Genomic DNA, 61,544 nt, shown 5'->3' on the forward strand with positions numbered 1-61,544 from the left:
AGAATTACTATGGACCAGTGACTGCTTGCTATATGTCTTCTATTTTCCTCTTTATGAACCAAAAGATTTAGAACTTATGCCTAATCTACCATTGTATGTTGCCTGTGTGGGGAGAAAACATCTCTTTAGTCCAAAGTCCTTCTTGAGAAGAATATACTCAAATTGATCCTTAAGGACCTCACCTGAGTAGCCTCATTCACATTTGAACCTGATTTAAATGATGAAATCCTGGACATCAAGCTGAGGACATAATGGGATAAGCCTTGGAAGTCTCAGGGGAGGGGATGAGTGTATTTTGTGTTTGAGAGAGAATTGCTGTGGCCAGAGGGTAGACTGTGGCAAACTGTATTTTTCAAAGATAGTCACAATAATATTGCCCATTCCACATGCTTTTCTTACAATATTGTCTTGATATTCTTCTCATTGAGTGGTGGTGTCCATGTGCCTTCACCTTGCACCTAAGTGTGTCTGCCACTATCAACACAGTGAGACAGAAGGAACACTGTCATTTCCAAAGTTAAATCAAAAAAACTCCATGTACTGCTACCTTACTCTTCAAGGGCACACTCTAGGAACTTGAGTGGCTACCAAGTGATGAGAAAGTCCAAACTATCGCACATGGAGACTCCATGTGTAGGTTTTCTGTCCAACAGCCCAGTCTAGATCCTAGCCAACAGCCAGCATCAATCACAAACCATGAGACTCCTGATATCTCCAGATAATTCTAGGTCCCAGCTATTGAGCTACCCCCAATCTTCAAGTCTTTCCAGCTGAGTCCACAGATGTTGTGGAGGAGAGACAAGTCAATCCTTCTATGACCTATCCAAATTTCTGACCCACAGAAACCATGGAAGATAATAAAATACTCTTATTGTTTTAAGTCACTAAGTCTGGCGATGATTTGTTTTACAGCAATACATAACTGGAACATATACCTTGACAATATGGTTTAAAACCCCATGCCTGGGCATTTGAGTTATTTAATTTTTTTGCAATTGTGAACACCACTGCTATGAATACTTCTTGTACATTTTCCCTGTGCTGTGCTGTGCTATGCTTAGTCACTCAGTCATGTTCAACTCTTTGCAACCCCAAGGACTGTAGCCCACCAGGCTCCTATGTCCATGGGGATTCCCCAGGCAAGAATACTGGAGTGGGTTGTCATGCCATCCTCTAGGGGATCTTCCCAACCCAGGGATCGAACCCAGGTCTCCTGCATTGCAGGCGGATTCTTTACCATCTGAGGCAGCAAGGGAAGCCCAAGAATACTAGAGTGAGTAGCTTATCCCTTCTCCAAGGGATCTTCCCAACCCAGGAATTGAACAGGCAGATTCAAGTCCCACATTTCCCCTAGTGAACATCTAAAAAAGCATCTTTTGGATATAAAGTTAGGAGTAGAACTGCTATTCAAATTTGCAAGATTATACCAAATTGTTTCTCAAAGAGGTTATATTAAGTTACATTCCATCGACAGGGTATAAGAAATCCTGCTGATTTCTCACTTTGGAGTTCTTACACTGGCTATCCTCTCTGCTTGAAATGCTCTTCTCTAGGCATGCACAATTCACTCCCTCATGCCCTTCAAATCTTTCTCAAATGTCACTTTCTCAATGAGATATACTCTGACTTACTCCATTTAAACTGAAATTTTCCCCACATTATGCTCAACTGTCCTCACATCTTTCTATATCTCACTTTCTGGCATACTATACAACTAGCTAATTATTATATTTATTGCTTCTTGTCCATCTCCTCCCAGAAGAATGTAAGCTACCATAACAACTAGCATATTTGTCTTTTTGTTCACTGCTATGTCCTGAGCACCTAAATGTATATCTAGGACAGAGGAGAAGTGGATGAATGTTTACTGAATAAATGAATGTCTACATCTTTCCATTTCCCTGTATCAACAGACTTTGTAATTTTTGCCAATTAGTCAGACAAATGTTAACCCATTATTGTCTTATTTTTCCTTTATGACTAATGAGAATGAATACCTCTGCACGTGTTTCTTAATCACATAAATTTCCTTTTCCGTGAAACCCATGTTCATGTCATTTATCCATTTCCTATTGTGTTATTCTCTTTTTTTCTGAATTGCAGGAATTCTGCATGTATAATCTTCATACTGATCCTTTCCAAGTTACATGTACCACAAATATCTTTTCCCAGTGTATAACCTGTCTTTAAGATGTTTAACAAACAGAAATTCCTCATTTTTATATAACCAATGTTATAGTAAATTTCTTTTATGTTTTGTTTAAGAATAAACTATTCTCATGCCAGATCATCATTGCTGGGGGAGGCAGAGCAGTCCTTTCTAAAACTTTCTTTTTAATTAAAAACTTATTTTATTGACCACAGGAGATCCATTCATGAAATTTAAGGTATGAAAAAGGACTCTGAACCCCTCCAGAGAAACAAGCCCACCTACCCCCAGACCCAGGCCCCTTTCTTTCACTTAGCCTGTTCACCTTCTCCCCTCTAGCAACATAATGAGAAACAACACCATCAATCACTCCCTAAGAGCTACCAGGTGGGCAAGAGGTGGGGGGAAGTGGAAAAGAGCCCAAGGGAAGGGACTGCAGTTTAGAAACACCAACTGGCAGGAGTAGCCCTCCCCCTGCCAGAGGACTGGGCAAGTCCCAACAGAGGACTCCAAGGGGCACTTAGGGATGTGAAATGTAGCAAAAAATGATGATAAGAATGGGAGGTGGGGGTAGTGAACTAAGGAGAGCTCTGGCTAAAGCAGAAACAAGAAACTTTTTTGCACTTTTTTACAAAAAAGGGACACCCTTTCAGATGGGCCCCATTGAGGCACGGGACAGTTAGGGTAACCTCTGTGCCTCTTAGAGAACCAGCGTTGGTGTGACCCGCACACCGCACAGGTTCCTGGAAATGAGCAGACATCAAAGGGCGGGGACAGAGAAGGGAATGGCGTTGCTTGAGGCCAAGGCTTTCTAGGGTTTAGACCTTGACCTTGTCATTCACTGATGACAGGCTTTCAGAGGCTTCTTCGGCTTCACAACCCAAGAATAAAGCTTATTTTTCCTGAATGGAGGAGAAAAGAGGAAATTTGAAAACACAGACACCAGAAGATGCCCCTGTCCACCTCCCTAAGATTAGCTCAGCTATCACCACATAACCTGCAGGGATTTTCAGAGTCCCAAGTTGCCCATAATGGGATGAGTCACTAAATCTTATTTCAAGTGTTCAGACTTTGCCTCCAGTGAATATTTGGCTTTGACACTTCCTGTCATCTCTGCTGAGAAGAGAAGCAAAGCCAGTCACAGCTGCCAGAGTTCTGGGCGTAGGTAAACCTCCTGCTTCAGGCCATTCTTTTCTGGGCATAGGTAAACCTCCTGCTTCAGGCATCCTTCACCAACTCCATGGGGAGACAAGCAGTGCTGAGCACTGGACTGAGAGCCAAAAGAGCCAAAGCCTGCTCAAATTGTTACTCCTCATGCACATAACAAAGGAATTGTTCCCCTTGTTTTGAAAGGGAGCACAAGCCAGGAAACTGAAAGGCTATCAGATAGAGAAGGGAGTCCAGGTCTGCCCTTTATCCTAAACACATGCCACAGAAAAGTATCCAATGAACCTCTGTGTCCTACAGAATGTCACAAGGCGCCCAGAAGAATCCCACTGGGCAGAAGCTCAGTGCAAATCCCCCATCCCTGCAGACATCATCAGACCTGTGAGCATGGGATTTCCCCCTCCAGGATTCCCTGCTGCTCACAAGCCCCTCGACCTTTCAGGAAATGTGGTCCCAACACAGGCAGGCTGCACCAGGACACAGGTGGTTTTAGCCTTATAAGGTAACTTCACGAAAGGGAACCCCACATCCAAACTGTTACAAGAGGGCTTGCCCTCAGGCCCTCGCTTGAGACTCTACACGCAGACTAGTTTACCCACAGTGGGGGGAGGGGGAGCACAAGTCCTGCCTCCAAGGAGCTTCCAGTCTAAGGAAGAAATCATGCTAACAATGCACTTGATCTGAAGGGCGGTGCAGTCCCTGCTGTCACGTAAAGCACCTCCTCCAGAAAGCTTCTCAGCGCAGAGAGGCCCCTGACAAGGCAGACCAGAACAGAATAAAATGTGAATTTGGTGAAAAAAATATAAGATACCCAGTGAAACTTCAATTTCAGATGAACAAGGAAACTTTTTTTAGTATAAGTATGTCCTGTGCAATATTTCAGACATATTTAAACTAAAAAAAAAAAAGATTTATTCTGCATCTGAAATTGAAATTTAACTAGATATTTTGTATTATATCTGGCAACTCTAGAACTGCACAAAACCACAAGGCCCAAACCTAATTTCATATATGCAGTAACGTGTGAGCAGGTAGAAATTAAAAGGTCAAAGCATAAAAATGTTGAGGGAGCAAAAGTAGTGGCTCAGAGTTAGTAGGAGGCGGCTGGATCTGTGGGCTGCCTGCCAGTGGCAGGGTTATCGGGAATACCTCAGATTCTGACTATCCCCACAGGCTGCTGCCGGCTGCGTCCCTGTCCCTGTGTCGCAGGCAGGATGGGATCCAGAGAGAGAAGTCCTGAAGTCCTGCAGCCAGCTGCGTCCACTTGTCCACTCAGCCAGAGCTGACACAAAGCACTCTGGGAAGGGGTGGGTCACGGGCGGGGCCTCGAGGAGAGGCGGTGCCAAGATCTCGGGAGTGCAGGTCGTCACCCAAGGGACAGTGCATGCTTTTGAAACGAAGAGTGATGCTAACTCTTCTTGGTTGCCAGGGAAGAAGCGTCCGTGAGACCTATGCTGCTGGGGATACTGGTAACACAGAAACTTGAGAGGTGGAGAAACTGAAAAATGGGAAACAGCATGATGCGGAGCTGAAGCCACAAACCCCGAAGGCCTGAACTCCCTGCAAAGTCAACTCAAGAGCACTTACACGTAAGGGAAGTCAGAGGTTTCATCTTCTAAGAGGGGACCAAAATGCAACCTTGTGAAAGGTAGTTTTTCAGAGACAGTTTTAGTAACCTCAGCTCCCAGAGGCTTGAGACTTGAGAATCGCCAAGGCTACCCAGTTAACAGACTAGAGGCTGAAGTCACGGGGACTGCATGGTACTCACCGTGCCATAACTCAAGCCTTCCTCTTCCCAGTTTTGACCACCAGCCTCCAGGCCCTTGGGGTCCTTCTGTGAGAAGAACTGAGAACATCTGAACGTCCTGGAACACCCAGAGCCAGAGTAGCTCTTACCACCACTGAGAGTGACAGCTAGGGCTGTCTGCTTTGAGGAGCTTTAGAAGAACCTAAGGCAGCCTTAGCGATCATCACTGCTATTATTAGTGTCTCCCTGGCACTAACTGTATACCAGGCAATGTTAAAAACTTTATCCACTGCCTTCTTTAATGCACAAACAACCTGGAAAGTGGTCCCCCTTGACTCTGTTTTACAGAAGAGAAACTGACATATAGATGCCATGGGCATCTACAAGTCAAGACAGTTAGCATTCAAAGGAGACAAGTGAGACAAAATCTCAGACTTTGAAACTGATCATGGAGGTTAAACCTCTGATTCTTGGAAGAAAGGTATCAGAAGATGCTAAGGGCAGGCTCCAAGTCCTTGCAAAGCTGCTCTCTGACAGCAGGGAGCGCCAATGTCTTCGAAAAGCTATTTGTCGCAGAAAATCTAGACATGATTGGTAAAAGAGGAATACAGAGGCTAAAGGGAAGAAGTGGAAACAACCCTTTGGGCCCCATGGGCCCCAGAAAAGAAATCCAAAACAAAACTAACCTGTGATGCAGGGTAATCAGTCCTGGATTTAGCTCCTGGCTTATTGAGCCCTCTTATCAGCTTCCCCAGAGCTCAGCCAGTGTCCCAGGGGGAAAACCAGCCTGGCCTTTATGGTTTCTCATCTGTCATACCAGCCCCTCAAGATGCCATAGCCTCTGTGGTTTCTCTCTCCCTCCGTGGAGTCTGCTTACTCAGGTCAGTCCACACCCATGCTCAGAATATGCAGATGCCCCCAGGGATCAGCTGTCCTAGGAAAGGCCATTTCTTCTCTAGGTCAGTTTGCCTCCTACTCATTGCTTCCACTGCTCTCCTGGTTTCAGTAGATGACTTTGACAGCTTCCCCAGTTTTCTCCTTGTTACTCTGTCATTGCGTGGTAGTGGTGGTGGCCTGATGCAACTTGATCTATCCTTCCCAGGAGCGGAAGTCCAGGTTCCGTTTCTGAGCTTCTGCTTTCCTCACTTGTGAAATGATGATAGTGTAAACATTAAGGGAAACAAAAGGGTGTCAATCAGCCAACACAGTGCCCGAAGTGTGGGACACTCAGCATAGTGGGTCCTCTGGGCGGCCACCTGAGGAATGTGCAAGGAAGGCCCTGTGGGTCTGGGTGAAGAGCACTGACCTTGGAGTCAGTGGGCACAGATTTGAACCCCAGCTCCTCAACTTGTTGAGTGACCTTGAGTAAGTTGTTTAACCTCTCTCAGTCTCAGTTTTCTTCCAGTCAGTTGAGGAAAACTAATGTCAGTCTTGAGAGGATGAAATGAGATCCCATATATGAAGCCTTTAACTCTGTGTCTAGCTGTTAGTACCTCTTATTTTACTTACTAGATGAAATAAGGGCAGATAGATTAAGGCATTGTAGTTTTTGGAGAGTACCTGTAAAAGACCAAGTATTATAAAGGATATCAGAAAGATATAAGGTAATAAAAAATGTTTCCTATACTTTTTGTCCATTGAGCAATTTTCCCAAGTGCTTTGACATTTGTCATCTCTTCACATCCTCCCAACCACCAGGTACAGGCAGTCCTTTGTATTCACGGGTTCCATATCCAAAGATTCAAGCAACTGCAGTTTCAATCAACTGCAGATTGAAAATATTCAGGGGAAAAAATTCCAGAAAGTTCCAAAAGGCAAAACTTGAATTTGTCACATGAACAACTATTTATATAACATTTACACTGTATTGGTATCATAAGTAATTTAGAGGTGATTTAAAGTATACAGGAAGATATAGGTAGGTTACATCCAAATACTATGCTATTTTTCATAGGAGACTTGAACATCTTTGGATTTGGGTAGGTGTGGGAAGTGGGGAACGGGGAGACTGAAACCAACCCTCATGGATACTGAGGGATGGCTGATGATATGATATAGTGGAACAGATACTCTCTCCATTTTAAAGATGAGGAAACTCAGGTTCAGTGAGATTAAATGAATTAGCTAATGTCCACTCAGCAACTCAGGCAGAACCAGAGAAAGAATTAGTCTTCACACCCCTAGTTCCTGCCTTCATGGGTATAATAATCCAACCATAGGAGAATTGACAGCCTCCATAGGCTCCATACAGTTCAGTAGGATAAGGTGGACAGTAGGTAGGATAAGATGGACAGTAGGATATGAGAGAAGACTGGAGAAAGGAAAGCAGTGGAGAAGCTTGTTAGCAAAAACTGTGTTTATGTGTTTGATTAAACCACTGCAGCCACCATTGCCCAGTGCAGATCAGAGCCCTAAAGAGGACAGATGAAGCACAGAAATCTCAATGAGGGGAAGGCTGGGAGCACAGCTCACATCTCAGGTCATCTGACAAGGTCAGATTGTGCATCTTCCTATGTATCTGTTCCACAAAAATGTTTTGGACTCTTAGCACATAGCAGGTGCTGTGTTAGACACCAGCATACAGTCTGGGACAAAAACATATTTCCTGTCTTCATGGAACTTGTCATCTGGTGAAGGAGATAAATAAGAATCGCATAGGCTGCAAGTAGATATACATGTACATATATACAAGGGCTTCCCAGGTGGCACTAGGGGTAAAGAACCTGACTGCCAATGTAGGAGACATAAGAGAAGCAAGTTCAATTCCTGGCTTCGGAAGATATCCTGAAGGAGGGCACAGTAGCCCACTCCAGTATTTTTGCCTCAAGTATCCCATGGACAGAGGAGCCTGGTGGGCTACAGTCCATAGGATCGTAGAGTAGGACATGACTAAAGCGACTTAGCATGCATGCACATATACAAATTGAGATAAGTGTTATGATGGGGAAGCACCAGGTGTGCTGAGAGAGCACCTAACCTATAAACCCAGCCATGGGTTGGGAAGCACACAGGAAGGCCCACTCCAAGAGCTGGGCAGGCAGAGGGCAGCGTGTGTGAACTCCCCACACAATAGTACTCAGAATACTCAAGATAAGGGGAGGTGGCAAGCCAGGTGGCTGAGAGAGTGATGGAGAAGGTGGGGCAGAGAGACCACCAAGGGCAGGACAGGCTGGGTCTCCAGGCTGTGGCTGGGATCTGGGTCTTGCTCTAACAAAAGTGTGCGGCCACGATAGAGCTTTAAGCAGGGGGGAAGTTAAATGAGCACTGAGGAAAGGGAGCAGACGGTGGCCTTTTCAGGTTCTTTGATCTTAAACAACAGTAGCAGAGTCTGACTTGCTTCAGAAAAAAACTAATTTATGGGAAGCAGATGTTGTAGCATCAAAGGAAAGGCTAAACAACGGGGCCTTGAAAAGGACAGGAACAAAGGAAATGCCACAGAGGCAGGCAGCAGGGATTAAGGGATAGCTCAGTTGGTAAAGAATCCACCTGCAATGCAGGAGACCCTGGTTCAATTCCTGGGTCGGGAAGATCCACTGGAGAAGGGATAGGCTACCCACCCCAGTATTCTTGGCCTTCCCTCATGCCTCAGCTGGTAAAGAATTTGCCCACAATTCAGGAGACCTGGGTTCTATCAGGGAGACCTGGGTTCAATCTCTGGGTTGGGAAGATACCCTGGAGAAGGGAAAGGCTACCCACTCCAGTGTTCTTGCCTGGAGAATTCCATGGACTGTATAGTCCATAGGGTCGCAAAGAGTCGGACACGACTCTGAGCAACTTCCACTTTCACCACCATCAGAACTAACCTGCCAAACTCACATGGGCTCAACTTGGCCACAAGACAACACACATAAATGCCAGCCTCTCACAAAACAGCTTCCAAAGAGGGACCAGTGTTCCCCAAAGGGAAAATCACAAAAAATCGGTGGTGGGACTTCCCTGATGGTCCATGGTTAAGATTCCCCACTTCTAATGGAGGGGGCCTGGGTTCAATCCCTGGTCATGGAACTAGATCCTACAAGAGGCAACCAAGGCCTGGTGCAGCCAAATTAAAAAAAAAAAAAAAAAAAAAAAAAAAAGGGCTGATATTCCCAAAGAAATGGGAAAGAATTCTGGGGGAAAAAAAAAATCAGAGATCTACTAAAGATTCTAAAAGAAAGGCAGGAGGTCATTAAGGACAAACTGGATTCCTGCGGTTTTGCCTAGGAAACAAACTCATGCAACATCACATCAAGAGGGTAGACCATATAGGAGGCTTGAGAGATGGGAAGTAGAGAAAGAACTACCAGACAGCGCCTAGTATCAGGTCATACATCACATAATGCTCCCCCAGGCCCCATTCTCTGAGTCATCTGTAGCCTTCAGAGAGATAAGGTAACCACTAAATGCATAAGCCACCAAGCACAGTGAGAGGTGGCAGAGGAAACTGAGAAGGAATTTACTCATTCTACCAATCGTTATATAGAAACATGTACATCTGACTCTGACCCTCTCCTCTACTTGGAGGGTGAAGGAAGAGGTAAGTGTTACCTACAGATGAGATTGCGGGTGTGCAGGACAAAAGGAAAATAAGACAAGGGGTCTGCTAAAAAACCTGTAGTCAGGAAGCTCCCATGGTGGGCTAGACCACTTCCCTTGCCCCTGGAGATATATCTCTTGGAGTCGCATTGTGATTTCCTTCCCAGACAGGCAAGCTTTGCTCAAAATATGTAAATTCAACGTGAAATTTCTCACAGGAAGAATATTTCAAATGTGAGTTGCAGTATCTTAAGACGACATTGCAAAAGGCCTAAAGATAAAAATTGCACAAGGGTTGGACACTGAAGTGGGACAGGAAGCCTTGGCTTGCCTTCATGCTGTTTTGTTTTGTTGCAACAGAGCTCAAGATTCTTGTGCAGTGTTGAGGCATTGGCCTGACAGTTTCTGAAAGACTTGTTTTTTCCCCTCTTTCACAGAAGACTTCTTCCATTGCATTAGATGAAAAGTTTCTGGTGGAAAAAGAGTGGCGATGATTCCAAGGAAGAGCTCAGAGATGAAACTGTGATGTATAACGTGTCAAATCTTCACATCGCCACTGCCAAAATCAAGAGATGCCTCTTTACAGAGAGGCAGTGAGAGACATCATGGCCACTTCTGACAGCACATGTTACTTCCATGTGCAGCAAGAAGATGAATTTACAAAAACTGGAGCAGCACAGTCTCCCTAAAGAGGGAACTCTTACTACTGATTCACTATAATTGTTTCCTTACTGGTCTCTCCAGCTCAGATTTCTTTTTCTAGTTTGATCCACTATACACTAGCTCTCAGACTGATCATTCTATTGAATCCCCATTCTGGTGTGCCTACCCTTCTAAATCATTCTAAACACCTTAGCCCAATTTTCCTGAATCTTTATTTCCTTGATGATTCTGTCCTATCTGAATACCATCTATATTATTACTTCCTGAATGTTGATTAAATTGCCTCATTTATTTTGCCTCACTGTAAGCAATATTATGATTACTGTTTGAGTATTTTTAGTGTGCATGCATATAAACACCTAACTTTAAAACGTCCATCATGTACCACCAAAAGTCATCTTGTGAATCCCCTACTAGCACCATAATTTGGGAAACACGATTCAAGGTCTGCCCATGGCTCCAACCAGGCACCCTTCATGTCCCCTGCATTCCGGCCAAGGGGGGATGATTCACCTTTCCCCACACATACCACCCACATCCATGTTTGTCCCACCACCATCTCTGCCTTTCAAATCACACAATCATTCAAGGCCTGAAACCCTGACGCCCCCCACCTCTTGAGGCCTTCGACGACTCCCCCAGCCTGAAGGGTATCTCGCTCCTCTGAACACTCACTGCCCCTGAAGCACTGGGCACTTCTCATTTGGGACTCAGTGTTGGTCTCCTTGAAATAGGTTTGGGTAGATGCCATATCCCCTCTCAGAACATCTGCAGGCTTCTTGAGACCACATCTGGTCTCTGCAGAGTCTGGCACAATAAAGACTAATTGAATGAATGTATCTCCCTCACCCCTCAGTCCTCTCTTTGTGTAAAGTACAAACTTGAGTCATTCTCCTGCTTCCCACAAAATAAAGTCCCAATAACTTAGCAGACATAAAGAGACAAGGTCTTACACAGTTTGGCCCCACATGTCATTTTATCCCCTCTGCCATCTCCCTGCTCTCCTCCTAGCCAGCACCCCACCCAACCACACTCTAGCCACACCCAACTCCTTACTGTCTCTTTGGCTAGTTTCCTTATCATCAACCCATGAAATATACTTCCTCTCTGTCTGTCAAACTCTAGCTCGTCAAGTGTTAGCCAAAGTGGCATCTCTTCCTTGAAGCCTTTCCCAGCTCTCATAAGTCCCTCCTCTGTGTTTTCCCAAATCATTGTCAACATTTTTTACTGAAGCACTTGTCAGTGATATTGTAATTTCTTGTTTAAATGACTGTTGCTTCCATTGGTCCATAAGCTCCCCAAAGCAGGTGTCACTCAATATCCCCAGTGCCTACCATAGTGCCTGGCAAATAGTAGGCACTCAAGATTTGATGAGTGACCAAAGCGGGAGTGAAAACGTAAGCTCTCTAGCCAGACCTCTAGGACCTGAAACCAAGCATTGTCACAGTTTATCTTGGACAGGTTATTTAAACCCTCTATGCCACAGTTTCCTCATTTTTAAAATGGTAATAACTCTGAGAGTTGTTTTAAGGGTCAAAGAAGCTAATAACTATAATGAGCTAAGAAGAGAGCTCTGCACGTTAAATGCTCGATAATGTCTATTATTTACGATATTCCCATCAAAGGCTGTGCAGCCAGATGTCTCATGTAATGCATGCATAGCTGGTTTGAACATGGGATATCCCAGGAATTTTCCATGTCCATAAGTGAGAGTGAATTTTTATGGTCTCTGAAGCCCCTGCCCCATCTTTAGGTCTCTTGAGTTGGGGAATTGCCCCTTCTAGCCATGCAGTCATGACTATCCCTGGAGCCCATGGTTTCTAACTATTCCCCACTGCCCGCATCTGCTGGGAATTCCTCTTGCCAGGGTCTCTTTTAGGACATCCCAAGTGCAAGTCCCTCCAAAGGGCTCATGTCTGGTCCACAGGAAACACTCATGTCATTAAGTCTGTCATTCTCAGTGGAGGCCAACTTGTACTCTGCTATCATGTGGGGACAGTGCCAGACATGAATCCAGTACCAGTTCTTCTGTCCCCAAAACTCCAGGGACATCTGTCAAGCCCTCCGGGGGTTTTCTTGAAGCCTCTTACAGGTGCCTTGAAGTTGGGAAGGGACAGAATCCCATCCATCACCCCCCTCCTTGGTGGGGTGAGACTGACCCTCTCTTTTTAATCTGTCAATGTACTCTTAGCCTTCTCTTAGCCAAGATGATAAGGGGTGCCCTTGGATGGCAGAATCATGTTTCATTCCATCTTTTGCAAGTCCTATATAGACTGTGTGATGATTGATTTTACATGTCAGCTTGACTGAGGGTACCTAGACATCTGGCCCAACATTATTTAGATGTGTCTGTAAGAATGTGTCTGTTATGAGATTAACATTTGAATGGGTAGACTGAGTAAAACAGATTGCCTCCCTAATGTGAGTGAGCCTCACACAATCAGCTGAAGACTGGAATAGAACAAAAAGTTTGAGTAAGAGAGAATTCCTTCTGCCTGACTTCCTTGAGCTGAGACATTGGTCTTTTCCTGCCTTCAGGAACTGAAAAATCAGAACCAACTGAAAAATCAGCTCTACTTGGATCTGGAACCTACCAGCTATTGGACTGGAGCTACACTGTTGGCTCTCCTGGGTCTCCAGCAAGTGGACGTTAGATTGTGGGGCTTTTCAACCTTCATAATCACATGAGTAATTCCTTTAGTATGTATACAAGTACATCCTATTGGTTTTGTTTCTCTAGAAAACCCTGACTATGCAGATAGTCTTGCACCTTGCTTTAGACTATAAAGGTCCTTAAGTAGCTATGATTTTGTTCTCAGTGTTTGGGGCCTCTGGTGAAACATAGGAACAAAATGAAAAATCACATTAAAATAATATCTGTAATTTTTAATTAATCTAATTAATTTCTTAATTCAGATCATTCAAATGAGGATCATCTAGAAGACACAGTAAATATTCAGGCTTACAACTTAGACCTGAATAGGTTATGTTCCTCTCTTTTCCCCAACCTCCTACAAGAGGGAAAATTAAAATGACTAGGTTATTCCCCAACTCCTAAGTTTGTGAAAACAACTGTCTTTTGAGTTTGCTCCTCTCTCCTGTTTCATAGTCCCTTCTCTTGCTTCATACATGCCTGCACAAGCAGGTATACGCTCCTTCCTCTCACCACCAAACACCAGAAGCAGAAAAATAATGAGAGGAAGCCCTAGATGCCTGAATGCTGCCGGGAAAACATTGTGACAGGAGAGCTCAACAACCTGTGACCATGGAGATGGTTTGTAATCAGCAAACCAAGGCCCTCGCCTTCCTTCCTTCTCTGGGCATCCAAGACATGGTTGATTTAGAAACCCTGAGCCCACAGACTATTTTCCAGCAACAACTGCATAGCAACAGGATTAATATGCTGCAAACCCAGCAGTCAAAACACTGCCCGTGTCATGCTTATCAAAATGAAAATCGTGACAGCAGGCACACCGGGCTTCTTTTTCTAGCACTAGGGCAGACTTGATATCCTAAACTACATTCTCCATTGAAATTAAACACTAGAAATATATAAGCATCTTTTTAAAAACACATTGCTTAGCTAGCACAAAAGCAAGAGAATCTACAAAGCCCATAATGAAATGAAAGCAAGAACCCTCGAAATAAAGCAGGTACGTACCAAGGCCATCTTTGGTCCCAAGTTTCTGTTTCAACAGCTGCAAAGACTTGGGGCTCATGAAGTAAAGCCTGAAATCCCATTAAGGTAAGGAGTCTATTAGGAGACCCCACCCAAACCTGGTCCCCCCTCCCAAGGGCTACACCTTCAAGGTAGGAGTATATAGGAAATAACCATCATGCAAAAGGAGATGTACATATTTTGATCATGGTGATTAGCAGGGAACTCCCCTGGCAACTTGTAAAGCCAACCTTTAAATGAACTTGTCATCTGAATTAATACACTGTGCTAGTACCTTGAGATGATTTGCAGAAGTCAAAGTATACCCATTCTGAAGGAACACCCCCCTACTATTCTGAAACAGCTCTTACCCTGTTGTCAAGGTCCTAAATTTCAATAACACTAATTCCAGGGAACTATAATCTCACCTGTTATTGCTGAGGTATTTGTACGGTGGCCATTCCCTCCTCAGAAGCCCTTTGCTCCCTCGGTTTCTGTAACATCACTTTCTTTTGAGTTTTCTCTTACCTCTCTGGTCATCTCTTTCCAGTCTCCTTTGAGTGTTACATCTCTGTATGTGCTTGTGTGTATGTTACTTGCTCCGTTGTATCCAACTTTTTGCCACCCCATGGACTGTAGCCCACCAGGCTCCTCTGTACTTGTCCATGTACTGGTCTCCTAATAGACTCCAGGTGAGAATACTAGAGTGGGTTGCCATTTCCTCCTCTAGGGGATCTTTCCGACCCAGGGATCAAACCCAGGTCTCTGGCATTGCAGGCAGATTCTTTATTGTCTGGGCCACCAGGGAAGCCCACTTCCTAAAATGCTGTTGTTCTAAAGTTTCTGTTCTCAACCCTTCTCACATTCTCCCTGGCCAGCCATATTATCCATTCTTGTGACGAAACAGCCTTTTGTCTCGGGCATGCATATCCTGGCAGTATAAGAAATCTTTCCAGGGGTACTCCAACGTGAATAGTTTTTAAAGAATCCATTTCAAGATCCTCAGTTTCCACATGTACTCTTTTCTAGAATCGATCTGTCTGAGAATATGTCTGAGCAAGGTGTCTTCCTTCACAAGCTACTGCTCACTCATCCTAAATCTAACTACAGTACATTTCTCCAGAGTTTATATAAAATTCTCTGGGCCAGCAACTTGAAAAATTCATGTAGGTACTGAGACCACTAACAATGACATTAATACAGTGAATGATTATAATACGGGCAACAAATGCTCTTGTAAGTTAGAAGAGTTCCGACTATGCTTTCAATAAAATTGAAGAAACACTAAATGAAGCTCTCAGCTGATTGATCATTAGAAATAGTTTTTGATGATAGATAAGTATGTAAATTGGGGCATATAATTCAGAAGGGGTTTAAAGAATTGACTGGCATTGCTATAACCACTCCTTCCATCCTCATCTACTCATTTGTCTAAACAAAGTTTCTCAGCATTAATATCAAAGCAATAAAAAAATATTAAGGGGATTTACACTGGGACCTGTGCTGTTCTAGCAATAAGGAATATTCATTCATGGATACATGAGCTAGTAGAAAAAATCCCAACCTCACCAATCTCATTAACAGATACACTTCCATGAGTATTTTATTTCTATGTTTAATGATTATTTATTTAAGATGTATTTGTTATTTCAATCAACTGTATACTAAGAATAATTTTAATAATACTCAGTCTAGAAGAAATTAATTAAAAGTTGACGCTTTGTGGTCTCAGGAGGAAATGTTTAATCTCTTTTAATAAACATATAAAAATATTTGTTCAGACAAGTATAAAAGAACATTCAAGAAAAATCTTTCAAGCTTAAAAACACATTGCTTTAGGATTACATTTCATTGAAATAAAATACAAGCTCAAAGAGAAAAAAGAAAGATGTAAAACTTTCAAGGAGCTTGTTCATATATTTTTAACAGATGATGAATATATAAATGATAAATCATTATGTTTTTACACCAAAAATTAATGTTGCATGTCAATTGCACCTCAATTTAAGAAATCATTTTGAATTAAGCTGCTATAAATATAAATGTTTAAAAGTTGAAGAGAACATCATCTAAAAGTCTTGATCAAAAATTTTATGTTGTCATTTCAGATATTAAATCTGAAAAGGAAAACTTGGATGATGGTAGGTAGCAGATCACACTAGTTTCTACTGAACGCATTAAAATGAGGGACATGATCACTTTCTTTCAAAATATTTAAAATACATCAGAATGACATCTTTTGCATACACTCAAATTTATAATACATAATTTTATGTGTCAATTTAATGCATGAGAATAAATACTGTACAATTCTACTTATATGATATTCTATAACAAGAAAAACTAATCAATAGTAAAAACACTAAAATAGTAGTTTTCCCCAGGAGAGATGGGGCCATGGACTGGCCAGGAAATGGTACAAGGAGACTTTTCAGTGGTGACAGTAATATCCTATACCTTAACAGGGTTTGGAGTTAGAAAGGCAAACATATTTGTCAAAAATCATTGACTGGTATGCTTAAAATGTGAACATTTCATTCAGGTAAGTTTTACCTTAAAAAAGTATAAACAAATACTAGAACTATACTTACTGTTATTCATTCTAAAGAGTTTAGAGGTAAAATGCATTAATGCCTAAAATTTATCTATAAGTACATAAAAAATAAGATAAATTATGAATGGATAGATGTAGAGGTAAGCAATGTAACTAAGGCAAAATGTAGAATCTAGGCAGTGAGTATATGATGTTTACTGCTCAATTATTTCACCTTTCTGTATGTTTGAAAATATTCATAATAAAATATTGGGAGAAATGTGCAAAGAAGGATATAATTTTTCATAATTATTTTAGGGAATGTGTGGACAAAAGTTTGGAGAACATTGGCTTCTATTATCAGCATTTGCTGATGAATCTTCAACCTAAACTTACAGTCCAAACCTCTCTCCAGAATCCCAATCATATTTCCATCTGTCTCCTGGACCACATCATCTGGAATTCCCATCAGATGTAAAACTCAGCAGATCCAAATATGAACGTATTATCTCCCTATGTCAGTTAAAATATCATCAGCCGCAAATAACAGAATATATGAGTCAAACAAAATGAGGGTTATTTTTCTTACATAACAAGAAATCTGGAGATAGGTAGCTGCTGGTGTTGGTTCCACAATTCAGTGATCTCCTGGCTGGCAAGTCTGCAATCTCTTGGCCTTTCCTCACAGTCACAAAATGTTCTACAGCTCTAGGCATCATGTCTGAGTTCGAGACAGGAAAAAAGGGAAGGGAGCAATGCCAGTGATAGCTGAACCTTTTTTTCAAGACAATTTCAGGTTTTCCAGAAACCTTCCAGCAGACTTTCATATAAATTCCATTAATCAGAACTATGTTATACGACCGTGCCTAGCTGGAAAGGAAACCAGGAAGCAAGTTCTCAGCATTCCTATCCTCTAAATTGGATGTAGGACTGGGTGACAGGTGAGTCCACCTACAGTGTCTGTAACATTCTCCCCCAAACCTGCTCCTTCTAAAAGTGCTATCTCTGTTAATGGTTCCATGATCTGTCTGGTTACTTACCCAAGTAAGAAATCCAGCAGTCCTCCTTTCTTCTCTTTCCCCGCTACCCTTCATATCCAATCTGTCTTGATCTTTCATCAAGTCTGAATATCTCTTAGATCTGAGCCTCTTTCCTAAACCTACTACCCTTGTCTTGGTTCAGGTTCTCATTTCTTATCTGAATTGTTATGGGTGGTGGTTTAGTTGCTAAGTCATGTCCGACTCTAGCGACACCTTGACTGTAGCCTGCTAGGCTCCTCTGTCCATGGGATTTCCCAGGGAAGAATACTGGAGCAAGTTGCCATTTCCTTCTCTAGGGGATCTTCCTGATCCAGGGATCAAACCCTGTCTCCTGTATTACAGGCAGATTCTTTACTACTGAGCCACCAGGGAATCCCTGCATTGCTGTAAGTCTCTTAATTAGCTTCAAGTCTTCACTTCAAAGCATCCTCCACACAGCCCCAATTTGACTAAAAATAGAAATCTAACCATCTTACCCCTGCTTAGTTTCTGTCTCTAGCTTTGCATAACATCTAATTTAAAGGCTAACTTCCTTATTTAATGGAGTTTCCTACTTTCATATAATAATCTACTCTTGAGCATGTGTTATCAGTTAGAATGCCCTAGTCCTGTCAAGAGTCAGCTCCCCTAAGTCGCAGCTTTGTTGGAGGGAGTGACTGGGGAAGTCTACACTCAAAATCTATATCCATTATATTAGTAGGCAAAGATCTGTCTCTAATACACGTGTACTAAATTTGTAATATGAAAGAACAATAGATTTATAATAGGGATTCTTTCCTAAAGAGCCTAGAATAGTCTCTAAATGTAGTTTGTCTTACAGACATAATATTCAACAATATGTTTAAAGTATGATATCATTGTTTTTCATTTACTTCAGAGACTTATTGAATGTCTACTATGTACTAGACATTATTTTTTAATTTAGTTTTTTTCTTTTTTAATAGATCAGAGATGACAAGTTGTTTGAAGCTAGAGATGTGCCTCTTTCTGCATACCTAATGACTATTTCACTATTTGGGGCTTACACTTATTACTCGAATCTGCACACTGTCTTCTATCCATTTTCATAAGTAAAATGCATGAGATATTTAAACAAATAGAGGTAGGCAAAGATGGCAACATGTAGGAACTGACTGGTAGACTAAAACACAGTAAAAGCTAACCCTTACAGTTCTTACTCTGTGTCATGCTTTGTTCTAGGTACTTTACAAATATTAACTTATTAATCTTCACAACTCTATGAGGTATGTACTATTGTCTCCATGTTGCAGATGAGGAAATGGAGGCTCTAGCATAGTTTTGCACTTTGATGAACTGACTGAAAGCTGTGCCCTAGCACCATCCCCTCTCATCTCCCTCTGCTCCATTCCGGCTCCCTCATTTCTCACAGTCCCCACAGAAGGCCCTTGCCTCTCCAGCCTGTACTTTTGCCCAAGCTGCCCCATCTGCTCTTCCTCTCTATTCCAACTCACTCAGGACCTGCTCAGGCCCACTCTCCCCAGCAATGCCTTCCCTGCCGGATGCCATGAGGCCAGGAGGTGCCTACCAGAGCCTTGCCCTCGTCTTGCTATAACTATTTGTTCACAGATCTGTCTCTACCACCAGAGTCATCGCGCCAGGCCTGGCTGTCTCCTCATTGTCCAGTCCCTGAGGCTTGCTACTATCCCTGGTCTATAAGAGGCACTTGAAGTTTTACTGAATTAATGCATAGGATCCCTGGATTTCACACTTCCTTGTCGCCCCCGCTGTACTGTCTGGCACCACATATTGCAGACACTTAGTCAATGGGAGTGGGAGCCTGGTTTCCCCACCAGCGGTTTTATATTAATAAAACAAAGCAAAACAAAACCTGCTCCCGCTTTTCTCCCATCACCACATCACAATAATCCCTGAGGTTTTGCATTCCTTTCCAAGGGCTTCCATTGTCGAATCCATCAGGACCCGGGTTGTCTGACTCCCCTCCGCAGGCCAGGCCGTGCAGCTTGTGGAACAGCCTTCTGGACGCAGGAAAGCCGCATCCCGCGCCTTCTCCCAGTTCTTGCCTATTAAGGTAAGAGTTCTGGAGAAGCGCGGGAGGAGCCGAGGGAGGGTCCCCTAGAATCTGCCTCCGCGCGGCCTGTGCGCTGGCAAGGCGCTAGGAAACCACAACTTGGGACCCGGGTGCCCCGGGCCGGGTGTCCTGCGACGGGTACTGACAGCTTCTGGGCAGCCTTGGGTCCTACTTATCTCTTCTACCCGAGGCCACCTTCCCAGGTTTCCATAGCCACCAGGGCCGTGTCCTTATTCTCAACCATCACCGCAGACCTCAAATGAGTCTGCACAGAGCGCTGATTAAATGGGTCTCGGGTTCCCAGTGGACGCTCCTTTCTCGCAGATGCTCCGATAATCACCGCGAGCCGGGCGCCTGCGGGGCGCTTCCCCCGGCCTGGGGAGGGAAAGAGGCAGCCTTCCCTCGTTCCGGGGGAAAGCGGAGTACCCGCTCCTTTTTGCCTTTCGACCCCCGGCCCGCGGCGCTCCCACCCATCGCCAGCCTCCGGACTTCGGATCCTCCCTGACCCTCTCTCACCCGGGGCGGGCTCCCGCCCCGCCCGCCGCCCCGCCCACCGCAGGCCCCGCCCACCGCAGGCCCCGCCCACGGTCCTTCGCGCTCCGCCCCCTCCCCGCCGGCTCCCGGCGCTCCGAGCCCGGGCCTGGGGACTCCGGATCCCGCCGCCGGGGCCGCAGCATGGGGCGCTTTCGCGGGGGACTGCGGTGCATCAAGTACCTGCTGCTCGGCTTCAACCTGCTCTTCTGGGTGAGACCCGGAGCGGAGAGGGCCGGGCAAGGGAGGGGGCCGGGAGGGGGCGCAGGGCTGGGGTCTCCAGGGAGCTGACCGCTGCGGAGTCCGATCCCGGCTCCTGAAGCCTGGGTGTTCAAAAAGGCGGAGGTGAGAAAAAGGCAGACAAAAGCGGGTGGGGGGAGGGAGAGAAGGATGGAGGGGGAGAAAACCGAGAGAGAGATCGAGCAACGAAAAATGGTGAGAAGCGGGGAGACCCCGTGCGTGTGGCTCTTCCCTCTGAAGAACCTCTCTGCCTTGCTTTTCATCTGGAGCCTGATGACACCAGATGCGGGGACACCAGCCTCTCCTTACCTCCAGATTCCCTCCCGCACCCCGCACCACCCCCCCACCCCAGTGCACACACCCCCTTCTCGCTCTGCCTTTCCGCTGGATCCCGGGCCTGGCCAGGGCGCCGGGACTGCCAGAGGTGGTGCCCCATCCAGAGGGTGTGAAGACAGTACCTGGCTGTGGTGGGCTTATGTGGGAAATCGGGGGTAGCAGAGGAAGTGATATTGGCGGGGTCATCCTTTTTCTGAATATGAGGGGAGGGTACCGCTGGGATGGAAGGAAGGGGTTGTGTTCTTCTGTAAGGGAATGGGAGGAAGGGAAGGGCTTCCAAGGGGCGGCAGCACCATCCCACAACGCCCTGCCAGCAGGCTCTGCAAAATACTACTGCTCCCAGAGATGATCTCATTCAACTTTGCATTGAATGAACAACATTCCAGGGATTAGTGGTTCACCGACTGATAGGGCCTGCTGCGGTTCATGGGGTTGCAAAGAGTCGGACACGACTGAGCAACTGAACTGAACTGACTGATAGGGCCACAACCCTTGTCTCCTGTATTACTGGAACAAGATTAAGGCTAGACCATCCCTGAATTCCTAGATATTCTGTCTGAGGCCCTGAAGGACTGGGAGACAAGGTCTGAGAATGGTCTTGTGTGCACATTCCTTCTTGGGCTTCCTCAAGGGACTGCCAGCCACTCTAACTGCTCAGATAGACCCTGAAGGAAAATACAGATCCTGCTTTGGATGAAGAAGTTCTTAGAGCTGGGAGGGAGCAGCAGGGGGCTGGGGGCTTTCAAACAACTAGGATAGAGGAGATTGGTGGCTGTCCTGACTACTCTGGGGAGCTTTTCTTCCGTGACACCAACTAATTACTGAAGGATGGTCTCCACTGGTGTCTGCCAACACATAAGCCCAGAGGCCTAGGTGACTCTAGCAGTTCCAAGCTCTCAGAGGCCAACTTGTCGTCCTCAGCATCCTTCAGCAGGGAAAGGTGTGAAGCAAGTACCCCGTAGACAGTCCTGAGTTTTAAAAATACACATGGGTTTTGTACACTTGGTCATTTGCATCCAGCATACTATGGGGAGGGGCATTCCTAAAGGCCTTTTATGTTGTTCTTTGTAATAGTCTGGCTTAATTTCAAAGCTGTTAATTGTAAGTGTTATGCTTCAGTGACACTCTGACTGCTTAAAAGAGGTCTTATCTAAGTCTGAGAAGGAATTCTTAGACTGGGTTCAGCTTATTTAGTGCCTGCTGTCATTCATGCCAGCCTTTCCAGGGATAATAGGCAACATTTATTGAGCATTTTCATTGTGTCAAGGACAGTGCTAAGCACACTGCATTCATTATTAACTTAATCCTCACAGTACTCTGGATGTGCATACTATTATTATCCCCATTTATACAAATAAGGAAAAACAGAGGCACAAAGAGGTCCACTTGCCCAAGGTCACACAGCTAATGAGAGGCAGAGGTGGGCCTCCAACTCACCCTTCATGCTTCTGAGCACTGTGGTATATGTAGTTAACCAGCTGTTCTCAAAGTGAGCCCTGAGCCAGAGCAACTCCGGCAAAGTTGTCAGAGAGGCACATTCTAAGTTCCATCACAGTCCTGCTGAATCAGAAATTCTGGAGGAGAGACCCAGCAATCTTTTTAAATAAGTCCAGGAAATGCTGATGCATGTTCAAGTTTGAGAACCATTCTGTTAAACCATCATTACATGAGACTCGTAAAAATAGCATATATGTAAATATAAATATCTATATGCACACACAATCACACATATATATTTGTAAATAAAAATACTGTTCCCTGAGCTGCTAATCTAGTTGAGGAAATGACCAAGGCATATAGAGCAACAACAAACACAACAGTATATAATCAAGTGACAAATTTCACACCTCTGACACAGGAAGGAAGGGAGGTAGGAACAAGCAATGCTTGAATGCCTACCATGTGTTAGCCACTAGGGTTAGGCATGGCCTTTTATATATCTTATCTAATTAAGGAGTTCACAGGAGGGACTTCCCTGGTGGTCCAATGGTTAAGACTCCATGTTTCCAGTGCAAGGACTTGCAGGACACGGGTTTGGTCCCTGGTCAGGGAACTAAGATCCCACATGCCACACAGTCAAATAAATAAATAGAAACACACTCACAATAAATAAATAAGTAAGCAATTTTTTAAAAAGTCCATAGCATTAGTGATGAGTTGTAACAGTTCTCCTGAAGAAGGTGATGTTTAAGCTGAATTTAGAAGGACTGGTAGACTGGAGGTGGACAAAGGTGAGGGGGTGATACGCCACCAACATCCCCAGCAGAAGAACAGAGCAAGAGTGAGAGTGCCATCTGACAAAGGGATCAGGTTCAAGCACAGAGATCCCAAGCAGAGTGTGCTTGAGCAAGTTATTCTTATTTCTAGCCTTGTTTTCTCAGCTGAACAACTGGGGTAAAGAGTTGTTGAGAGGATTAAAAGGAAAGACATAAAGTATTTGATTTCGCCTTCCCACGAGCCCAGTATAAAGTAAGTGCTCAATTTTTTAAAATTAAGTGCCTGGCACATAGAAAGCATTAATGAAAGTTAGCCCTCTTTCCCAAGAGTCCCTTAATATCTGGGAAAAGTGTGTATATTTGCTGCCAAGGAACTTGCAGCTTGTCTTCATTTACACATTAGCTTCTCAGTTTGTACTTGTGGATTTTCCCCACTAGAACTTAGAATACTCTGAAAGCAGAAAATTTTTTTCTGCCTTGTTCACAAATATATCTCTAGTGCCTAATGGTACTCAGCATACAGAATGCACCCGTAGAAAGAATTAATGAATCTAGAGAACTTGATATACATGGCCTTCGCTATTTGCACAGATAATCAATTGTCAACTTTATCTGGAGAACTCTTTCTACTTATTACCTGTCGATTGATTCTTTGCACAGATTGGGCCCAGGAGGGGAAGTGGGGCCTTGCTCACTCTCAGTTCCACGGGGAATGGGGACCAGGTACGGGTGGCTCTCCCGTGTCTATACCTGTACAACTAAAGGGAATGGGGGGTCTTGAAACAAGTGCCTAATGATTTAGAGGAAAGGGATTGTTTTGGATACATAGTCTAAGTATCTACCTTCACTGTAACCAAGGGAACCTGACAGCAGAAAAGCCCCACCCTAGCTTCTTATGTTGTTTTTTCCTGGCTGGAGGATTTGTGGGAAGTTTGGGGAAGGGGGAGAGAGCAGGGGAGAATTTTCCTGGAAGGACAGGCATTTGCTGGCACTTCAAGCGTAATATTTACACACACTCTTAGATGCTCGTGTGCCTGCCCGTCTGAGGTCCCCCTGGGTAACAGCACTTCCTTTCCTGTCAGGAACTCACCAGAAGGCAGGCGCAGAGGCAAGCGGGGGTGGGGTGTATTTTGTGATCTGCAATTTGACGAATGGATTTGCAACCTCCTTCTGGCTGCTTGGCTAAAGTTTCCCTAGGTCGTGCTCCTGATTTTATAAACATTCAACTAGATCCCACCAGAGCCTAGCTAAGGGCTGCTGACTATATTCGCCCTTGGATTTTAACAAAACAAAAGTAAAGCCTAGCCCCAAGCCCCACTAATTTAATTTGTTATCACGGTTGATGTCTAACATGTAACCCCTCCCAACATCTGTGGTGTCTAAATTCGGACACTACAATCAGATAGCATGGCATAGTCCCATGCATTTCACTGAAATCACCTTTATTTTTTTTTCCCTTCGTTGCATAGCAATATAAATAAAACACTACCATCCAACAAGCCACTTGTGTTGGTTTAAAAAAAAACAACCTGGGCGCTGTTTATTCCTTGGTTTGTTGTGTGCTCAGCGTTTTCCTATCATTGTGCTGTGTGAGCTGCTCAGGGTTGCCGACCAACAGGAAGCAAGACCGCTCATTGTCGAAAGTCCGAAGCCATATATGGCTTGTTTGAAGTTACTCTCCTTTCCTTCTCACTGTTGTTAATGCATGCAGCTTTGGGGTTTCACTTGGTGATGTCTAATGGGTCCTTTTAAGAAGGGCTGTGTCTTGTGGGCTTGAGAGTCAAAGATGTTTGACTCCACCAAAGCTCACAGCCTCCTCCTCTTTCCCAAACTTATTTCAAATAGTAACTTCAGAGGTACCACCTATCAGAAAAACTGTTTAAAAAAAACAATACCTGAAGAAAGTATTCTGTGGGGTCCACCCCAAGGTTAGACCACCCCAGAAGGCAATTAGGAATTTCCTCAGCCCTGTTGTCGGATGGTCTCTGCTTTTTTTAATCTTTAATGTTTTTGTAATTTTTTTTTTGGCTGTGTTGGGTCTTCACTGCTTTGTGTGGACTTTTCTCTAGTTGTGGTGAGCAGGGGCTACTCTTCAGTTGCAATGCACAGGCTTCTTACTGTGGTGGCTTCTCTTGTTGTAGAGCACAGGCTCTAGGCACTCGGGCTTCAATAGGTGCAGCACACAGACTTAGTTACCCTGCATGTGGAATCTTCCCAAACCAGGGATCAAACCCATGTCCCCTGCATTGGCAGGCAGATTCTTATCCACTGTGTCACTAGGGAAGTCCTGGTCTCCACTTTTGATTTCTATCAAGGTGAGGAGAGAGTGCCAGCTGCCAGCCTCCCCTATTGTGGATGACAGGGGACGGGCGCCCAGTGTTGCTGGGAGAGGCAAGGACCCTATAATAGGGGCCAGCCTGCAGAAGCAAGAGCTATCGTCCCAGTAGTCTTACAGACCTCAGCCAGGTCTAGGCAGCATGGCAGTTCATATCCACGGATTCAAAGCCTGGAAAGTGAATACTTGCGTCTCATTGAGTTTATTCCTGGCCATAGTATTTACTAACTAGGGAAGCGTGATGAGTAAGCTGTTTAACCCCCTTGAGGCTTTTGTCATCTATATAATGGACTTAATCAAGTACCAACATCAATCTATGATTTTGGTGCAGATAAAAGAGTAAATAAATGTAAAGTATTAAGTATGGTACATGTGCATAGTAAACACTAACACAAGATATTAGTGGTAATCCTATTTAAACACTAGAAGACAAGTAGGAAAGTGGAATCCAGAATCTAACAGATTTGTGAAAGTAAGGAAAAGTGGGAGACAGGTGTCCTAGGTACAACCAGTCAAGCAAAGTGGCAAGAGTCTGGTAGCTTATTGAAAGCCTGGTGTCGAAAAGAGAGATTCTTTCCCCTGCAGTTAGTCACTCAGCAAATATGTGCTGACCACCTAGCATGTGCCCAGCACCCTGCCAAGTGCTGGGCATTCAGAAATGATGAAGATACAGTCCTTGATCTTGAGACACTCAAGAGGCCTTTATTTGGTGCTTCACTGAGCCTTTTTTTTAAAATTTTTATTGGAGTATAGTTGCTTGACAGTGTTGTGTTAGTTTCTTCTGTACAGTAAAGTGAATCAACTATACGTATACACATATCGCCTCCCTTTTGGATTTCCTTCCCATTTAGGCCACCACAGAGCACTGAGTAGAGTTCCCTGTGCTTTACAGCAGGTTCTTGTTAGTTATCTATTTTATTAGTAAGATAATGAACCACACTCCCTTGTGCCTTTGAGTGTAGTTTATTATCTCTCTAATGTCTTTGCCGGAGAAGGCAATGGCACCCCACTCCAGTACTCTTGCCTGGAAAATCCCATGGATGGAGGAGTCCATGGGGTCGCTAAGAGTCGGACACGACTGAGCGACTTCACTTTCACTTTTCCCTTTCATGCACTGGAGAAGGAAATGGCAACCCACTCCAGTATTCTTGCCTGGAGAATCTTAGGGACGGCGGAGCCTGGTGGGCTGCCGTCTATAGGGTCGCACAGAGTCGGACACGACTGAAGCGACTTAGCAGCAGCAGCAGCAATGTCTTTGCTCCTCGGGGGTGTGAATGTGCTGTGCCGGTCTCCTCCTCCTCCCATCCCTCAGCACCTAGGGGAGCTTCAGCAGTCACTGACATGGCTCTGGTTAATGCACACCAGCTTGGCGGCTGTTTGTTTGTTCCCTGTCATGCTTCTGTGCAACCAAGCGGAGCCCAGAGGGTGAAAATAGGAAAACCCCATGATCAGTGCCTCTCACACTTTAATGTGCATACAGATCACCAGGGAATCTTGTTCAAACAAATATTCTGATTCAGTAGGTCTGCATTTCTAAGAAGCCCCCAGATGTTGCTGCTGCTGCTGGTCCAGGAAACACATTTTGAGAACAACTGGTTTAGATGTGACCCTAAGAGATCAAAGGTGCCCCGGTGGCTCTCATTTCTGAATGGGGCAGGGAGTGTCCTCCCTTTTGGCCTGCTTATCTGGCTTCCTTGTGGCAGTTCTTTTTCCAGTTACCTCTCTACCATTATTCTTTTAAGATTTTTCTTTTACATTGATCGTTGATGGTTTCTACAGTTACCAGGAGGTCATCTGTCCATTGTCCGTGGCATTTCACTCTGTTATCTCAGAAAATGCAGTATCTTTGGGTCTCCAGTCATGTGTGACAAAAGGGAACATAACTTCTATCCCCCACTGACAGTTTATATCACAACAAGGCTGTTCTCCTAAAGCAAGTGACACTACACTAACCATCATGTCATTCTTGCTAGGGAATTAAGGAGAAGGAATTGAGAAAGAAGTGGATAAGATGGGATGACCAGATGGGTTGAGAGCGCATCATACAGATATGAATAGGGGTTACCTTGGGTTGCTTTTTTTATCCTGTTTGAATTTTTTTTAGGGGCAAAAATAACATTCACATGATGCTTTGGCTTACAAAATGCTCTTACATACACGATCCCATTTGATCATGAATCACAACAGTCCCATGAAATAATGTAACCCCCATTTTACAGATATGGAAGCTGGAAGGCAGGCACAGTAGATGGTGTGTCTAGGGTCAAAGAGTTAAAGAGGAACAAAACCAAGATTCACACTTAGGTCTTCTGATTTTAAACACTGTGCTGTTTTCACCACACATACTTATGAAGGCACATGGAATGTAAGATATAATAAATGCTGCTGACTTGGAAAATGTGAAGTCTACGACCAGAGATATTACCTCCAGTGTTTGATTGTCTTGATGCATTCCAGAAATGCAGATACAAAAAAGATGCATAAAACACTCTGGCATATGGGAGAAAGAGCGGGAAGTTGAGAATACCTCTGATCAGCTTAAGGCAGGGGAAAAGCAAGATGGGAATTGATACAGGGTATATTTTGATATCAAGAGTCGGAGTTTAAAATTAATTTCAGTAAGCAAAAACTTGAAGAAGAATATGAAACATTATATAAACGACAGAGAAGCCTGGCGTGCTGCAGTCCATGGGGTTGCAAAGAGCTGGACACGACTGAGCAACTGAACAACAAAATATAAATGGAAGCTATGTGATAGCTGCTTTCCCATGCATATTTTCTATGTTAACTTCTTTATCCTCACAATGAACTTCTAAAATAGCAGCTATTGTCACTCCTAGTTTACATATGAGGGAACAGGCACAGAGAGTTTAGAGCCTTTTCCAGGGCCTCAGAGCTGACCAGCAGCAGAGCTGGCTTTCTGAATGTGGCCCCAGTATCTACCCTCTTAATCACTCCAAGTCTACAGACTGACAAGGAGAGAAGTTTGAAGCTGGGATGAGCATGTTAATTCTGCTGCTGCTGCTGCTAAGTCGCTTCAGTCGTGTCTGACTCTGTGCGACCCCATAGATGGCAGCCCACCAGGCTCCCCCGTCCCTGGGATTCTCCAGGCAAGAACACTGGAATGGGTTGCCATTTCCTTCTCCAATGCATGAAAGTGAAAAGTGAAAAGTGAAAGTGAAGTCGCTTGGTCGTGTCCGACTCATAGCGACTCCATGGACTGCAGCCTACCAGGCTCCTCCATCCATGGGATTTTCCAGGCAAGAGTACTGGAGTGGGGTGCCATCGCCTTCTCCGCATGTTAATTCTCGAGCATGTTAATTCTGCACTCTCCAATATGGTGGCTGTGCTACTAACCACATGTGGCTTTTCACATTTAAATTAACCAGTATTAAAAGGAATTTAACATTCAGCATCTCAGTCACACTAGCCACATCTCAAGTGCTCAGTGACAATGGGTCGCCAATGGCTGCAGTATTGGACAGCAGAACATTTATATTTACATCATTGGTGAAAGTTCTATTGGATAGCTCTAGCCTAACTTATTCTTTCTCTCATAAGTCATCTTCTCCTGCTTTGCTCTACTGGTTCTTAACTAAAACTAAAGAGAGAGGGGGAACATAGCTTCTGGAAAGGGACCCTGACATGCTTAGTGTAGAAGTTTAGAAAACTCCCAGCTGTTACAGAGAGAGCTAAAGTAAAAATTAGTAGAGGAAGACAGCAGAGGTCTAAGTCATTAGAATCATGGCCGCAGTGTCTCCTGTCTTGAGTAGGATTAAGTTTTCAGTTTGAATGTAACATTAGTCAGTCTACCTCCATAATAATAGTAAATGCTGGGCACTCACTATTCTAAGTATGTAAGATGAAGTCATCTAATTCTCTCAGGGAGGCACTCATTAATTCTCAGGGAGGCACTATTATTACCTCCACTTTGCAGCTGAAGAAGCTGAGGGTTAGAGAGGTTAAGAGACTTGCCTGAGGTCACAGGACTAGTAAGTGACACAGCTTGATTCAAACTCAGGATGCTAGAACCCCCATTTTTATCTGCTGCAGCTCCTCGAGAACACAGCGTATACAAGTGGTGTTGTTATTACTAACCTGTCCAAGTGCATCATTATCCACTCTGAAAGCTCAGAAGAGGCGACGTTTTCTACAAAAGCAGTTGGCGAATGTTCCAAAGTGTGTGCCAAGCCCTGTCCTCTCCATTGTAATTGTGATTGGGAAAGGGTCAGCTTATAAACTAGGCCAAGGGAATGGGGAGGGACAAAAGAGCACCCCCCCACAGTGGGGCAGGGATGGGGCCTGGAAGCTGCTGCCACTCCTCCAGGAAGCCCATGTGGTCTCTCCTTGCCCTAGCTGTATCTGTCTAGCCCCCTGTGAATGGCCTCATGCTGTCTGCCTTCCTGACCCCGAATAATTTCTGGTCAAATAGCTGTTAAGAAAAATCTCTCTAGAATACAAGACTCATGATTCCTACTGGATTCCATTCAAGCTAACTTTTTAATTAAAAAAGTGTTTTGGCTTGTTCCAATCTAATGTCAGTTTCACCTGAAACATTTTTTCTCCCCTCCCATTGTCTTTCTGTAACAACTAAAACTGGGCAAAGATTGTTATTATTGGTTGATGTTCAAGAAACCTGTCTATCTGCTCAAGAGTAGTTCTCTCAGACTACCTTGTAAAATATTAGGCCATAAAATAAGTATTGTTTAATATTACATTTGTGGAATATTCAATAAGCAAATATTCAATTTGCTTGTGTGAAGCTTCATAGAGATGAGATGTCACATGTTTACTCAGAGGCAAGCCTGGGATGAAGCCAGCTAGATGCTGCTAGGAGGAAGTTCAGACGACATCCAAAAAACCACTTTTGTCCTCCTGGAGCTGGTCCTCTAGGTCATGTGAAATGGACATTGGGTTTAAATCAATTTGGTAGCTTGGTAGATTGGGTTTTACTTTAGTTGTACCTGATCTGCATTTGATAAAGCCATCTGCTCATTGGAATCATTAGCCAGTAGTCTGTGGTATTTGTTTTAATGTGTGAAGAAAACCATATAACCATCATCTGTCTCCTAATTCTTACGGATCTCTCTTCTCCTTTTCCTTGTACTTCTTTAGAAAAATGCACTATGTACAACCACTGAATAAACACAGACACTTTGCCTATCTGTATTTAACTTACCTGCTTTATCATTCAGAGGAAGCTTTTCATCCTGGCTCAACTTCCTCCCCTAAATTTAGTGTCTCCCCAGTTTTTTTGTGCAAAGCATCCCCCCAACCTCAGCAATGTCAGTTGATCCATACCAGTTAACCCTATAACAACCTAAACAAGAAGGTGTGTTTAACACAAATGTATTGCCTGGTTTCTTTCTAGATAGATAAATAATGTCCCAATCTGTCACGGTTTGGATGGCAGAATCCTCCCATTGGGCTTTCCTGGTGGCCCAGACGGTAAAGAATCTACCTGCTACACAGGAGACCCAGGTTCACTTCCTGGGTCATAAAGATTCCCTGGAGAAGGGAATGACAACCCACTCCAGTATTCTTGCCTGAAGAATTCCATGGACAGAGGGGCCTGGCAGGCTACAGTCCATGGGGTCGCAAAGAGTCGGACACAACTGAGCGACTAACACACACACACACCCTTCCATGGTACCGAGAATTAAGCATTGATTTTAAAATCTATCCTTACCTGAAGGAAGTCTTTCAGGAATTTCTTAGCATGAGCTTGCTCTCATGAAATCGTTATAAGGAAAGTAATGTGGGAAATCAGAAACACTGGGATCTAACCAGTGTGTTTCCAGACTGACAGCCATGCATTTCCAAGCTAACAGCCATGTCTTTGTCCGCTGCCACCATCCTGCATCCCAATTCCACCTCACCTGGTCCTGATGTGGAGGCAAGGACACCAACCTTCCTCAGAGATGGTTTCGCCTGGATGTCATTTGGCTCCTGCATTTCTTCTGACAAAATCCTTCATTTTGAGAAAGTGCCATCTGAATCCTTGCCTTGCTTTCACTGCATTATAGGATGAAAATCTTGGGAGCTGGCTTTCCTCTTTGAGAAAACTAGTATCATCTTCTAGAGCAAATGTGCTTATGACTTTTGCCTGCTAAAAGGATGAAACTCCATTACCCTTATGGTTTCCTAATGTGGTTTGCAATCAGATGAAGAATTATGAGTGTTCATTACATGATTCCATCTGGGCTGAGGATTGCCTCCAAGAGCAAGTATTAGCTTAAAAGCTTTTAATAAAATCTCTAGGGTTAAAGTGTCATTTTCCGCCTTGTGTGACGTCATCCCGAAGAAGAAAATTGCCAATGAGTTGGGTATGTATATACACAATGGCATTCACCCTGGAAGAGCTAGAAATACAGAATTCACTTTGTTTATTCTTTCCTTTAAGGGCACTGTGTGTGTGTTGCCATGATTATGTTACATCTTCATATGTTCTGCCTGTAAAAGGTGTATATAGATTTATTCTTTGTGTTCATGCCTGATGCCTGGCACGCATCCTTACAGGCTGAAAAAACACAGAACTGATACTAGCTGCTCTAATTATTTTTCTGTGGGCAAGTGTTATGCTGAGTAGACTCAACAGTGTCTTCACACAGTGCCATCTGAGGTGTCTGCCCAGTGTTTCCCAGGTGCAGATGAGTTTAAAATTAGTACTTTGAAAGTATTCCCTTGGAGGGCTGTGAAGGAGGTTGTTCACGATTGCTCCTATCAGCCTGTCTTAGGTCAGGTCACCATAAAGAAAAAATATATATATATAGTATAGATTGAGTGGCTTAAACAACAGGAATTTATTTCTCATAGTTCTAGAGGCTGGAAAGTCAAGTTCAAGGTATCCGCCAGTTCAGTTCCTGATGAAAGCTTTCTTCCTGGCTTGCAGACGGCTCCTCTCCCTGCATCCTCCATAGCAAGGAGAGGGCTCTGATGTCTCTTATAGGGAATCCCCACCTCATGACCTCATCTAACCCTGTCACCTCCCAAAGGCCCCACTTCCAAACACCATCACAGTGAGGGCCAGTTAGGACTTCAATGTATGAATTAGGGGGAGACACAATTCAGTCCACAGCACAGCCTAAATGGCATCTTTGTGAAGAAGGCCCTCCATTCATTCACTCAACAGATGTCTGTTTGGAACTGGCTGTTCAGGGAGGAAGAGGAGTTAGGAGCTTGGAACACAGCAGTGTAGACGCTGTGCTTGCCCTCACACAGCTCAGGCCTTAATTTTCTTTAAGTTACAAAAATATTTAAACAGAAATGGTTATATAAGACATGGAGGAAGCCACATATGTAGGCCAGGGTAAGCTTCCTAGAGGAAGTGATGAAGCTTTCAGAGCTGAAAGCTGTAAGCCAGGTGGAGTGAAGAGGGAGCTTTCTAAGCTATGGAAATAGCAAAAACAGGGTCCCCAGGTGAGAGAAGGAACTGTGTGTGACTAGAGAGAGCATCTGAGGACAGTTTCCTGTGTCACCCATCTAGGGTCTTCCCTGATAGCTCAGCTGGTAAAGAATCTGCCTGCAATGCAGGAGACCCTGGTTCAATTCCTGGGTCAGGAAGATCCCCTGGAGAAGGATAGGATACCCACTCCAGTGTTCTTGGGCTTCCCTGGTGGCTCAGACAGTAAAGAATCCGCCTGCAATGCGGGAGACCTGGGTTCCATCCCTGGTTTGGGAAGATCCCCTGGAGGAGGGCATGGCAACCCACTCCAGTATTCTTGCCTGGAGAATCCCATGGACAGAGGAGCCTGGTGGGCTACAGTCCATGGGGTCGCAAAGAGTTGGACAGGACTGAACGACTAAGCACATGCACCCATGTAGGGAAAAGCACATGAACTGTCTGAGAACACCACTAAGTGATGCTTTTTTTCTGGAGGGTTTAGTCATCAGATAACAGAGTAGCATGTATTGGCTCTTTGTGGTCAGCATGGCTGCCTTCTGCTGGAGGTGAGGGGTGGGGGTCGGGGGGAGCTGAGCAGAATGGAAGACCCAGCCTGGGGAGTAATATTTGCATTTTTCTGTCTCAGCACTGCCTTTCCCTTCAATTAGTGCCTTCCTAGGAACCATGTTTCTGATTCAGGAAAAAATAATTTCTGAAGTAAAAATACATATCCTCAAGATAGAACCTTTCATCAGCAATCACAGGAAAGTGGAAATAAATACAGTACAATACAGTTGACATCCACTAACAAGCTTTGCTTCGTGTCAAATGACTTGTTTCTGGCAGATGGGCATTACTTAAAGGAAACTTTTTGTCCACCCACTTTGCATTAAAAGTTTTCTAATCAAATCTGTAGTCCTATCCTCTGCTACTTTAGTTTTAAAACATGCACTTTCTCCACAGACATATGCTTACAGTTTGCAACTTTGTCCTGCAGACTCTACAGAATATAGTTAGCTACTGAAATAACTTGTCCGTGAAAATGCACAATGTAATTGTACTGGGTGATCCTCGATCTAATGGCGAGGATTTATATGTCATTGTCTGTTTCTTTCACTTCTATCTTCTCTCTCTATTTTACTTCTGTCCTCTTTTTAAATAGTGCACACACTTTTGCCCTCAAAATCCTGTTGCATAACATTCTCTGAGTGCTTAATGTGCAACTGGTACTCAGAAAAGAAATGGTGACACAAAGAACAATGACATCCGTTGTCTTCTCAGGGGCTGGTTCTCTGATGGAATTGTTACCCACAGCATTAAGAGTCTCTCTCTTGGGCCACAGAGGCAGGATCAGCTTCTCACAAGCCCCTGAGATCCTCTGGAGAAGGAACTAGATCTTCCTTATCTGTGAATCTTTGCCTCCTGGCTCATGATAGATGTTCAATAAATACTTATTAAATGATTAACATCAAAGCCCTACTCATGCTGTTGTATGAAAAAGTCCATTCCTGGAAAAACAATATTCCTAATGGCAATTGTTCCAAAGGCACGGGGAGTGATACTGGTCCTGGATGCAGAGCAGCCCTCAGCAAAGTTCTCTGGTTGATAGAGTGGATCCTTCATGGTCCTTGCCCATCACCACATCCATCCCATAGCAACCGCAATCTGGTCTTCAGCCACTCAGGTCGTTACCTGTGGCTGCTCACTGTGTCTGACATCACACAGCACTCGTCCCCATCAAAGTGAAGGTTTCCACCTCCTCCTGCCCTCAAGACCCTGCCGTGGGCTTTCCACAATGGTAGCAAGCTTAGTAGAAGCCATGAGCCACGTCTGTAAATCCCGTTTCAAGCCCCAGACTCTGACTTCCCCTAGATGCTTCTCTCTCGCCAGCACAGGGTTCCATATAAGGAAGCACAGCGCTTACCCATGCTGTTCCTTCTGCCTGCAGTCCCTCCCTGCTCCTCTAACTCATTCTTCAAGATGTAAGTCAAAATGGAATGTCTTCTGCTGACAGCCGGTCATCATAGTTTGGTCTAATCCCTGGGTGGTGATGCAGTCCCATGGAGCACACTTCCTGCGTCCTGTGACGTTTATTAGTTCATGGGATTATCTTCTATGTCAGACTGTGCATGTGTGTTAAGTCACTTCAGTCACGTCTGACTCTTTGCGACCCCATGGCCTGCCAGGCTCCTCTGTCCATGGGATTCTTCAGGCAAGAATACTGGATTGGGTTGCCCTCCTCCAAAGGGATCTTCTTCCTGATCCAGGGATCGAACCCACATCTCCTGCACTGGCAGGTGGATTCTTTACCACCAGCACCCCCTGAAAACCAGACTGTCTTCTTCCTTGTTGCTTCTTTGATGCTTAGCATGGTACCCAGTCAGGACCATAGTTACCTTTGACAGATATGGAGAAAGGAAAGGAGATGAGGGCAGCGGGGGCATGAGAAGGAAAGCAACATGGTCGGGCAGCCTTTGTTCCCACGTTGGCTGAGGTGCAGTGTGGTGACTGAATGCAAAGGACGGACTGAGAATGGGGGCATTGTGTGAGGGGTGGTGGGTTGGTCTAGGAGGGTTAAAATATAGGCCTAGAGGCTCACTCAGTGAGATGTCTCTTCCTAGGTTTGGGAGGCACAGAGCGATGGGTCTTACTGACACTAGACTTGCTCACTTTGTCCCTGACTGCACTGGACTTGATGCGAATTATTTTCACGCAATTTCAGGTGTGTGGTAGAGCAACCAAAGCCCAGTGAACACAGAGTATTTTAAGAGTCTTGCAAGAATGGTGAGTTATAAAGGACCAAAGGACTATGTCATCTCAGCTGATACCACTTTCCAAAGCAGGCATGGCTGTCATCTGGGGCAGCCTCCAGCTTGACCTGGTCCACACCCACAGTGTTCCCAACCTGGCGGCATGTTGGGAGGATTCCCTCCGCAGTGATGACACCCAGCTCCCCCACAGTTTCCTGGACCCAGGAGGAAACCCTAGGTTTGGGGTTGGGGGTAGGGCGACGTGGATGAGCACGCTCAGATTTTTTTCCTCATTGGCCCTGGGGCTTTAAATTGCAACCTCTCTTTTAATTTTCCATTATGCATCAGACACATCTGTGCCAGAAGTGGACAAATGTATTCCGTCTGGGAGGATGATCCCAGACGGCTATAAATTAGAGCCTGTGTACAGAGATGCCAAAAATGTGGCCTCGTGGTAGGGTGTCCCTGGGACCAGTCACCTCCTCCACCGTCTGCTCGGTGGCTGCAAGCCTTGGCCTGACGCCTCTGTCAATAGATTTTCGCTTTGTGTTTGGAAACTCTTTCCACTGAGTGGCTGCAGAGGCGGGGTGGGCAGGGCTGCCTGTGAGGTTCTGCTGGACACAGCCCCCCGGGCAGCACCCCGAGGACAGGGCTATCCCAAAGGGCTTCGCTCTCTTCCTTGTACACGAAACAGTAATGACCTTCAAAACCAGGTCCTCCCAAACTAAAGCCCAGCCCAAGAAAACTCACCCCACTTTTTTTGGATTGATGAGATAAACTACCATATCAGGCTTTTAAGCTTATAATATACCTGCTTCACCCACAAAACTTCGAGAGTATCATGCAAGGAGAAAAGTCACCTGTAATTTTACCTTTCAAAGAAAAATATTCTTAATGTTTTAACAGTACTTTTTAAAATATTTTTCCATGTCTTGCTAATGTTTTTTAAACTGCAAAAATCTTTTAAAGCTGGTCAAGCAGCCCAGTTCCTTTAGCTGTCCCTCACATTATCCAATTAGTGCTTTCCTCTAAGTACTGGAAACTTTTAGTTGTTCCACCTCAGAGAGTCCAGCTGGTAGAACTCTGCGCCTCCAGTTCCTCCTGCAGACATCATGCTGCTCTACTGAAGAAGCTGGCCACCAAAAGAATGGGCCTTGGGGGGATAGAGGGTGAAAAGAGATAAAGTCTTCATATAAATCCAGTCAGAGAGCCCCAGCCCTTCACAGATAGCACACAGAAGGATCCTGTATAAACAAGGCTCCGACCCCGACTTTGACATCATTTTCCTTATTAAACGTCTGTGTGACTTTCATGCTTCTGTCTCCTTGTCACCAGCCTCCGTGTCTGCTCTTCCGTACTGGGGCCGGGGTAGCCTCTGAACTAATGGTTCGGGCATGGCTTAGGCAGCCCAGCTCTGACTGAATGGGTTGGCTGAACCAGGAGGCTCTTTTTACATCTCTGCTCACTTTCCTGTGGTGCTTTGAGTCCAGAAGGTGCCAGTGAGTATCTGTTGAACTGATATAATGAAATTCGAGATGGTTGTTTGTGGAGAGAGAGGATGGCATGGCGGGAGCCTGCTGGGACAGTCCTGCATGGGTAGGGAAGGCGTCCAGAGCCAGTGCGGAGCCTCACAGAAGCCCTCATAGCAGCAGAGAAGCAGGCAATGAGTCTAGCAGCCGCCAGCCTGCCCAGCCACTGCCTGTGCCAGCCACTCAGCCTCTCCATGAGCCACACAGCACACAGACCAGGCTTTTTCAGAAAATTATTTTTTCCTTTCTTGCTTTCCATGGAAACCCAAAATAGCAACCAAAAAAAGAAAGAAAGAAACAAAAAAACCCCGGCCAGTTTCCCTCCTGCAAAACCATCCTCAGGCAGGGCAGTACAGTGACCATGGTGGCCTGGGGGGCAGGACAGGTTCTAGACACTTCTAAAGTGGCTTTCCAACTGGGCACTGCTCACTCAGGAGGTGTGGGTGGGTTCTGAGGTTGGCGTGTTTTCTTCCTATTTAGAAAAGTGGGTTTCCCCCAGGTCTGGGAGTTCATCTTGCTCTTGGTGACCTCTCTCTGTGGTGCTGGTGAGGAAGTCCACAGTACCCAGCAAGGAACAATAGGACAAGGAGCAGATAGCTTCCAGGGGGACTATTGTGGGAACTCCTTTTGAGAGGCGTCCTGGGCTAGACTGTGCCTGCCCCATAATCACAGGGCAGCCTGACAGAATGGGAGAAACTCTGAGCTTGGAATCAGGAGAGCCCAGCTTTAATATCCCATCAGGGACCTGGGGTGGGGATGGGGACTCTGAGCACATCATTCCAGCCCCACGGTATGAAACATGAAGAGGGGTCCAGCTGGTTTTTCAGAGGCCACTCTGCCAGCCCCCCAGTCTCCCAGCTCATACTTATATGCTCCCTTCCATTGTAAACACAGGCTGTTTACTTTTCAGCTGGCAGGGTCGGCTGTCATTGCTTTTGGACTATGGTTTCGGTTTGGAGGCTCCATGAAGGATTTCTCCTCAGAGGACAAGTCCCCAGAGTACTTCTACATGGGTGAGTGACTGCAGCCTCCCCTTCTTTAGATGGGGTTGCCTGGGCTTAGAGGGGAGCCTGCAGCTAGACTTCCATGGGAGGGGAACGGAGGGAGAGAAAGGAGGCAAATCAGAGCCCCAGATGCCCACCCAGTCCAGGCAGAGGGGAGAAGGCCCTGCTACCCCACACCTGGTTTATCCCTCTGCTTCCAAAACCAAGGACGACCAGGTGGGACTGAACAGTTGTACTTCTTTCACCCATTTCAAGAAAGAAGCCCAGCACGTAACCACAATTCATGTTCAAAGAATTGGAAAACCCCCCTGCACCCCCTGAGTGAAGTGGGTACACAGCAAAGACAGTCGTCTGCTCATCCATGGGGTGACAGAGCCCTGCCCAGTCAAGCTTTGGTTTTGTGTATTTGTGATCTTGTGTATTTTAAATTGTCTAGGAGAGACACCTAATTCAAAATAAAGAGAGACAGCTCAAGATGTGGAGGGGCTAATCTGAGTCCCTCCATGACTAGGGACTGCAGAGGGGAGGGGAAGTGGAGCAGAGTGGGGTGGGGAGGGCAGGGAAGGGAGTCGGGGCGGGAGAGCTTCCCTGGGCAGAGACCTCAGTGTGGAAGGGGTAGTGCAGCCTTCTTCCAGCAGTGGGAAAGGGGTGAGGAGTGGGAAGCTGGTGTAGACCATGTGATAAGTTGAGGCTGAGAAACTAGTGTATAACTAAGTGCCAACTTAGTGGTGTTTGCAGTCGGTGCATCAGGGGTCATTCTAAACTGGTGACCAAAGTGGCAAGAAGGATTTGAGTTAGGTATGAAAGACCAACCTTAATCAATAGAGAAGAGGACGACTAGGGACCGAAGAGGTTTGGGACACAAGGCATGCCTATGGGACAGTGATTAGCAAGCCTAGGCTGGGCAGATAACTCTTACCAGAATATAAAGCATATGGACATGGAAGGAATTACGATTAGAAAAGTTGAGAAGGGAGTGAGGACAGATACAGAGGGCCTTGAATGTCAGCGCTAGTTAATTTAATAGACAATAGAAGGGGGGCTCCTCTCATGGCTCAGTGGTAAAGAATCTACCTGCCAATAGAAGCATGGGTTCCATCCCTGATCCAGGAAGATAGCACATGCCTCTGAGCAACTAAGCCCATGCACCACAACTGCTAAGCCTGTGCTCTAGAGCCTGTGGCCCACAACAAGAGAAGCCTGTGCATGGCAGCTAGAGAGTAGCCCTCCTTCTCCACAACTGGAGAAAAGCCCCACACAGCAACGAAGACACAGCGCAGCCAAAAGTAAATAAATAATATAATTTTAAAAAACAAAGTAAACAATAGAAGGATAGTTTAGAGTTTGGGGGAGGGTACAATCAATCTACAGGGCTTCCCTGATAGCTCAGTTGGTAAAGGATCCGCCTGCAATGCAGAAGACCCGGTTCAATTCCTGGGTAGGGGAGATCCGCTGAAGAATGGATAGGCTACCCACTCCAGTATTCTGGCCTAGAGAATTCCATGGACTATATAGTCCATGGGCTCACAAAGAGTCGGACACGACTGAGCGACTTTCACTTTCACAATCAATCTACACTGCATTTGAAAGAGATTATTCTGGAATGAGAGGGGAGGACAAAAAAGACCATGCTAGATTATTGATACAGTCAGACCTGAAGAAATAAGGGCATAACCCATGGTGGTAGCAGTAGGAACTGTAAAAAAAAAGGACAGAAAGACAAGAAACTTTATTAAGCATTATTAAATGTTATTATTAAACATTGTTAAACTCAGGGACAGAAGGAATCAAAACAAAAAAAGGCATCAGTGATAGAGTCAAGCATAGAAATCACAACTCATGATTTTCAGATGGAAATCTGAGATACAGAAGTCAGGGACCCTGCTGGGTTGAGAAGGGGTGGGAGTGTGGAAGGAAGGATGGAGGCAAGTCTGGGTTCCTCCAGAAACAAAGCACTGATAGCAGTCTCACAGGGGTAGATTTGGGTCCAACAAAAGAAAAACTTTTCAATGGTTTGATAAATCAAAGGCGCTGAGCAGACTTCTATAGAAAGTGACCCCTCTGATACATTGGTATTTAGCCAAAAATCCAAATGGATCTTCTATCCATACAGGAGATCCCTGCACTGAGTAGGAGGGTGAACTAGCTCCAAACAAACATTCCTGATCCTATTTCCAAATCTAAACTAAAGCAATATGAACTGCCCAAGATGCAAGAAATGTCACATGTTTGTGGACGTATTTGTCAGGACTCTTTCAATTGCAAATCACAGAAACTTGATTCAAACTGTTTTGAGCAAAACAGAAATTTCTTGACTCATAATGGAAAAATCAGTATTAATACTCATCTTAGGGACACAAGTGATGTGATCAGAATCCCGTCTGTAGCCATCTCTTAGCTCTGTTTTCCTGTGGCTCCAGACTGGGGCAGATTCCCCTTAGATCTGATAAATCAGCCACCCACAGCTCCAGGTACCATCTCCCAAGTAACCCTGGCAAAAGTGTGCTCTTCTTCCAACTGATTCAACCAAAGTCCTGGGTCTCACTGTCATTGGCGGTCTTGGGTCCAGTGCCCATTCCCACACCAGTCATTGTGGCCAGCTGCTTGCGACGGGCTTGTTAGCTGAAGCCTGGGCCTCACACCTGCCATGGAGCTGAAGCAAGTCAGCCCTCTCAGACCACATGGACTGAGAGTGAAGGAGGTTCTTTGTCTAACAGAGAAGAAGAGGAAGTGAACTCAGGGTGGGAAAAACAACAGCCCCCACAACAGGGCCTGAATCCTTCCTGCTTCTTCCTGGTGGCCTGCGATGTGGGCATGGGTCTGCGACCCTTGGTTCCTCCTCAGCCACACCTCCCCTCTCTAAGTCACCCATGAAGGGCTGGTGGTGAGAATGCTTATGGTCAGTGCTCAAAGTTCAGAGAAGAGAGTTCTCACAGAGTCTTAGCATTGAACAGAATAAGGAGACTAAGGACCAGGGGGTGAAACAGACAGGGAAGGGGGGCTGGCAGTCAGCTGTGGTTTTCCAACTTTTCACAGTGGGCCTCAGCCCTCAGTCCAGTTTTGCCAATACCCAGGCCTGTGCTTGTTCTGTTTCCTGTGTTGTCTCTCTGGTGAGTGCCAACAAGAAAAAGTCCTTGTGAAGTCAGGAACCTTCTCTCCACTTCAAATATGTCTTATAAATAGAAAGAGCAATATACGTGTTTACAGAAGTTGATATTTCTTTCCTCAATAAATAATTTTCCAAATAGGAAAGATACCAGATCTCTAGTAATAAAATGAGAAGAAAAAATGTACCAGGATACCATTTTATGGACTTGCATAGCAAACAGTATGAAGTAATAGGACTTTAAAGAAGAAGCAGGCCCAGTTTTTGGAAAATCTCACTTCATGTCGCTAGGTACTGTGCACTGAACTGTGTATTTTATTTTCAGAATAGGTTCCAGAGCAATCAGCACATTAAACTCTTATCATCACTTTGTTTAAGAGCCCTGGAGAACAAGCTTGGCCCATTAAAGTGCTCTTAAAGAAACACAACCTTCCCCTGAGAGGGACCTCAGGAAGGCACGTGGTGTAACTCCCTGCTTCTGGGCAGATGACTGACACCCTTGGTAGGAAATCCTTCTTCCTCTGGGGTTTCCCAAGTTGCTGTTCAGTCTCTCAGTTGTGTCCGACTCTTTGAGACTCCATGGACTACAGCATGCCAGGCTTCCCTGTCCTTCACCATCTCCTGGAGTTTGCTCTAATGCATGTCCATTGAGTCGATGATACTGTCCAACCATCTCGTCCTGTCACCCCCTTCTCCCACCTTCAATCTTTCCCAGCATCAAGGTCTTTTCTAATGAGTCGGCTCTTCACATCAGGCGGCCAAAGTATTGGAGCTTTAGCTTCAGCATCAGTCTTTCCAGTGAATATTCAGGGTTGATTTCCTTTAGGATGGACTGGTTTGATCTCCTTTCAGCCCAAGGGACTCTCAAGAGTCTTCTCCAACACCACAGTTCAAAAGGTGCTAGTGGTAAAGAACCCAACTGCCAATGCAGGAGACGCAAGTTCCATCCCTGGGTCAGGAAGATCCCCTGGAGAAGGGAATGGCAACCCACTCCAGTATTCTTGGCTGGAGAATCCCCAAGGACAGAGGAGCCCGAAGGGCTACAGTCCATGGGGCCGCAAAGAGTCAGACACTTCTTAGCACAACACACATGCACTTCCTCCTCTAGGGGGATGCTTTCCTTTCTGGGACCCTTGTGTCTTCCTCCTTGGTGATGGAGAGAATGTCCCTTCATATAATAAAGATCTGGAATTGAATTCATAGTAAGGGACCAGTGTGGAGAGGATCCAGCTATGAGGGGAGTTAGAAAAGAGGCCAGGGAGCCAGGGCAGTCAGACAGACTGTACCTACCACCTCTTCTCAAGGACTTCCGAGTTCAGGTCAACTGACCCAGGGTATCATGTCCACTGGTTGCTAGGGTGGAGAAGGGAGAGCCTGGTAAGAGTGGAACTGGCAACAAGAAAGGCTAGATGACTTGGTGTTTCCCAGACCCTCTGCATGTTGGTCTCCTTCACTCTTGGGAGAAACCCTCAATGTCTTCCAGGTTCCACTAACATGCCACTCTGCTCTCCAGTTACAATTTTTCTCTGGGGCTGCCCCTTAGGGGTACAGACAACACAGGGGTCTTCCTTCCAGAGGCACAGGGTGGGGAGAGATTCCCTGGGCCCTCAGAAGGCTGGAACACATGAAGTCATGTCTGTGAGCAAACGATGGAGGGCATCAGCAGGTTCCTCCCCAAGGGGAAGGAGCTGCCTGCTCAGACTCAGCCACTCACTCTCTGGAATCCCAGGTTGTCTGTGGCTGTCTCTCTGTGAATACAGAGCTGCAGAGCCCGGCTTTGATTGTGGCTAAATGTCATGTGTAAAATGAGCATTCCAGTGCTGAGTATTCTGGGGCTTTTTAAAGACTCTGACTCACTCTGGTAATATTTTTTACTTCTCGATTTTTAGTTGTACCTGAGATTCATAGTAGTTGCAAAACAGACATGTGATATAGCTTACACTGTTGACACAATTTCTCCAAAGCATTTTTACAAGAACTTAAGTATAGATAATTATTGCCATGTTGCAAATAACAAAACTGAGAAATAAGAGGACTTACCTAAAGACACAGTTGGCAGGCCCAGATTTCTGGCTCCCACCCCAGAAAATGCTTTGAGGGGAAAACCCAGAAATCATCAGTGTTAGATTCCTTGACCACTTTTCTCAAGGAAGGAGAAAAAGAACCCTCCTGCCACTTATTATTGTTGTTTTGTCATAGACTGCAACCCCATGCGCTGCAGCACGCCTGACTTCCCTTTCCTTCATGATCTCCCAGAGTCTGCTCAAACTCATGCCCATTGAGTCGGTGATGCCATCCAACCATCTCAACTTCTGTCCTCCCCTTCTCCTCCTGCCTTAAATCTTTCCCAGCATCAGGGTCTTTTCCAATGAGTTGGCTCTTTGCATCAGGTGGCCAAAGTATTGGAGTTTCAGCTTCAGCATCAGTCCTTCCAATGAAAAGTTACAGATTTCTAGTTAAGAAAATCACCTTTCTTCTGGTTCCTACTGAAAGTGCAGCATAGGAGTTAGGGTGCGCCCTTTGGAGTAGAGCCCCGGGTTTGGTTCCAGTTTCGAGCCTTACTAGCTGTGCAGTCTTCGGTAAGTTACCTCTCTGTGTCTCAGATTCCTCCCCTCTGAAATATGAATACCACTTCTACATACCTCACAGGGTTGATGTGCGTATGAGATGATTTAACCTATGAATGTGCTTGAGTACAGTGAGCCCTCAATAAATATCAGTGGCTGTTCTTACCGCAGGGCAGGCCAAGGGAGGAGTCAGCTTGCGGGTAGCACGACTACATGGGAGAGTAGGAGAAGGGGAGATACTGGAGTGGTTTAGATGCCAGGTAGTCAGGGTGAGAGACTAGCTGATAGCACTGAGGCTTCTCAGGTGCCAGATTCGTGAGATAATGCCCGTCAAGGGCACAGTACAGACTCAGAGCCCCTGAGGCCCTGGAGTGGTGGTGGTCACTCTTAGCGTTGAATGACTCCATGACTCATGCATGTTAAACTCCTACAACAGCACTCAATAACTAACAGCTGCTATTGTTATTTAGCGAGGACCCAAGTCCTTACCCGGCTTTTCAAGTGTCTCAGTGATAAAGAATCTGCCTGCCAATTCAGGAGACAAGTTCCATCCCTGGGTCGGGAAGATCCCCTGGAGAAGGCAATGGCAACCCACTCCAGTATTCTTGCCTGGAGAATCCCATGGACAGAGGAGCCTGGTGGGCTACAGTCCATGGGGTCATAAAGAGTCAGACACAATTGAGCAACTGAGCACACAAGTCCTTTCTCCATAAATTAAGTCCCATCCAGTATTCTAAATTCATATATAATTATGTGTGTCCACAACAAGCTAGGAGGGAAGGAAAGTTGCATAGAAGCAGAGAAAAATGTTTTTAGATGAAAAACAGTCATTAGATGGATATGTAAAGTCACCTGCTGCCAAAAAGCCACTGAAATTGATGACCATGCCACTATTCAGTCCCTAAAAGGTGAGCCATTTAAAAATGAGTTGACTCAGACAAGGCTTTTAGGAGGTCACTGTCTCCTTTCTGTGTTACTTGGAATGATGCTTCTAGCTTAGAAAGAAGGATCTGAAACCAGAGACAAATGATGGAATTGTCAGGAAATTGGTGGTAGCATGTCACCTGGAGATCACTGGCATGGCAAGGCCCAGCTGTTAATGCCAAAAATGCAATATCAGAATGTTTTCTTTTTCTCAAACTAAAGGAAACAGGACTCAGGAAGCATAGGAGATTGGGTCACAAAGCTGCTGTGGGAGCAAAAGGGCTCCACAGAAAGTGAGTGAAAGTCGCTCAGTCATGTTCGACTCTTTGCAAACCCATGGACTATATAGTCCATGAAATTCTCCAGGCCAGAATACTGAAGTGAGTAGCCTTTCCCTTTTCCAGGGCATCTTCCCAACCCAGAGACTGAATGCAGGTCTCCTGCATTGCAGGCAGATTCTTTACCAGCTGAGCCACAAGGGAAGCCCAAGAATACTGGAGTGGGTAGCCTACCCCTTCGCCAGCAGATCTTCCCGACCTACAGAAAGCATCTTGGAATTAAAGTGTGGCTGCTGATCAATCTATCCATTCAATAGCTGTGTTTTGAGGGCCAGATCAGAAAAAGGATAAGGTATCCTTGGAAGCTACATGTGGCCCCATGGTGTGCAAAGTATTACAGCCAGATTTGAGACTGGATTCAGCTGACCCAAGACCTTTGCCACAAGTAGAATTTCTTCTGATTTTCACATTAACTCCAACCAGCAGTGCTTGTTTGGCATGGGGCTGAGTCATGTGGCCACACATGCACGGAGGTGTGCTGGGGAGAGGTTTGCCAGGGAGAGGCCTTGGGAACTGGAGCTGCTGTGTTAGTTTCAGGGTGTTTGCTCTGAGCTCTGTGATTCTGATAGCCTAAGAATGGAGTATGTGTATGTGCTCAGTCATGTCTGACTCTTTGAGACCCCATGGACTGTAGCCCACCAGATTCCTCTGTCAATGGGAGTCTCCAGGCAAGAATACTAGAGTGGGTTGCCATTTCCTACTCCAGGGGAACCTTCCTGACCTAGGGCTCGAACCCACATCTCCCGCATCTCCTGCATCGGCAGGCAGATTCTTTACCACTGGAAGGATGGGATATTGTACAAATAAGCACACTTTCTAAAGGAGCTCTTATTTCAGAAGGGCAGGGGCTGAGTAAGCTTGTTCACAGTGGGGAGCGGCTCTGTCCTCCTCAGACTCAGGTGCCTCTGTCCACTGTACCCGAGCCTCCTCAAGAGCACCCCTCCTTCCTAGGCTGCACACTCTCAGGAGCCTTTCTGCAGGGTGTGCAGCCAGTCCTCATCTGCCTGACTCGGGAGAGCCCAGCCATGTGGTGGCTTCTCGGATGCTTGTTGGAATATAGCCCCAGCATGTATCTCCAAGCAAAGACGGGTGATGGTAGACAGTCCATCCAAAACGTCCAATCTGATTTACTCTCTCTTTATCCTCGTATCCAACAAACACAGACTGGGAATTCTATCTTGTTCCTGGGGTAGGGTTAATAATGTTTGTTCGAGGATTTAACATCTATAGATGAGAAAGACATATATGGGAACCCACAGGCTGAGTTTCATCATGATGAATTCCTATGTGACTGGAGTGTAGGATGGATAAGGATCCCAGGGGGTCCAGTCTCTAGGCTGTGACTCCAAGCAGGATCTGTAGACAGTATCATATAGCAGTGAAGAGGCAACGGACATTGTAAGCAGGAAATCCATCCAGTAAGGTGGCCCAACCAGGAGATGTTCTGTGAGGGAACTGTTTCAATGGGGTGGAATCAGGGCTCCGGGCCTGTGTGTCCTGCCTGGAGCCCTCTTGCTGCCTTGACCCCTATTATAGAAATAGAAATATGTAAAATACTTGCCTTACTTACTTACTGCTTTGAGGAGATGGAAATAAAAGAGCTTTGAAAAGTGAATAAATTCTTTAGAACAATAAGGTATTTAGGCAGTGGGGCCATCAGTAGCATTATTTTTAATATGTTTTCATTTCTCTCATTACCACATCCATTCTCCATGAAATTATTTTTTTTGGGAAAAGGAAAAGGGAGGAAGTGGCCGAGCCTGCCTACCAGGAAATACATAAATACCTGTCTCGGGACCTTGGAAGAACAGGGCTTCCCAGACTCTGAAAAGGGACCTGAGAACAGCCTGGGTGGTGCAGGAAACGGCAGGCCTGCCGCTCAGTCTGTCAGGGAATAGCAAGGTCTGCCCACAAACCACCATCAGCACCCAGAGGGGGGCCCCCCCAAGAGGCACCCTGCAGGCCAGCCTCAGGGTTTCCCCACAAGGGTGGTGTGCCAACTCCCCACCCCCTCATGGATGGGAGTGGTTTCCAGGTGACTCACATGAATAAAATGCAGAAAATAAAGTTGAGGCAATGGGCAAGCCAAGTTCCAGACCCCATATTGTGTTCTAACTTATCTCAGGATCAGAAAAGGAAGTCAGAACCTGGCTTGCCCTTCTTTCTCTCACAACGAGAACATTTCTGCCCTTTTCTTTCTCTGTGAGAACAGCTGTTCCTGTGGCTTGACTTTAGAACTGAGCAAAATTATCACTCAAATTGAGGCCACTGTTATTGCTGGGGAGGCAGGATGGGCTGATGGCCATGAGCTGGCTTTAGAGGCAGATTGGTATTTTTATCCCAGCTCTATGATCTTGGGCAAATCACTTAACCTTCAGGACCCAGCTCCTCTGCCTAAAAAAAAAAAAAAAAAAAATGAAGATAATAATGGTACCTGCTTCATGAAGATTAAATGAATAAATTTGTGCCAAGTACTTAGAACAGTTCCTAGAGAAAAGAAGCCCTTAAAGCAAATGTAGCTAATAGTCTGTTAACAATAACACTGTTGGTGCATATTACCTTATCACCTCTCCTCACCAGCTTTTTTCTTATAACATGTATAACCTAGCGTGTGTCCTGTGTATGTGGTATTGCCCTGTAAAGTTTATCATTCACACAGAGCCTTACTGCCTCATCACTGTGTCTTCCACCCCTCTCCTTAATTAAAAGCCTCCCTCTTCTGTGCCACCTCCTCCCTGCTTCCCTATCTCTTCCTGGGCAGATCAACAGCCCTCTCCCCTCCCAGACACGTTGTCCTCAGGGCCTCTCACAAGGTGGAGACAGCTACTAATTCCAGAGTGCCACGAGAGACCACGGGCTCCTAGGAAGACGTGGGTTCTTGTCCCAGCTCTGGCACTGGCTCCTCGCCACCCCTAGATTCAGTGTTACCAGTTTATATGAATGGCAGTAACACTTTACAGGGGTAGTGGAGGCTGGAAGGTACAGTGCCAGGCAGATAGGAGGCACTTGGAGGTGACTAAGAGCATGAGTTGGGGAACAGATGCACCAGCCAGTCTTGGCAGGTTGTGTGACCCTGAGTGGCTTCCTTCACCTCTGTAAACACAAGCTTTCTTTGTTCCCCGGGGATTATAGTAGCGCCTCCCTCTCAGGATCCTTGTGCAGGTGTTGGAAGCGCTCAGCAGGAAATATTCCCCAAGGGTTAACCTTTATCATATTAACAACTGAAGGCTCTGCCAGGCGGGATGTCTGGGGTGGTGGTGGCGGAGGCCAGACTGGCAGCATTGGTGCTGGGGAGACAGCGGATCGTGACTGGTCAGCATCTTCTCTGTCCTCTCCCCACAGGGCTCTATGTGCTGGTTGGAGCAGGGGCCCTGATGATGGCCGTGGGCTTCTTCGGGTGCTGTGGGGCCACAAGGGAGTCGCAGTGTGTTCTCGGATCTGTAAGTGGGGAGAGATGGGGAGGGACTTGGCCTGAAGGGAACTGGGCATTATCTTTGTCCCTATGTCTATGGAAAGCATGAAAAAAAAAAAAAGTTCGTTAGTGTGAAGATGTTTGGGGAGGAAAAGTGCCCCACAGTGACTGAGGCAGCTACAAGATTCCTGTAGTCAGGGAAGCACTGTTATCTACAAGAAAAGTACTGCTGTTTGAGATCAATAATTTAAGCAAACATCCCTCTTGTGGTTTGTTTTAACAAGCAGCCTCTGTTTAAAAAAAAAAGGAAAAACTGCAGTTAACTGCCAGTGTGACCAAACGAAAAAGAGGAGCAGGAAGGAAGATTTTGTATTTCTCCACGAGGCATCAGAAACAGCAGGTTTATTAGACGGCCTCTCCTTGCTCTCTGCAGTCTTTGATGTTTGAACTGTGGCCACTTCTCCTGATCTCTTGCCGTGTAAGGTTTCTAACTCACTTCCTCAGTTCTCCACTCTTTCTTTTTCCCCTGTTGTGAAGCATCTTGTGTCTTGTTTATCACTGAACTTAGTTTAATCAGAGCAGACCCACGAGATCAGGGCAGAAGTCTGTCCGGAAGGACACCTTTCACCTCCACTCCCTCCTCCTCAGAGAATCCATCTGGAGCATGCAGTCTCAGGTCACCTCCTCCCCAAACCCAACGCTTCCAGTCACTCTCTATCTCCTGGTCTTATTTTATATCTTTATAGAACCTCTTGTGTTTATCAAGCAGTCACTGAACATATAGGTGCCAGGCACACTGTTCTAGGTGGTGGGATTTCTATATCACTCTGAAATTATCTTACTCTTCTATTGCTTACTCATTCGTCATTTCCTCCTCTTTCTATTATTAATATTATGTCCAGAAGAGCAGAGACACTGAGATCTTATCTTATTCACCACTGTATACCCAGTGCCCAGGGCAGTTCCTGGCCCAGAGCAAATGCTCAATAAACGGTTACTGAATGAATTACTGAGTGAACAAACTGCAAGTGGACTAAGGGATCAGATGCTTCCTTCTGTAATATTTCTGTTCAAACTAATAACCTTGTTTTTCAAATGGAATTAGAATTAAAGAGGTTAAATAAATTGAAAAGGTTATTGAATTAATGAAGTTAGTATTCTCTCTCCTTTACAGTTTTTTACCTGCTTATTGGTGATATTTGCTGCTGAAATAACCACTGGAGTATTTGCTTTCATAGGCAAGGATGTAGTAAGTAAATGTTACTTGTAAATGTTCTTTAATGATGGATGGTTAAAGTGTTCTATTTATGGCAAAGGACATGAGCATATTGACAACCACAGTGATATTCCAAAGCCAAATAACCCCCGCAATTATCTTTTATGCAGAATTTTTAACCTAGAAATGTGATGCAGACTTAAGCCTGTGTGTGTGTGTGTGTGTGTGTGTGTGTGTGTGCATACATGTAAGTGCACATATATTCCTGGGGAGGTAGTTAATTGCTTTCATTGGATACATAAAGGAATCTATGGGTTTTTGTAACAAAAGGATCTCTAATTTAAGGTGATCCCATTTGGGATGTGGGAGGAGTTAGATTATAGATGTGAGAAGAAGGGGTGGGGAAGAACACACATTCGCATCCCTGTTCGCCTGTCCTTTGTCCTTAGGGTATGGCCTGGGCAGAGGCCAGGTCAACCTCAAAGACTACAGTCTGCCTTCTGGGTGCCCATGAAACCAGTTTAGATTTGTGCTCAAACTGTAGGTGTGCAAGATAGGTTATCAGAAGAACCGACAGACGAAGGGAACTTTTTAGGCTTAAACATGCAAATAGGAGTGAAATGGAAGAGGAGGAAGAATGGAATCTTAAGTTTTGCTGTATTTCATGTAAATTCATATGCTATCAATTCTGTTTATGAATTTATTTTAGAGTTTAAAACTGGTAAATATGTAGAATGAGTAAATATCACCTCCTCTGGAATTTTTCTAAAGTTGTTGTTGTTCACTTGCTAAGTCATGTCTGAGTCTTTGGGACCCCATGGACTGTAGCACGCCAGGCTCCTCTGTCCTTCACCACGTCCTGGAATTTACTCAAATTCCTTTAATCTCAAATATGTAGGTTAGAAGAATTGGATCTTATGACTTCTTGAGAGGCTATGGATTTGGGAGTCACATGCTATTACACTAGAAAAAGCATTCTCTACATTTTCTACAGTATTTAAATACTAAAACAGTTTTCCTTGGTCATGAACACCTTTTAAACCATGTCATGAAAAGATTTGAGTACTTGTTACCAAGGGAGTCCCAAGAATGCATAGGTTTCTACCCTGGCTGTACATCAGAATCACCTGAGTGGGGCCCAGGATCCTGGGGTTCAGTTTTTGCTGCTGTCCATTAAGGGCTGAGAACCTCCACTCTAAGAAATCTTTCTATTCTGTGAAAATTATTTTTGGTTAGTCTATCCTTCCATCTGTAGCATCTTAGAAATTCCAGAACCTGCAATCTGGTCCATACATGCAGAATTACCCTTAAGTCCAAACAAGCACATGGAAAGGCCATATTTTTGAAGGATGGGGAAGAAGGCTTTTTTCTTGATGAAAGGAGAACATTTGAAACTTCCCATTCATGTCCCTTTGTTTTCCTGATATTTTTTTCAGGCAATACGACATGTTCAGACCATGTATGAAGAAGCTTATAATGATTACCTTAGAGACAAGGAAAAGGGAAATGGGACTCTCATCACCTTCCACTCAACAGTAAGTGACTTTACTTCTTCCTTCAAATTTCATCTTCCAAAGATTATTGAGTCACCGACTCAATGGACATGAGTTTGAGCAAACTCAGGGAGATAGTGAAAGACAGGGAAGCCTGGCATGCTGCAGTCCATGGGGTCACAAACAGTTGGGCATGACTGAGCAACTGAACAGTAACAAGTATTATGCACAAGCTAGATTCTCTCTAATCATCTAGATTAAAAATAAGAATAAATTGAGTGAAGTCAGGCAGCAGCATTGTATTTCTGCCTTCGTGGGAGTCACCATTTGTGTTATATGTAGAATCTAGAAGAGAAAAAAGTCTAACACAGAGTTGACAAGAGGAAGTCTGGACATGCACCCAAAGAGACAAAGCTGCCCAAGTAAGTACCAGCTTCTGTCAAGAGCGGCTCTGTGGTGTAACAGAAACAACCATGGCCTTCACGTCAGAAAAGCTTATCTCTAGCTGCAACTCTGCCGCAGAACAGCTTCATGACCTGGAGCACGTTCCTTGCCTCCCTGATCCTCACTCAGCACCCCCAGTTGTGAGACAAAGGGGTACGTGAGAGGGGCACTTGCCGTTTCTCCCAGGACGTCCTGTGGGAACGTGCTGTCAGCGCAGTACTCTTCAGCTACCAGCGGTTAATCGAGAAAGACTTCCGGGAGAGATGGGCCAGGCCAGTGGTGTCCTGATTTTTCAACCGCTGTGATACAGAGGAGCAGCAATGAACTCCTGGCCAGATGTTTTCAGGGAGCCCGGTTCTTGTCTGTCACAGGTCTGTCCTGGAAGTTGCCAGCCATTTATCCTGTTCAGCCACAGCCGCCCCAAGGACATAAACAGCACACAGGTTCCTTTGTCTTTGAAGGGCAGCCCTGAGGCAGGATACCTGTTGGCTGGCCAGTCTTTGAGCACCAGTCTTTAAGCCCCTGGGGTTCTCTGTGGTCACTTCTCCTCTCTATTCCAGGCTCTCTTCAGTTAATGAGCCTTTCCTGAAGCTCATAAAACATTAGCTACTCAGCAAAGCCGAAAGGAAAAATCTTAAGACCCAGCTCTTGTCTAAAAACATCAGTTTACACAGGCACTGTCAGCTTCTTGCCCTGTTTGGGTTGCCTTCAGTCACCTCCTGTCATAAAACGTGGACACTTTGGTGAAGTCATTTTTCTGCTTTGCCAGCATGACCATATGACCACGCTCTCCCCAGAATGGCTGTTGGGTTGCAATGTCAGGCAACAAAGATGTTTTGTGGCCTCAGCAATCCCAGTCCTTTACAGAGAGGCCCAGACTTGTAACTGCTGCTTCTCCCTCTGTGCCCTCTCATTACCTTCCTTAAAAGCTCTTTTCTGACTTTCTAGTTTCAGTGCTGTGGAAAAGAAAGCTCTGAACAGGTCCAACCCACCTGCCCAAAGGACCTCCTAGGACACAAGGTAAGCTCCTCTACCAGGTTCCTATCCCGCCTGTGGTGTTAAGATGGTTTTTGCCCTCAGGATGGAGGGTATGATTCTAGGAGGCCCTCTCACAGTGACTTCTAGCCTCGGTTTTATTCTTTATAGACCAAGTGAAGCAATGCTGAGTCCCAATCTCCTGGTACCCTGGGGAATAACGGTGTGCTGACTTGCCAGTAATAATGCAAATAGAGTGGCATTAATTAAGCTCATCAAGGCCAGGGGTGTGCACTCTAAGAATGTTGCCCCATACCCTTCCATGGGTGTCATGGCATTGATAAATGCTTCCTTTATTAAATGCTACATGACAGGCACTATGCCAGGTTCTGAAAACTCTAAGATGAAAAACAGATGGTCCCTGTCTCAGTGGCCTCACAGACTAGTCAAGGGAGCTGGTGCTGTGCAGAGTACAGTATCTGCCGAGCATACAGTGGAGACACAGTGGAGTCAGGAAAGCTTGACCATGGATGGGATTCTTGAGCCAAGTTTGAACAAGGGGAGGTCATTCCAGGCCCTGAAAGTAGCAGGAACAGAAACATGACAGTATGAAATTCCAGGACTGCAAGAGAATAGGGAGCCCAGACGGAATGGCAAGGGACATTTGTGGAAAGGTTGGCAAAGGCATGATTTTATACCTGGAACTTGAGGGAAGCCGTTGCTTTTAGTAGAGGATGAACATAATCAGTTTCGCATTTTAGAAAGAGCACTCAGGTGACTGAGGGTGTGACTGGTAGAACAGGAGGCTGGAGATTCATGGAGGGAGGCCATGGAGGTGACGCTTGTTTTCACCCTGGTAAGAGAGGATAAGGGCTTAGAGCAAGTTACAGACAGTGGGGAGGGAGAGGAAATGACAGACTCAGAGATGTTCAGGGGTGGAATCCGCAGCCCTAGGTGACTGACTAGATGTGGGTGGGGAGTAAAAGGGAAGAAGCTAAGACTTTGGACTCCTGCTGGGTAGACAGAGGCTCACTCACTAAGAGAGGTGAACAGAGGGAAAGGAGCAGTTGACAGCTTCAGTTTCAGTCAAGTTTGCACACTAGATACCTGTGAAATTTACAGGTAACCTGAGCTGAAGACACAGGTGTCAGAATCCAGCAAGCTGGTGATAGCTAAAGCCTCGGAGTGGATGGAAACACCCAGGGCAGCATGTAGAATAAGGAAGGAGGTGGGCTAAGGTACTATCACTTAAGGGGTAAGGTGAGGACAAGTGGGCTTCCCTGGTGGCTCCGTGGTAAAGAATCTGTGTGAACTGCAGGAGACATGGGAGATGTGGGTTTGATCTTAGGGTCAGGAAGATCCCCTGGAGAAAGAAATGGAACCCACTCCAGTATTCTTGCCTGGAAAATTCCATGGACAGAGCAGCCTGGTGGGCTAGTCCATGGAATCACAGAGTTGAACATGACTCAGTGACTGAGCATGCACACACATGAGGACAAGTAGCCAGAATGAGACTGTGTAGGAGGAGTCAGAACGAGGGAGTATTCAAAGACAATGCTCCTCTAGAGTGAGGGAGGTGGTGGCTTGTCATAAAGTCAAATGCTGAGAAGAGGACAAGGAAATAAAGGCTGGAAATAATGTGTTGGATTTGATGCTGAGAAGATCCTTAGTGACATTTGCCAGGCACTTTTGGTGAAGCAGTTGGGAAAGTGCAGGAACAATGTGGGAAATAAGGAGGGAAGTATGAGAATGTTTCTAGAAGCATCTGTATCATGGTCCTCACATTATCCTATCTCCTCACCTTACCTCTTAGTTTCTTTTTCCTAGAAAGAAACTTTCTGTGAAAGAAAGGAGGGGACACGGGGAGAGCTGGAGGACTCTGTTACAGGGGATTTTTGTTTTAGACTGCAGATGGTGTGCATGGTGCTACATGCTGCGTGACAGTGTCAGCGGAGAAGGAGAGGCTGAATGTGTAGGAAGGAAGGGAGATCAGTGGCAGTACAAGCTTCCAGAAGGGATGTGAGAATAAGATCCAGAGTCAGTAAAGCGGTTAACTTTCCACAGAGAAGGGCAGTGACAAGAAGCAGTGTGCCTTGCTCACCTTGCATGCTCCCTGCAGAGAGCAGTACGTGGCACTGGATGAATGGGGTGTGTAACTTTATAGGTGCAGGTGAGGAAGGTTGGAAGAATTTCTATGGCTTGACTCCAGTAAGTAAAGGAGTCATTATCTAGAGCAGTGGTTCTCGAACTTTTACCAGAATGCAATGTAATTATTTTTGTGAGTTCATGGACTTCACTAAACTATTAGCTCCCTGAGAGTGAAGGAAACCATGTCTTATTTTCTCCAAATCCATCATGCCATTCCAGTGGCATGGCATGTAAGGCAGATGCTGAGAAATGTTTGATGAATGAATGAAGTATGATAGGAGATGTGAGGATAATGGTAAGTTTCATATAGCTTATGCAAATATCAGAGACAGCTGATCATTGACAAGTAAAAGAACCTGGGCAGCCTAAGGGCAAATTTGGGTTGCAAGACTACCTCTGTATTTAAGAGGACTAAACAGAAGTTGGAGAAAGTAATTACAATTATTATACGAGTGATCTATTCTGCCCTTGTCTAATATTCCCCCATCCGTGAAGTTTCTTTGGACCTGCCCTGCACAGTCTCTGTGGGACACAGATGGAAGAATAAGGTCGTCCATCTCAGCCACCCTGGAAGAAGACAGTCCTCCAGCCCCCAGCACTTGGCTTTCCTTTGTTAAATTTGAACCTGTACAGACTTTATAGCTTCTTACTTACATACGTACCACTAGTGATGCCTACCTTGCATAGTGAATTGGACCAAGTATTTTTTAAAAGTATGTAAAATCGTTTAAACTACAAATGGCAACCCAAAACAAGGGGCTATTATTCTGGGAGTATTTTACTTATTTTTTATTTGCTGAAAGGAAGGAGAGGCTGCAAATTTTTAAACACCTCATGTTCCAGAATAGCTTCCTCCAGCCAGGTTTCAGGACTTGGAAGCAGCCATTGGCCTAAATAGGAAAATTCCACCACAAGGAGAGTATTATCCTTTTTCTCCCAACTACATTTTTGGTTTATCAGAACCTAAAGGAGAGTTTAAGTACCTAGGAGGAATGGTTTAAATATGAGCAGAAGCTGACATAGGTCAACTCTCACAGGAATGGATTGAAACTGGATGATTCACACATACCGTCAGTTGTTATTCCTGACCTTTTCTTTTCCAAAACAGAATTGCATTGATGAAATTGAGAGCATAATCAGTGTTAAGCTCCAGCTCATCGGAATTGTCGGTATTGGAATCGCAGGTCTCACGGTGAGAAAGTTCTAGAATGTACCTTCTTTGACCCCCTAAGAAGCATTTGAACCTTTGTATCTTACTTCTCTTCAAGTGTGATGTGGCAGTGTCTTCAGAGAAATTTCTCATAAAAGACAAAGACTTTTTGACAGGATATCTAAGAACAAGGCAAATTAGATCCATCAATACTTAATTCTCTAAAAATATGATGCAAATTTCCATTTTAAACGAATTATGACTTTGAATTTATCGTTGCAATAGCTTCCCATTTTAAGGCCATCAAGCTTAAACTAGACAAGTGATTTTTAATTCCGAGTCTCTTCCTTTGTTAGAAATTGAAGATAACATAGGTTAAGCTCTCTCACCTGTGATCTTCAGAGGCAGCACCGTAGTGATTAACAATGTGATCTCTGGCATCCCACTCCCTGGATTCAACTGCTAGCTCCACTACTTACAAGCCCTGGGGTCACTGGAAGTTTTCTTAATTTCTCTTGTCTTAATTCCTTCATCTGCAGAATGGGGATCTTAATATACTAACCTCATGAAATTGTTGTGAAGATTAAGTGGGATAATAGATATAAAGAATAATTAGAAATTAATTCATATAAAGTATCTGGAATGCAGCAGTCAATAAATGCGAGATCTACATGTAATGAGTGTTCCCAAACCCAGGACCCAGGCAAAGTGTGAATTGAAGCATAGTGCATCCATGCACTGGCAAGTAGCTCAGTACCTCTAAAGCCAAAAGAAGAATGTACAACAGTTTATAGGGTCAGAAAGCTATGGTACGTGTAGCAAGAGATGACACTGGAATGGTTTAGGAGGGTCCACATAATTGAGTTCTTTGTGTTACTTTTTGATAGGTCGGGCTTTTTCCTTTAAGGTAGAGGGGAGCCACCCAGGTTTGGAAGGACATGTAGTTCAATGTGGAGATTAAGATTTAGGTAAGCCCCTAAAGAGGTGATTTCCACTGTCCGGGGGCTGAGTAATAGCTAATGCTAGGATAGACTTGGGGCTTCCCTGGGAGCTCAGCTGGTAAAGAATCTGCCTGCAATGAGGGAGACCCTGGTTCGATCCCTGGGTTGGAAAGATCCCCTGGAGAAAGGAAAGGCTACCCACTCCAGTATTCTGGCCTGGAGAATTCCATGGACTGTCGCAAGGAGTTGGACATGGCTGAGCTACTTTCACTTTCACTTCAAGATAGACTTAGGCTTCCCAGGCTTTCACTTCAAGATAGACTTAGGCTTCCCAGGTGGCTCAGTGGTAAAGAATCCACCTGCCAATGCAGAAGACACAGGAGATGTGGGTTCAATCTGTGGGTCAGGAAGATCCCTTGGAGGAGGAAATGGCAACCCATTCCAGTAGTCTTGCCTGGAAAATCCCATGGACAGAGGAGCCTGGTGGGCCATAGGGTCACAAAGAATCAGGCATGACTGAACAACTGAGCAGACAAGAGAGACTTACCCTCTAGTCCGCCTATGTAGATTAATTCATGGTCTAAGCTAAGGCAAGGGCAATGGAACTGTGAGGAAATTAATGAATTGGCAGTTCTCAGGGGACACACAGTCATCTTTGCTCCTTTCTTGTATTGAGAGCACAGAGAGCTGGGGCAATGGGTGAAAATACTATGCTGAGGACATCACTATCTGAGGACCTCTCTCAGGCCCCTCCCCACCCACCCTGGGGCTAGCCTGATAACCAGTCTGTGGCTCCCCAAGGACAGTTCTGAGGCAGAAGATTTGAAAAAGATCTGCATTAACAGAAGTATCAAATAGACCCTGCCAACAATTTTACAGTCTCAAGGATTGCCCATTCTAGAAGTGGTCACCCCTGACTCACAACAGTGGCAGGGGGAGACTGAAGAAGTTTCTCTCTGAAGGTACAATGTGGCTTAAGTAGGGGTTACATCCAGCCTTACAACCACAGAAAGGGGGAGTGCCCTCTGTTGGCCATCTTGACTCAGCACCCCCGAAGTTCCTTCTTTGATTCTTTTCTTCTTAAGGTAAGTTTTACCGTGTAATCAGTTAACAAAATGGCCATTAGGTGTCTCCCCTGCCACACCCTGGTGCTGAATTCTGTCAGTCAGAAGCTTGGAGTCTCGATCCCAGTTATTCCTTTAAGTCTATCTTTTCCCTTCCAAAAACTGATAACACGTGCCTTTTTATTGATTTATTTATTTTTAACACATGCCTTTTTAAATCCAGCATTTATAGATCTTAGTCTGATGTAGGATGAGATTGAGGAGAGAGTCAGAGTTATGATACTAATTTCTTTGAACAAACATTGGTAGCAGTTTATAAATATCACACCTACACACATAACATTTCATAGACTGTATAAAATTGTAGAAGTTATTGAGGACAAAAATGATTTTTTGGCATCCTTTTGTTGAAACCATTTAAGTAGCTGTTGATTTTGTCAGATATTTAGCTTCTCAAAGAATTACCCAAGACATAGAAGATGTCAGGAATGCCATAATTCAAACACCTCAGTTTATGCTTTGGTGAAACTATTGAGTTAAATAATGATGCTTTATTAAGAATAATTTGCACTTAAAAATGGACTGGAAATGAAAAGATACTCCACTTTTTGAATGAATCAGTGGCTTTTTTTTTTTTTCCATGCTGCTTGGCTTGCAGGATCTTAATGTAGTTCTCAGATCAGGGAATGAACCCACGCCCCCTGCAGTGGAAGCCTGGAGTATTAACTACTGGATTACCAGGAAAGTCCCAAGATGCTCCATTTTTTAATATGTGGTTAGTGCTGCAAAAATTCAAAGCTTTAGAAAATTATTTAGATCACAAGTGTATTTAAACAACAAATGGTTATAAACACATTTTCCAAAGTAAAAATAAAAATGAGATCTGGGGTTAACCTGAAATATAAAATTCCAAAACCAGTAGTGTATTAAGTCTTTTATAATTATTAAGAACAGTCCTGTAAGCTAGAAATAGATCTCTTTTCTTAGAGCAGAGTCTTGTTATTTTTAAAAACAATAATAAAATAGGAATGTATGTTAAGCAGTTAATGGAAGCCTTTAACCAGTAGCCATAATTATGTATCACATGTAAAAGTGCCACTTATAGCCAGTAATTATTGGTTATAATTACTTGTTCACTTGAGTTAAACATGCAGGCAGTTTGCTGGCCTTTTTTTAAAATCAATTTTCATCATTTGAAAGTCATTAACAAGTGGTTTCTTCTGTTTCAGATCTTTGGCATGATATTCAGCATGGTCCTTTGCTGTGCGATACGAAATTCACGAGATGTGATATGAAGCTACTTCTACATGAAAAGTGTAATCTAGAGTATACAAATGTCACAGGGGCTGTCTCCTGGCTCATTTTTAATATTCAAAGGACATTAGGATCTAAAATAATTTGCTGTTAATTGTACATTTGCACATGTATGTGTGTTTGGCTCAAGACTGGTTTGCACCTTTAATGAATGCCTATGTATGCTGACTGAGAGCATGTTCATGTGTGATCTGCGTGTTTCTGGTATATGCATAATGAAATCTGGTTGCTGGGAATTCCTGAATCTTGGTATGTGAGCATATTTAACTCTAAGAAAAAGATCAAAAAACTTTGAAAAAACAAACTTGGTTGTTTAGAAGAAAAATAATAGTAGGCCAGTTTCTCAGACTCTAGCCATAGGAAGTAAGAGACAGAGAATTCAGGGATTTCTAACTTATGGAAGCAATAAGCCACAGAAATTGAGAGATCATGGTGCAATGGTAAAAGTGACTGTGTTTGGGCTAGGTGTAAGGGTTTCCTGGGATTTTTTTTTATATATGTAATCTCTCCAGAATTTAGGATTAAATACACCTGTAAAACTAAATATAGCATGGAAAATCTAATTTGAATAAGTCATACTTTCCTAGTATTAAAAAAAAAAAACAAAAAAACCTCACTCTGGAAAGAGTGTCACACAGACAATCACATGCTCTATAAAACTGAGTGTTTTCAGGACTAGAAGGAAAACCTTTTAACAACTTTTTAAGGAAATATTTTTGTTCTTATATAAAGACATTTAAATATTGCTTTATTACTTTCCTTTTCTGACTCTTCTCTGAACCACTGCCACCCTCACATCCACAAAAGGGCTTTGATCTCAAACTTTTCTGTGTTTCTTCAGATGGAAGCATAGAAAGACTAAAGCAAGAGATCTGGCAGTTGCAAATTGTGGGAAGGAAAATTTTTACTGGCACTGTATCTTTGAAATACCTCATAAGTTGAGTTTACATATTTTCCTAATTTTTTGTATTTTTCTTATTTATTCACCTAGAGAATTCTTCTTTATAGATTAAGAACTACAAGCTTTCACCACTTAAAATATATTATATCAAGAGCATCCTTAGCTAAACCAAAATAAAGGAAAACATCCTCTCCTAGTTTTGTGCACACAACAGAGACAAGCTAAGGAAATAAAAATACACACACAACAGAAACATGTTCCTTCTGTGCAAGTCTCTTTATAAAAATAAAATGTTTGTGTTCTTTATGGTCTCGATGCTTCATTGTAATCCCAAATTTATAATCTAAATTGACATGTATGTCCATTTTTAACAACTTGCTGCATCTAGTAAATCATAGATTTTTTTAAATTTACATTTTAAAAGGCCACACAAAAATGAAAGTATGGGGGACTTTTGAAATCCCCAAATAAGTTTATACTCGTGTGAGAACACAAGTCTTTGGTCTGCGCTAAAGGAAAGTGTACAGGCTAAGAAACTTTCACAAAATATTTTACTGAAAAGACCTATCCATTTGAAATAATCTCACTCCCTTAGAGAACCATGTTTCTCCTGCCATACTTGCTACTGGTAATAACCGTGGAGGAAGATTTCTAGAAAAAGAGTCCAGTTGGAGGCAAGCTAAAAATTTAATTGTGCGTGGTTACTTCTCTGTGTCCATAGGTAACAAAGAGATTATTTTAAGAAAATCACTTCATGAAATAGATGTTTCCACACTGGTAGTTGAGAAATAGAACTCTGAAAGTAAAGAACAAGCATTCCATCTCTCTTGGTGGCTTTACTTCATTTGTCTGCCTAAAGACAGGAAAAAAGCCTCAGGGTATACTTAGGTTTCTTCCAGCTCAGATTCCTCTGGGATTCAACAAGAGTGAGTTTAATTCTATATCTGAATTAACTTTAAAGAAGTCTAGTTAAAAGTGGAAGAGTAGAGATTTGTTCCATATATGATTAAAGTGCACCTTTTGGGAGTAATTTTTCTAAAATATGTGGCGTGAGTACAAGTAGAGAATTTAACCTCTGAGTGAGAGTAGACTTATATACATATATATCTTGACTCTCTCTGTATATAGAATATATATGCATAACTTGAATATATGTATACATTTATATATATAAACACGTGTATACATATATGTGTACAAATATATATGCACATATATAAGTTTTTGGTTATATTTGTTTACCTGAACTAATATAAGATCAGATCCAAAAATTTTCTTTAATGTATAGTACCCAGACACTGAATCAAAGCATCTTGATGAAATATTTTAAGTTATTTCAAATTAAATTTTCTATGTACTACAATTTCTTGTTTGATTTATCTTAAAATTCCATTGTATATTTATCTACACCTTCATACAACTTATCTAAATGTCTAACTATTAATATCAATCAACCCAAACAACTGATGAAAAAGAAAAGAGTAGTAACCTTTCCATAGCATTATTAGTGGGAACTGTGGATCACAACAACTGGAAAATTCTTAAAGAGATGGGAATACCAGACCACCTTACCTGCCTTCTGAGAAATCTGTATGCAGGTCAAGAAGCAACAGTTAGAATGGGACATGGAACAACAGACTGGTTCCAAATTGGGAAAGGAGTACGTCAAGGATGTATATTGTCACCTTGCTTATTTAACTTATA

General features: G+C 44.4%; 1 protein-coding gene and 2 long non-coding RNA genes across 5 annotated transcripts in view; 1 reads left to right on the plus strand and 2 right to left on the minus strand.

The window, feature by feature from the left end:
• LOC145507246 (uncharacterized) overlaps positions 1-3,429 on the minus strand; it is a 7,997-nt gene extending 4,568 nt beyond the window's left edge. The window contains exon 1 of the long non-coding RNA XR_014054719.1: positions 3,225-3,429. This is a non-coding gene — a long non-coding RNA (uncharacterized LOC145507246). The remainder of the gene's footprint in view (positions 1-3,224) is intronic.
• Positions 3,430-20,134: 16,705 nt separating this feature from the next.
• TSPAN2 (tetraspanin 2) lies at positions 20,135-60,144 on the plus strand. 3 transcript variants are annotated; one of them, XM_081493325.1, is made up of 8 exons: positions 20,135-20,266; positions 37,754-37,856; positions 48,125-48,222; positions 49,369-49,443; positions 50,847-50,945; positions 52,296-52,367; positions 55,579-55,662; positions 58,855-60,144. In XM_081493325.1, the coding sequence occupies exons 1-8, from the start codon at positions 20,198-20,200 to the stop codon at positions 58,918-58,920; spliced, it is 666 nt and encodes a 221-aa protein (XP_081349451.1). In that variant the 5' UTR covers positions 20,135-20,197; the 3' UTR covers positions 58,921-60,144. The 3 variants fall into 3 exon arrangements, with proteins under 3 accessions (XP_081349451.1, XP_081349452.1, XP_081349453.1); XM_081493326.1 differs by lacking the exon at positions 55,579-55,662; XM_081493327.1 differs by lacking the exon at positions 49,369-49,443.
• On the minus strand, positions 47,969-55,653 carry LOC145507249 (uncharacterized). Its single transcript, XR_014054720.1, has 3 exons — positions 55,540-55,653; positions 53,021-53,175; positions 47,969-48,220 (listed from the first exon to the last, which is right to left on the minus strand). It is a non-coding gene; the product is annotated as an uncharacterized LOC145507249 (long non-coding RNA).
• Positions 60,145-61,544: the final 1,400 nt, after the last annotated feature.

The sequence above is a fragment of the Giraffa tippelskirchi genome, chromosome 5, assembly GCF_054371585.1.
Source record: "Giraffa tippelskirchi isolate mGirTip1 chromosome 5, T2T-mGirTip1v1.2.pri, whole genome shotgun sequence".
Classification (NCBI taxonomy): Eukaryota; Metazoa; Chordata; class Mammalia; order Artiodactyla; family Giraffidae; genus Giraffa; species Giraffa tippelskirchi.

Excerpts from the sequence above, each read along its gene's own strand:
- TSPAN2 (XM_081493325.1), top strand. The coding sequence starts at position 20,198 with ATGGGGCGCTTTCGCGGGGGACTGCGGTGCATCAAGTACCTGCTGCTC. Across the intron at positions 37,857-48,124 it reads CCCAGAGTACTTCTACATGG|GGCTCTATGTGCTGGTTGGA; the intron begins GTGAGTGACTGC and ends CTCTCCCCACAG. Across the intron at positions 55,663-58,854 it reads TTGGAATCGCAGGTCTCACG|ATCTTTGGCATGATATTCAG; the intron begins GTGAGAAAGTTC and ends CTTCTGTTTCAG.